The following is a 71,480-nucleotide window of genomic DNA, read 5'->3' on the forward strand; positions in this document are numbered from 1 at the left end:
AATAATAATAATGGCATTTTATTAAGCGCTTACTATGTGCAAAGCACCGTTCTAAGCGCTGGGGAGGATACAAGGGAATCAGGTTGTCCCACGGGGGCTCACAGTCTTCATCCCCATTTTACAGTTGAGGTAACTGAGGCCCAGAGAAGTTAAGTGACTTGCCCAAAGTCACACAGCTGACAATGGGCAGAGCCGGGATTTGAACCCATGACCTCTGACTCTAAAGCCCGGGCTCTTCCCACTGAGCCACGCTGCTTCCTCCAGATTGTGAGCTCATTGTGGGTAGGGACTGTCACTGTTTATTGTTGCATTGAACTTTCCCAAGTGCTTAGTACAGTGCTCTGCACACAGTAAGCGCTTAATACTATTGAATGAATGAATTTTCTCCCTCCTCATTCATATTCTCTGTCCCCCCATCTCTTTCTCTCTCCAAGCTCTGCGCATAGTAAGCGCTTAATACCACTGAATAAATGAAAGAATGAATTCTCTCCCTCATTCTCATTCATATTCACTCATTCAATCGTATTTATTGAGCGCTTACTGTGTGCAGAGCACTGGACTAAGCACTTGGGAAGTACAATTCACCAACATACAGGGTCGGTCCCTACCCAACTTCTCTGTCTCTCTCCATCTCTCTTTCTCTCTCCAAGCTCTGCACCCTCAAGCATTCAGCCAGAAGCCTCCTGCTCTCTGGGCCGATGGTTGGCTCTGCTTCTCCTCTCTTCCCAGGTGTCCAGCTGTTTCCTCTGCTCCATTCAGCCCAGAGGAGCCACCTTCCTGGGGGGTGGATGGGCCTTCTCCTTGATCCCAGCCTGGTCATGTGTCTCCGCTCCAGCCCAGCGTCCCCTCCGCAGGCCCACAGTGAACCCCTAGAAATTATAGCCACTCTATACCTCCTCTCTCCCAGCTTCCAACTACTCTCCCCTAATCAGGGATACCCGGAGCGAGTTCTAACCCTTTTTCTCCCTCCTCTTGGACCTTGTCTCTCAGGTCAGGCACCAACATCTTCAGCTGCTTGGTCCAGGCCGGAAGGTGAGATAGGACAGGTCACCCAGGGCCGCTGGTTTTCCCAACATCTGACTCTGGTGAGTCTGCTAAGCTCTTGGAGGTGGTCTAAGTCGTCAGAGTTGTGCGCTGGGCTGCAGGACTCCTGTGTCCTGGCCCCACTAGGTCACTGACTCAGACAAATCGTTGACCCATTATTTCCCCACTCTGCCCTGTAGAAAGGGGTGGAGGAGGGGTAAGAGACTAAGGCAGCCAGGAAGACAAATGTTGGCCCATACGCCCAGGGCTACTGGCAACAAGACAGCAAATCCGAGATTGCCTTCCATTTTGCCTTCCTACATCTTTTTGGGTTGGGATGTCTTGGTTTGCGAGAGCAGGGAAAAATAGGAGATGTGCGATGGCTAGGCAGAAAGATGGAGGGCGGCGTGGGAGGGGATGGGGACGTCCTGGGGTTGAGTGCCTGGTGCCCGCCTCGTGGGCCAGAGCGAGTCATCGACCCTGAACAGAGGGCACAAAGGCCAGGGCTGGGCTAGGAGCCCAGAATTTCTTGGCAAAAAGGCTCCAATACCTCTTGGCGAGGCGGGTGAAGGAGGGAGGGGCTGCCAAGAGGGTGAGGGGGGAGAAGCCACCAGGAGGACGCGGGAGAGAGAGACTGGGCCCCGACTGGAAATCTGAGCAGCGGAAGACCAGTGCGGGAGGCTTACCCCACTCTAGATTTGCCCAAGCAGGGTCAGGAGAACTTCCTTGTCTCTCCCCCGTCCTCTCGGGCTGCTGAGGTGGTCACCTGCAGGCATAGCCCTGCCCTTGGCCCCTCTGCTTTCCGGATTCAACTTTGCTGGCGCTGTGGTGGATGCAGCCAAGTGGCCCCCCGGGGCTCACACCTGGAGAGGCATTCCAGGGTGGAATGCGACTGCCCCGCCCCACCCAGCCTCCTCCCTCACCTCTGCCTCACCCTGAGCTGGAGCCTGCTCTCTTGCCTCTGCAAGGAGACTCCAAGCCCCACCAAGCCCTCAGACCCACCAACCATATATCACACCCTTCTTGGGGCCACAGCAGCCAATCCCCTGCTCCTGCCCTGTTTCCTCTTTTCTTGGACACTCCCAAATGGTCTTCCAGGGGGGGATGAGTCGCCCTCCAACCCACTCCTGGCACCAGTAAGCCTGGACACAGGGGCTGGTGGCAGGGTCAAATCACCATCTGGGATATGAGAGGTGGGATGGGGCAGGACTGGGAGCCCACTGTTGGATAGGGCCTGTCTCTATATGTTGCTGATTTGTACTTCCCAAGCGCTTAGTACAGTGCTCTGCACACAGTAAGCACTCAGTAAATACAATTGAATGAATGAGAGGAGCACCAGCTCTGGACCATCCCCTCACCCACCTTCACCTGTGACCCGGGTCCCAAGGTCTCCATCCCTTGGTCCCAACTAGCAGAGGAAAGGCAGGAGTTGGGAAGCACATGACATACGTCCCCATCCCACCTACCTTAACAAATAGGATTGGCTCAACGCCATCAGGGCTGCATTACCATCAGTGGTCTATATTGACCTCTTACTGTATGAGTAGCACTGTGGATTCTGTGGTAATGAATAACTCTCTTTGACAGTGTGGACAAGTGAGCTGAGGACCCCAGAAGTGGGTTATTGGCCTGATTCCTATGGCACAGAGTTGTGAATCCCCTGAAGCCCATCAGCACCTCATGGGGTACCACCTCAGCATTGAATTGGTAGCCTAAACAGTTTGGTGCTTCCCCCCCACTGCCAGTGCATATGTACATATCCTTATATGCTATTTCTCCCTCCTGCCTGTTTTTATCTTCATGTTTGTCTCCCGGCTAGACTAAATACCTCGAGGCCAGAGATGCCGTCTAACAACTGTATTGTACTATCTCTAGCAATTAGTGCAGTGCTCTGAGTATGGTAAGTGCTCAGTAAAACCACTGATCGATAGACTGATTGAGTGTCTGACCCGGAGGAGATCAGGTAGAAGTAGCCTGAAAATAGAATAAACTCTGCCTCTCCCCTCTCTTCCCCTTCTACCCCAGAACCAGGAGCCAGGGATCTGGGGCTGGAGGCTGCCTCAGTGGAAGTAGGTGGGCCCAAAGGGAATCCTTGGATCCCAGTTAAGCATCAGGCTGGGGGCATTGCCGGGATGACCACCATTCAGGGCAGTGTCAAGGCGACCACCATCCGGGGCAACCACCAGCTGGGGCGGGGCCAGGGTGGTCTCCAGCCAGGGCTGGGCCTAGGGCAGCATGAGACCTGAGAGCTCCAAATAGCTCTAACTTTCTTCCTCCATGGCAGGAAGAGCCTTGGAAGCTGAGTTTGGAAGTCCGGAGGGTAAGAGGGGCCAGACTGCCATTGCTCCACTGTCCAGAAAAGCCCAGCTTCCCCCTCCTCTCAGAGTCCATCCTCCACCCTCTGCCTCTCCACCGCGGGCTAGGAGAGCAAGGGAAAGCGGGTGCAGATGGCAGCGGCCAGCCCTCGGGGATGCCAGAGGGCACAGTGACCGGGAAGAATGGGGAGAAAGCTGACCTCTACAGCCACGACGGCCCAGGATTCATCCTGGGAAGTCAGAGCTTCAGCAGCCTCTGGTAGCACTGGAAAGCCCAGCGGGAGCCAACCAGAGGCCGTTGGGTAGAGACCATCTCTATATGTTGCCAACTTCTACTTCCCAAGCACTTAGTACAGTGCTCTGCACACAGTAAGCGCTCAATAAATACGATTGAATGAATGAATGAAATGGTGTGAGGCCACTATTTCAGCTCCCCCCAAACCCAGTTCCAGCCCTCTGGATTCCAACTCCGCTCCCATGGAAAAGGTCTACCGATCAACCAATCAAGGGCACTTACTGTATGCAGAGCACTGTACTAAGTGCATGAGAGAGTATAATACAAAAGAGTTGGGAGATGGATTCCCAGCACACAATTAAACTCATAGTCTAGACTGTAATTTCGGAAAGGAAGCAGCATGGCTCAGTGGAAAGAGCCCGGGCTTTGGAGTCAGAGATCATGGGTTCAAATTCCAGCTCCACCAACTGTCAGCTGTGTGACTTTGGGAAAGTCACTTAATTTCTCTGTGCCTCAGTTCCCTCATCTGTAAAAGGGGGATTAGGACTGTGAACCCCCTGTGGGACAACCCGATCACTTTGTAACCTCCCCAGCGCTTAGAACAGGGCTTTGCACATAGTAAGCGCTTAATAAATGCCATCATTATTCTTAAAGGAAGCCCTGGGACATTTTGGGTGGGACTCAGAAAGCCTGGCAGATCATTTTCCTCCAGATTGCTCCACTCAATCCTTGACCCCTCTTATTGCAAAACAATGTACCCCCCCTTCCCCTTGCGGACCCTAGTGGAAATTATACCCAGGGCCTGGCAGGCTGCAGGGCTTGGCTCTGCTCTCTCACTTCTCTGCCTTGAATAAGGAAGCAGCGTGGCTCAGTGGAAAGGGCACGGGCTTGGGAGCCAGAGGTCATGGGTTCTAATCCCGGCTCCGCCGCTTGTCAGCTGGGTGACTTTGGGCATGTCACAATTTCTCTGAGCCTCAGTTACCTCATCTGTAAAACGGGGATGAAGACTGTGAGCCCCACGTGGGACAACCTGATCATCTTGTATCCTTCCCCAGCGCTTAGAACAGTGCTTTGCACATAGTAAGCGCTTAACAAAATGCCATTATTATTATTATTGAATCGTCGCTGAGACTCTGGCGCCCCCTGGCGGGCAACCCCTAGGCTGCACCCGAGGGACCAGTTCATTCATTCATTCATTCATTCAATCATATTTATTGAGCGCTTACTACTACTAATAATAATAATAATGGCATTTGTTAAGCGCTTACTATGTGCAAAGCACTGTTCTAAGCGCTGGGGGGTTGCAAGGTAATTAGATTGTCCCACATGGGGCTCACAGTCTTAATCCCCATTTTACAGATGAGGTAACTAAGGCACAGAGAAGTGAAGTGACTTGCCCAAAGGCACACAGCTGACAAGTGGCGGAGCCGGGATTAGAACCCATAACCTCTGACTCCCAAGCCCGGGCTCTTTCCACTGAGCCACCCTGCTTCTGTGTGCAGAGCACTGTACTAAGGACTTGGGAAGTACAAGTTAGCAACATATAGAGACGGTCCCTACCCAACAGCGGGGCACAGTTCCAGGGGAGGGTCAGGTTTAGGGGGAGAGAATTATTAGGGACAGAGAATTATTAGGGACAGAGAATTAGGGGGAGAAAATTAGGGGGAGAAAATTAGGGGGAGAAAATTAGGGGGAGAAAATTAGGGTCTCCCCCTAATTCTAGGGGGAGAAAATTAGGGGGAGAGAAGGGGAGCGAGGCTGCAGGCTACCTCCTCTCCCTGCCTTTCCCTTCTGCATCAGTCCCTTCAAATCCACGGCCTCCTCCACCGCAGCCCTCCCCTCTTCCACCTGGAAAGGGGGAAGAACAACTCTGAGTGCAGATAAATTCAGCACAAATGAACTGCACGCACCTCATTAGCTCCCGAAGAGTTGCTGAGAGCAGCTGACTGAGCCACGGGGGGGGATGCAACTTGCACTATCGTTGCAGAGGAATTTAAAGGGTCAGCATCCACCCCCTCTTAATAGCCAGTAATTACCCCCCAGCCACCCCCCCCCCAACACTCCCACACACAAACACACCAGGGAGTTGTAACACAGTAGCTCTCCCCCCACAACACACACACACACTTTACAGATAGGAAGGCCAGAAGCTGAGTTGCTCCAAGGCTCTTGACACCTTCCCGGCTATTTAGTCCGCATTGGATCATCCATCCACCCCCCTGCCTCCAGCCAAAAGCTGCACCCCAAATATCCCAGAACAGAAGCAACTGACCTTTTCTCAAGAATCTCCAGAGAAGGATGACCCACTTCAGGGGGCTGTTCCAACCTGCTCCACCCCTAGCAAGGCCAAGGTTGGAGAGTCGAGCGATGGCAGCCAGAAGAACTCTCTCCACTTCTCTCTGCAGAGGCAGATCAGCTTGGGGGATTGTGGGCCATGCCGGAAAGCCGTGGCAGGAGCGAAAAAGACCATTCCAGAATCTGATGTCCCAGACCGCCTAGAGAACTGTTCAGGTCCCATGGGGGAGGTGGCAGGGTTAAGTCAACAAGGCAAAGGGCCACTGTAGCCTCCTCACCAGTCCCTCCCAGCCACTGCTCTGCAGATCGGACACAATGGCCCAGATGAGGGACTGAGGCAACCAGAGGATCCCGTCCCTGCCTCCTTCAGGGAGATCAGAGGCCAGGCTTGAGGTGAGTTTTTTAGGAAGCCCTGCAAGAAGACAGGGGGATGAACAAGATGACCTCTCAAGATCCCTTGAGCCTGAAGAGTCTATTCTTTTGGTATTTGTTAAGCATTTTTACCGTGTCTCAAGCCCTGTTCAAAGCGCTTAGAGAAGCAGCATGGCCCAATGGAATGAGCCCAGGCCTAGGAGAGGATCTGGGTTCTAATCCCAGCTCCGCCACTTACCTACTTGTAACCTTGGGCAATAAACTTAGCTTCTCTGTGCCTCATTTCCTTCAGCTGCAAAATGGGGCTTCAGTACCTGTGCTCCGTCCTATTTAGAATGCGAGTCCCTTATAGGATCTGATCATCTTGCATCTACCAACACTTAGTATGGTACTTGGCACATAGTAAGTGCTTAATAACATTACTACTATCATCACTATTAATAATAATAATAATAATCAGGTCAGACAGTCCCTGTCCATATGGAGCTCACAGTCCAAGAAGGAGGTACTGAATTCCCATTTTACAGTTGAGGAAACTGAGGCACAGAGAAGTTATGTCACACAGCAGGCAAATGGTGAAGCTAGGATTAGAAAACCCAAGTCCTCTGAACCCTAAGCCTGGGCTTTTTCTATTAGGTCATGCTGCTTCCTTACTTCTCCTTGTCCTGGCCTCATCTGGGTCTGCAGACCCTCCCTGCCTTCCAACAGCTCCCACACTCTCCCAAACCCAGGGGGCTTCCGGGGCCAGGACCAGCTCCACCTGAGCACCACTGAGCCATTCCTCCACACCTGGGATAGTAGTGGTCTTTCCCAGCGATTCCCTCTTCCCGCTGAGAGCTTCAGCTGTGCACAGAGCGCACTGACAGTACCACCAAAACCTGCGTGCTCAGCCCGCCTGGACCTGGTGATTTAGAAATCATTCAATTAGAACCTTACAAACAGGATCCCAAATGACTGTAATCAAGGCCCCGGGACCTATAGTTATGCTGCTGCCTAATGAGGAATGTACAACGCAAGGCGGAGGCAGATGGAGAGAGTGGAATCCCAGCCTGGAGACCTGCATCTGAAACCACAGCCCCTCACCCGCTTGGGTGGCGTAGGCTGGAAATCCCAAACCAAGTAGCCCAGGGAGGGCCACTAGGCTGCTGGCTGGGTTGATGGGAGGAACTGAGAATGCCATTCTAGAAAATAAGGCCCGCCTCGGGATGCCCCTTTCCAATTACTTTCACAAACGGAGGCTCGGAATCATCTGAAAATCGGCCAGAATTCACGGCTCAACGTGGAAATTAAAGAGGCTTCAGGAGGCTAAATTTCATTGCCTGATTTCCAAGCCAGCATTCAAGCTTTCCCTCGGTCCAGATTTCTGGGGTTCAGGAGTCTCACTCCCGTTTCCCTCCACTGAAACACCATCCTTTCCCAACCTCCCTCTTCCCCGGTCCTCCCACTCCATCCATCATGAGCATAACCCTCTAGTCGCTTCCCCTTGAAATAGCAGAGAGAATTGGCAGGGGCCAGAGCTCTACCTGGCAGATCCAGAAGCAAGGAGGGGAATAAATACAAATTTATTATTTATTTATTTAGTCGTATTTTCTGTCTCCCTCTCTAAACTGTAAACACACTGTGGACAGGGAATGTGTCTGTTGTTATATCGTACTCTCCCAAGTGCTTAGTATAGTGCTTTGCACACAGTAAGTGCTCAAGAAATAGATTGAATGAATGAACCGAAAGGAATCAGACCAGTCAAAGGAAGTTGGGCCGCAGAAAGTTTTTCAATAAAAAGGCCTAGAGAAATCTAGTTGGTATTCCATTCCCCAGACCGGGGAAAGAGTGAAGGGCGGAAAGGACTGGAATATTCTAATGCCTACTAAGATTATTGCTCAAGCAAAACAGCCCAGGTTGAGGATGCTCACTGGTGACAGAGACAGGCTCGTGTGAGTCAAGCCAAAGACCACAGGAGGCTCCTTGGCTGCCTCAGTCAATCCAAAACTCCACAGAAGTTGCTATCTGTCCATCCATCTGTCCACCACCGGTCCAATCATCCACCCGACCATCTATTCATCCTGTTATTATTATTATGGTATTTTTAAAACACTTATTAAGTGTCAGGCACTGTTCTAGGCACTGGGGTAGACACCGGTTAATCAGGTTGGACTCATTCCCTGTCCCTTTCACCTGCGACCTTCAGGAATTTGATATTTGCCCCACTCTCTTATGTGTTGTTCTATAAATTATATATAATAATAATAATGGCATTTATTAAGCACTTACTATGTGCAAAGCACTGTTCTAAGCGCTGGGGAGGTTACAAGGCGATCAGGTTGTCCCACGGGGGGCTCACAGTCTTAATCCTTATTTTACAGATGAGGTAACTGAGGCTCAGAGAAGTGACTTGCCCAAAGTCACACGGCTGGCAATTGGCGGAGCCAGAATTTGAACCCGTAACCTCTGACTCCAAAGTCCATGCTCTTTCCACTGAGCCACGCTCTCTGCTTATGTATTACAAGTTATTTATATTGTCTGTCTCCCGACCCAGATTGTAAGCTCATTGTGGGCAAGGAAAGTGTCTACCAAGTCTGTTGCATTGTACTCTGCCAAAGCACTTAGTTCGGTAAATACAGCTGATGATGATGATATCCCATAGGGCTCGCAGTCTAAGTAGTAGGGACAACAGGTACGAATCCCCATTTTACAGTTGAGGAGACTGATGCAGGCACAGAGAAGTTAAATAACTTGCCTAAGGTCACACAGAAAGCACCTGGAAGAGCCAGGATTAGAAACCAAGTCCTCTGACCCCCAAATCCGTGCTAATTCCAGTACATCATGCTGCTTCCCATTCCTCCAGCCATCCATCCCCATGGCCCCCATCCCCAAGAGCTCAGTAAAGACCCAGCTGCCTAGTGGCTCCTTGCCATTTTCTGTGCCCCAACCCTCGCCACAAATGCACACATACACCTTTCACGGATGGACACCATGGCAGGACAGGTGAGTACAAACAGATAACCCCTTTTTATTAGCAGTTAGTTGAGGATTGTACATTAGTGACAAAGGTTCTCTCTGCAAACCGGTCCACTTCGAAGACAACCCCAAACGGCTGGTTTGAGAACACTTGAAAAAGGAGATCTGGGAAGGCTCCCTCCCCAGGCCCCACGCTCGCAATCTGGGAAAATAACCTCTTTTCCCCACCATCCCCCTCCCCCGCCCCATCCCTTATGCCCGTCCCCCACCAACCCCTCGTCTCCCTGGGACAACGCACAGGACTCCATGCACACCTAAAACAGGGGGCCATCCGGCCAGGGTCAAAGCTAATACAGGGGTGTGGATGGAGCCCTCCCGAGGCCAGGCCAATCCCCGGACGGAAAGGAGGTGCCACTTCCTCAAGATAAAGTGCAGATTGGATTTCCAGGGGTTATCTGTTCCATCTGCAATGATCCCCACATATCCCTTTCCTCACCCGGGGTGTCAGGTGGAGGCTGGGGCGACGTGGATTAGGGGCTGGGGTACCCGTCCTTTCACAGATTCCTGCCCTGCCCAGGCTGAGCCTGAAAATAAAAGTGGGCCCTGGCACAGGGGGCAGAAAATGGTCCTGTAACATTCTGTTCCATGGCTTTTCCCCCCATTTAGATCGTCGACTCCTTGTGGGCCGGGGCTCTGCCTGTTCCCTAACTCAGCCCCAAGTGCTCGGTACCTTGCTGCACTCAAGGAATAAATACTCTTTCAGCTGACCTCACCGGGCTCTCGCACTGAAGTGGGAACCAATATCGGGGAGAGTTGAGCGGGAAAGGGAACCCGCTGGAAAACTGAATCAGGGAGTGGACTCTGCTTTTCTCCTCCTCTAGCCTTCTTGGGGAGGGGACGCGGATCGGCCGTTGGACAAGCAGGCATCCCTCCCTACAATACGGTCAGGGGAGTATGGCTCAAGGGTCGGTGCCCTAGAGATGAGCTGGGAATGGGTGGAGAAGTGGGGAAAAGAGGCGCTTCCATGGATGCTGCATTTACTACCTTGGTCTTGGAGGCGATTCAAAGGAGCTGAGTTTGGATCCCCTCTTTCAGTCTAAAGGTCCCGTGTCTTCTCAAATCCTTCCACCCATTCCTTCTTCCCCTGCTCTGGGCAGAGAGGGGAGAGGGAAGAAGGGGACACTCACCCCACTGACAGCTCCACCCCACTAATCTCTGGCTTTCCCGGCCCCAGATGTGGCAACCTGAAGCCAGGGAGGAAGGACACACATATGATTGGAGTCCAACTCTCCGGTACCTCCACTGGTTTGCACAGGGGCTCCAGCTCCGTTTGGAAGTCAGAGGGGAGGTGGCTCATCTCAGGAAAACTGCTTCTCTCTTGCTTGGTCTTCCCAGTTATTGGCATGGCCACCAGCTTAATTCTTGCCTTTCCCTGGACCAGGAGGGAATAAGGGAGCAGAATATCCCTCCTCTCCAGGAGGTTCATGGAGGGGACGGGTTTCCTGGAGCCTAAGACCATGGAGGCCTGGTGGCAGAGCGACTCACCCCAAGTTGCCGCTGAGGGCATGAGGATTCCAACGGGAGAAGCATAGACAATCTCCAGCAGCCTCTGCCTGAACTTCCACCTCACGGCTTCCCTCCCCACCCTCCAGCACGCTGGGGCCGGGCAGCATCTCGCTGGTCCAGGATGAACCGAATGGACGTTGGAAACAGTAGTCAGGACCCGTCACCCTCCCCGGGTCAGGAAGCCCTGTCTTGGGCTGGTAGTGCCTGCTCCTGTGGCTTGGGAATCAGGGGACACCAAGCAAAGGACAGATTTCTCCCCTGGCCCAGACAAGGGACGGGGGAGGAGGGAAAGGGCATTTTACCCGAGTTCAGCTGCGGGGCCCACAGCAGGTGCCAGAAAGGCAGAATGACCTCAGGTAGCCCTGGAGAAGGGAACCTTCTTGTCCTTGAGGCCTGCAATCCTGGACATTCAAAATAACTCTTACCCAACGCAACTCGAGAGCAGATAGGACAATGCACGCATTCAAGGCCAGGAAAGAGAAGCAGGCAAAGTCTGGACATGTGTGCTTATCCCAAAATACACATATCCACAGGGATAAGCACTCTATTCCTCAGTTAACAGGCCTTCAAACCCCACTAGCTGTCCAGATTTCCAGAGGCAACTTCTCTTCCTCTCCCCTCCGGGGCCCAACCACCCAATTCCGCTCCAAGGCTACAACGTCCAGACAGGCGATGGGGGGACGGTGGTGATGGTCTGCAGGCTGGGGGGGCCGGCAGATCCAGGCCCCACAGTCACCACCTCGCCTGGAGGGCCACGGATGGAGAGAATGCAAGACACAATGAGGGCCAGAAGGGCGGTCCAGAAGCCAATCCTGGAAGAGCCAACACCTAGCAGGAGGGGACTAGACTGAAAGCTCCTTGAGGATAGGGAACATGTCTGCCAACTGTTGTACTGTACACTCACAAGGACCTAGTACAGTGCTCTACACCCAGTAGGCATGCAATAAATGCCACTGATTGATTCCCCCACCATACACCCTTCTTCGCTGTGAGCCTAGGCCTGTGGATGGCACACACAGCTGGCACCACAGATGCCCCCTCCTCCTCCTGCTGCTCTTGGGACCAAAGAGATGCCAGAGATGGGGGAAAACTGTTTAACCCCAGAGAGAAGAGGTAGGAGCTATATCCAGAGCAGAGAAGAGGCCCTGGGTGATGCAATGGATCCACGTGCGAGAAGCTTGGTCCCTGGCCCGAACCCAGAGGAGTCAGAAGGTCTCTGACCTGGAGGCAGAGCACAGAAGAGGGGAGGAGGAACGGAAAACTGTGGTATTTGTTAAGCGCTTACTATGTGCCAGGCACTGTTCTAAGTGCTGGGGTACCTACAAGATAATCGGATTGGACACAGTCCCTGTCCCGCTTGGGGTTTGAAGTCTAATTAGGAGGGCAAACAGGAGAACCGAGACCCAGAGAAGTGGAGTGAGTTGCCCAAAGTGGCGGAGCCAGGATTTTCTAATTTCCAAGGATTTCCAAGTCCTTCGGACTCTCAGGCCCACGCTCTATCCTCTAGGCTACACCGGGGTGAGAAAGGCCAGAGGACGGCCTGGCCCCACAGGGCTGGTTTCTGGCGTGTCCACTCCCGACGGCTTGGCCCAAGGGGGTGGAGAAGGCCATGACACGCTGAGCCATTTCCCACTTTTAGAAGATCGAGGGACAGGGAGACTTTGCCCCCTGGGCCAGGCAACAGCTGGAAACCCTGCCTCACCTCGGGAGGGAGCAGAGGAGGAAGCTTCACCGCTAACTTGGATCCTTCCACGGGGAGGAAGGACAATGAACCAGATTGGTGAGGTGGGCCTGCCGAGGAGGGTCTTCGGAGGAAGAGAAGTGGCCCAGAAAAACAACATCCTGTTTTGGGGGCAGCCACTGAGTGGGCCCGGGGGAATGCCATGCCGACAGGCAGCTGAAGAAATGGTCGTAAACCCATCGGACACCCAGGACGCTGTAGGCCCCAGGGTCACCTGGTTAGTAGATCACCATCTCAAAGACTTCTGGGGCCCCAAGACCACCAGGCTAGAGAGCATGGCCCTGCTCTCAGCCCAGATTCGTTAAGACAGTAGTGCAAACCCCTGCTCCTTGTGAAGATGGGGTGACAGCCCCGAGCTCTGGTGGGCTCCCCACTGGCACCGCCCCCCAGGCCAATGGCTCACTCCTCTATCCTACACGGGGGGGCTGGGGCCACTGGTGGCACCCACGAGGTCAGGTTTCCCAGGACGTAAGAAACCTCACTCTTTGGACGGCAAACCCCCTTCCGCCGAGCTCATCCCAGCGGGGACCAGAACGGCTTCGGACCCCACCTCAGCCAGGTGTGGGAGGCCTGGCTCTCAAAGCACCAAGTGGGGGAACCATTCAGGAAAAGGAGGGGGGAGGTACCCCCAAGGGAAGCCTCAATACTGTTGCTATGGGGTCCAAGACAGACAATCAAAACGGGAACAGCAGGGTCCATCCATCCCCTCCCTCCTCCCGGCCTCCGGGTCTCTCCTCCAAAGGCCAGGAGGCTCTGCCAGTTGAACCCACTTTGTGCGACAATTAAAAACAAACCCAATTCCCAAAAATATATAATATTATATATATATATATATATATATATATAGACACACACACACATACATATATATATATATATATAATAACACAGTGCGACCCCAGCACCTGGAGTTTCAACTCTGGCACCAAGAAACAAAAAACCAAAATATTAAAATACTTTAGCTTTTAGTATTTGAGAGGTTAAAAGGTTCTCTGGGAAGCCCCAGCCTGCCGGGAGGTGGGGGGGACGGAGGGGAAGGGGGGGGACCCCCCCACCGTTTCTGCCCGCGGCCTCGGCTCAGTGGGTCGGGGGATTGGGATATTGGGGAGCTGGTGGGGGCAGTGTATGTTCATTAGGACAGGTTGTGGCGGTTGGACCGCAGGGCCGCCTCAAGTGTCTTACCACAGGAAACACCAAACAAGTCAAACCCCACAGGGGAGAGAGACTATCGGGGTGGGGGGCTGAGAGAGGGGATCTTCTAAGCCGTTCAGGGACCCCGTCCCCGATCCTGGAGTTTGGTCCCCGCCCCGCAGGCAAACCCGCCCCGCCTCAAACCCAGTCACAGGATGATTCTCAGGGATGGACCGGCTGCTGCCCATTTCAGAGATGTTTTTTAAAAAGGGAATAGGGAGGGGAGGGTAAGAGACCCCAAAGCTTCCAGGGTCCTGTGACTCTGAAGTCCTGATGGTGGCTGGCTCGGGACTCCCAGTAGGAGTCCAGAGGCCCAGTCCTAAACGGTTGGTGACACCTCTTGTCCCTCCGAGGGATTTGGCAACGTCCCGCTGCCTGGTTGGCACCTCTCCCTCGCTGCCCGCCACGGGCGGGGAGACCCGGCTATTGATCCTACTGCAGGTCTGAGGTGGTGGTGGCGGTGGCGGCCTGCCCGCTCACCCACCCAGGAAGGGGGAGGTGAGGGAAGTTGATGCCAGGAAGTGGCATCCCACAACGAGAAGTGGTCTCACATGGGGGAAAGCGGTGATACCACCGGGCTGCGGGGGGCCCGGAGGTGGTCGTAGCCCCAAGTCAGGCAGCCACTGGCCTTCACGTCGGGCAGGTCGCTCGCTCTCGTCGGCTCCACCGGAGACCGTGGGTTCTCCCTTTCCCCTTCCAGGCCTCGGTTGAGTATTGCTCAGAAGTGCTCTGCTGCCCTGGCCAGGGCCCCACCCCAAGGGTCAGTCCGGCTCGGGGGGAGATGAGGGAGCCCCTGGGGGCCCCTCCCCGGCCATCGCGATTGCTCAGTCCAGCCATGGCGGCAGCTACCTTGTGTTCTGGAGGTCCTCCCTGAGCCACGTGGGCAGGGTCTGCCCCATCTTGTACAGCAGCTTGGAGAGCTCGACGTTGTGCTCCCTATAATAATCCCTCAGAAAGGCTCTCGACTGCAAGGAGAGAGAAAGCGCAGGGGTCAGCGGCCGCTGCGGTCGCAGCCCCGGGACAGGCTGGTCCCCCGGTCCCGTTCCTCCCCTTCCTCCCATTCGATGACATCTCTGGAAACAGCCCGTCAGTGCCCATAGCAACGCTGTGGCTTCAGGAGGCTCCTGTTCCCCCCTCCCTTCCCCGGGCTACTGCGGAAGCGTTACGTTGCGGGACGGTCAGTCCACCACGGCCCCCAAGAGAGCAGCTTTGGTTACTTACGTCTGAATCCATCTCGGGGTATTTCCTGCCCTTGCCTTTGCCCAAGCACTTGGTTTTCCCTCCCTCGAGCAACTGGCACCAGAATCCTTTCTTTGGATCAAACCTGTGAAGCCGGGGAGGGGAAGGATGAGGAAGGGAAGAGGTGGGCCCCGGTGGCAACGGAGCGTTTCTGGACACTCCCGCTCCCCGCACGTCCATCACGTTCCGTTTGTCAGGAGGCCCCAGGAAAATGATGGGAAGGCATCTCAGGCACATGGGAAAAGGCTCTTTGCAGAACCTACAGGGCTGCAGAGGGGACCCCCTGACCCCCATTCTTCAAAGCTCCAGGGGTTATCCCCTGGCTCCCTGGAAACACAGAGCTGCTTCCAAGTTGTGAGGGGTCTAGGCAGGAGCCGAGGTGGAGGGAGTCAAGGTGGGCTTTTAAAAGCAGAGAGGTGCCCCCTCTTTCCTCTCCCCCTCCCTATTGCCCCCACCCTACCTCCTTCCCCTCCCCACAGCACCTGTATATATGTTTGGACAGATTTATTACTCTATTTATTTTACTTGTACATATTTACTATTCTATTTTGTTAATGATGTGCATCTAGCTTTACTTCTATTTATTCTGATGACTCGACACCTGTCCACAAGTTTTGTTTTGTTGTCTGTCTCCCCCCGCTAGACTGTGAGCCCGTTGTTGGGGAGGGACTGTCTCTATATGTTGCCAACTTGTACTTCCCAAGCGCTTAGTCCAGTGCTCTGCACGCAGTAAGCACTCAATAAATACGATTGAATGAATGAATGAATGAATGCATGCTGCCATGTCTACACCCCACAGGGTCAGAGTGGGGGCTGACCAGCTGAAGATAACATATGTATCCCATCCCTTTCGCCCTTTCCTCCCCCACCTAAACTATAAAATCGATTTCAGGTACTGCTACTCTGGAGATGTCCCTCTCTCCCTCTGTCTTGCCAGGAAGCACTGCCCTGCTCTCCCCAGCCCAGAGGGTGAAGGGGCCTTGGCGGGCGTAGACGCCCACAGGGGTGCGAGGGAAACTCACGCTAGTGTTTTGTGGTAATCGATGACGTTGGTCACACCGAGGAATTTCTGCACCGTTTCCATCACTTTGGCAGGCTCTGTGCGCAACAGCTTGCCATCCAGGACCAGTATCTGGAAGGAGGGTCATCGTTGAAGCTGAGAGAGGTCAGGCTGGTCCACTCCCCAGCTCCTCCCCGGCAGGAGTTCCTCACTGGCCTCCGCGAGCCCCAGGCCACGGAGGCTGAGGTCCCATCGACCTGGGCAGGGGGGTGGGCGCGTGAGGGAAGGGGAGGGAGAGCGGTGGTGGGGAGAGGGACCCCGCTCTGGAGGGGACCCCGGCCAGACCCATCCCAGCAGCACCTCAGGAAGCCGACCACTCCCTGGGATTTCGGAGGCGACAAGGAACGCTTTCAAGGAAGCCTGGAGTCGTAGTCCGTTGGGTGTCATCCTGTCTCGTAAAGCCAAACCCAGGTCATGGAGCAGCGTACTCAGGCTGAGGCCATCTACGGCTCTGGATATCTCAGGGGAAGGGCACCCCGACATCTCACCGCTAACCACAGGGAGACGAACTAGGGAGTCCGAGGAAGCGGCAAATTCTGCTCACTCAATTGTTTCTCTCTAGGAGTTACTGCCCTGAAAGGGGGGGTGCCAGGATGAGGCAGGGAGAGGGGGCGTTACTCAGGTTTACTACTGGTGTGCAAGACTGGAAAATGGTGGGTGGGAAGAATGACCCCGCAGGGGAATCGGGGGGTAGTGACATCGGTTCTGGCTCTCAACCTCCCTGTCAGTAGTCAGTCAGTCAGTCAATAAGTATTTATTGAGCGCTTACTGTGTGCAGAGCACCATACTAAGCACTTGGGAGGGTACAATATAACAGGCACATTCCCTGCCCACAACGAGCTTAAAGTCTAGAGATGGTCACGAGGTGACGTTGGAGGAGACGGTCCCTTATCCTGTCGTCTAAATGGAAACACAAAGTCAGCCTGGGCAAATGGCTTGGGGTGGGTGGGTGTCGGGATGGGTGCTCGGTCGGGAGTTTGGAATTTTGTGTGTGATATCTGCTCCGTGTGGGTCTAGAGGGTCAGAGTCCCTGGGCAGGTGGGGCCTAGGGAGGACGGACGGAGGAAAGCACGGGTCATATTCAAGAGGTCCGGGGTCCCCGCCCCACTCCCGGAGCCCCGAGCGAGTACCTGGTTGGCGTGGAAACTGCTGAGCCAGCGGTCGATGTGCATGGCGTACCAGCCCGGGACCAGGCAGCGGCTCTGGAGTGCCCTCAGCTTCTGGGAGGCGTCGGGCCCTGCCGTGATCACCTCGTGGAAGGTGTACTTGAGGGCCACCGGGTCGTCATGGGCACGCTGGTGCTGCCAGACGACCGGAGGGTCAGAGGAGCCGGAGGGGAAGGGGCTCATGGGACGCCCACCTCTTTGCCCACCTCCAGGGTAGCCGCCCTCCCCCGGGACACTTAACTTTCCCCTACCTCGGTATCCCCACCTGGGAGGGGACCACTACCGAAAGGCGAAGACTATCTTGGGATCCCAGTGCCTTCAATGGGCTACCTGCAAGGCAGCCAGAATGTGGATGGTGTGCAGCAGGCCCTCATCACCCCAAAGTCTCCCAAGCGCTTAGTGCAGTGTTTTGCATACAGTAAGTGCTCAATTAATATGATTGAATTGAATGAAAAGTCCAGTGCTTTGCTTGGTCCTCTGCTCTCCCCACATCAGAAGCTGGGGGGAAGGTGGCCTGGGAAACCATTCCCTTGTGGGCAGCAGCCAGCCCTCACGACAGAAAGTCACGCAGCCGCAGGGACACCCTCCTGCTCCCAGAACAGCCTTCCTGTCCAGCTCCACCTGGGCTCTCCAAATAATAGTAATAATAATAATGACAATAACAATAATAGTATTTGTTAGAGAAGCAGCATGGCTCAGTGGAAAGAGCACGGGCTTTGGAGTCAGAGGTCATGGGTTCAAATCCCGGCTCCCCCAATTGTCAGCTGTGTGACTTTGGGCAAGTCACTTCACTTCTCTGGGCCTCAGTTCCCTCATCTGTCAAATGGGGGTTAAGACTGTGAGCCCCCCGTGGGACAACCTAATCGCCTTGTAACCTCCCCAGCGCTTAGAACAGTGCTCTGCACATAGTAAGCGCTTAATAAATGCCATTATTATTATTGTTATTATTATTATTATTAAGCACTTCCTATGTTCCAGGCACTGTAATAAGTGTTGGGGTACTTACAAGGTTGTCAGGTTGGACACAGTCTCTGTCCCACATGGGGCTCACAATCTTAATCCCCATTTTACAGATGAGGTAAGCGATCTGCCCAAGGACAAGTGGCAAACTGAGGATTAGAACCCAGGTCCTTCTGATTCCAGGCCCGTGCTCTATCCCCTAGGCCATGCTGCTTTTCCTGCAGGAAGCAACCATACCCTCTCACTAGAACGGTACAAATAATAGCAATAATATTAATAATAAAAGTGGTATTTGCTGAGCGCTTACTAAGTGTCAAGCACTGGTTTCGATACAAGATAAGCAGATCAGACACAGCCCTCTTCTCACACGGGGCCCACAGTCAAAGGGAGGGGAAGAACTGGCATTTCCTCCCCATTTTAAAGAGGAGGAAATTGAGGTGCACAGAGGTGAAGTGTCTTACCCAAGTCACAGCACAAGCAAGAGGCAGAGCCGGGATAATGTCCCCGCTCCAGCACCCTAGGCGAAAGGGACAGATTTTCCCTTGGGTGGGCATCTTTTCGCCATGGGGCTCTGGTGGGCCCACTGAGGAAGCAGCCCGTCAAAGTCCTCCGCCGCCCACAGGGATTTTGGACCCCTCTGCCTCAGCAGAAACACTTCTCAGAAGGCCCTGGGAATTGGGATTGTTCCCTGCTCATCCAGCCTCTGTCCCCTGGACCCGCGCCCCGCTCCCGGAGCCCCTACGCTGGAGCCCCAAGGAAGCGCTCACCTGGTACCAGGAATAGGCCCGGTCGGCTGGGTTGATGAGGATGGTGAGCACCTTGGCCTTGGGCAGCAGGGCCGCTGCCCGCCGGGGTGCCACCTCGGAGTCAAAGTAGTTGGCGCTTTTCTCAAAGTAGAAGTCAGAGGTGGTATTGGACGGGATGGGGAAGAACTCCATGTACCTGCGGGAGGCACAGACGGGAAGATGTAGAATTGAGTGGCCCGGGCAGAGGCCTCCAGGAAAAGAGCCCAAAACTGCAGTACGAGAGATCTGGGCTGGACAGGAAGAAGAACTTCTGGGATTCCAGCCCCAGCTACGGAACAAGAAGGGCAATCCCCATCCTCTCCTGAGCAACTTCGTGCATGGTTCATTCCTCTCACCTTCGGACAAAAACTCCTGACCGCTGGTTTTAAGGCACTCAATCGGTTCCCTCCCCTCTATATCTCCTCTCCCACTTCTCAGGTTGTATTTATTCCTCAAGCCAACTTCCTCACTCCTGTCTCTCTCACCAACAACCCGTGCTCACGCCCTCCCTTCGCCCTAAAATTCCCTCTCTCTTCATATCCGACAGACTGCCGTTCTCCCCGTCTTCGAAGCCCATTTGAGATCACATTTCCATATCAGCTGGCTCAGTGGAAGGAGCCCGGGCTTTGGAGTCAGAGGTCATGGGTTCAAATCCCGGCCCGCCAATTGTCAGCTGGGTGACTTTGGGCAAGTCACTTCACTTCTCTGGGCCTCAGTTCCCCCATCTGTAAAATGGGGATTAAGATTGTGAGCCCCACATGGGACAACCTGATCACCTCGTATCCCCCCAGCGCTTAGAACAGTGCTTTGCACATAGTAAGCGCTTAACAAATACCATCGTTATTATATTGCCGCCTCTGACTCTCCAGTTGTCGGGCAGCACCAACGGGGCACAGAGTAGTTAGGTGACTTGCCCAGGGTCAAACAGCTGAAGAGTGGCGGAGCCAGGATTAGAGGCCAGGTCCTTCTAATTCCCTGGCCCATTCCCTAGCCACTAGGCCACGGTGCTTCTTACTTACTGTGTGCAGACCACTGTATTAAGCACTGTGAAAGTACAAAGAGCTGCTGCCACACTAGAGGTTGGCCATCCTGTCCACCGCATCTCCCATGGGCTGAGATGTACCTGGCTCTACATAGGAATCCCAGCTCCAGCTCTCTAAAGCCTCCTGCTACCCTTCACTCCCATTCTCCCTGCCCGAGGTCTTGACCCCAAGCCCAGGCTCCCAGTCTTCCAGCCCAGACGGCCTGTGTTCCCCCTGTCCCCGACCGCAGAGGGGCTCTGAGGACTCACTCACCAGTCGATGCCCTTGTGGTAGTTGTGTCCGTTGAAGAACTGGATCTCCTCAAAGGTCTCTGAGCTGGGGTAGTTGCTGCTCAGATCGGGGTGCATCCCCAAAAACAGGTAGAGGGCAGTGGTGCCTGTAGGGAGGGAGAGGGGACGGAGCAAGGCATGAGGGCTATCGGGGGGGACCTCAGCTGAGGGAGACACACAGGGCCCTGGAAGGGAGGCTGTCTGCTCAGGGCACCCCTCCTACCACAATGACCAATGGTGACCGGTGACTATCAGTGCCAGCCCTCCATTTGAGCCTGGGGGGACGTGCGTGATCTGAATCCCAGTAGAGGAGACCGAAGCCCCCAACAGATCCCGGAGGGCATAAAGAGCCCCAACCCGACCTGTGGAACCCGCCCCAGTCTCTGCCCAGTCCAGCCCAGGGCTTGGCCAACCATAACTCCGGGCCATGGGGACCTGCTGCTGAAGGGGGCTCCCTTCTAGTTCCTGGGCCCCGGGAGATCTCTGAGCACTGGGAGGAATCTGGGCCCCGGGAGGAATCCGGATTGCAGCAGTAAAACAGCTGGGGATCTCCAAAAACTTTGTGTATGCCGACTGACACCGGCAAAATTGTTCACGAAGAGTTGTTCCCCTCCATCTCTGGGGCCCTACCCTTTCTCCTCTGGGCAGGGGGAGGAATGGCTTACTCATAGGGCCCCCACTAGGCTCTGGGGCATGAAGCCAAGGCAGGCCAGCTAAAGGGGTGAGCTAGCAACAGGTTTGCCCATACTCAGAAGATAGCTTTGTCCTGCGGCAGTGAACATTCAAGAAGGGCTGTGGAGCCCCAAGCTGGGCCTTAGGCTGTGTGGATACCATGCCCAGGTGCCTAGTATTGTACCAGTCAGGCCAGTTTACTGCTGGTCTGCCCCCTGTCAGCACAGACACGGAACCAGATGCCCTTACATGTGTTCTCATTTTCAGGTCCCAGCCTGTTTCGCCTCCTACAACCCAGTTCCACGGCTTGGAGGCGGTGCCGGGGTTCACAGGGAGCTTGGAGGAGAAAGCAATAGCTCTGGAGCACCTGAGCAGGGGCGGACAGGGGGGTCAGGGAACTCCAGAGAAATGCTCTGGGTGTGGGCCGATTCAGGCCGAACTGGACGGACTCCTGGGGAAACAGCGGTCACCCTGCACTGCATGCCAGCGTATTATGTGAGACATCATATGCACCAACGGGGTCCTGTTTTTGGGGGTGCCATCACTGGCCACCCTAGTTCAGCACAGTTGGTGAAAGGCACCATCAGGGCCAAACAAAGCCATCCTGACCACAGAGCAGGCCCCCAGAGTCCCAGCTCTGAACCACACCAGCTCTAGAAGCAGAAAAAAAACCCAGGTTCCAACTCTGTGCTATTCAGGAACACGAGAGGCATGTGTCCAGAGAACCTGTGTCCTCCATGGGGGTAAGACAAGGAACTGCCGACTTTTCTGCTCCTTCTGGGGAGTTGGGCTACAGAGCCGCATCTGGGGGAAGTCACCTGCCCCAGGGGCCGCTGGATAACAGGACAGGGTGGCTACCTGTTTTCTGGGGCCCGATGATAAGCAACTTGGGGAATCGATCACAGGTCTTCTCTTTGGACCAGATGTCCTTGTGCCGCTTGTCCTCACAGGGGTCCTGAAACAAAGGAGAAAAGTATATATTCTCCGTAAATAACTTTTGACTGACTCCCTCATTAAATTTCAAGTTCCTTGTGGACAGAGAATAAATATGTATCTTGTTCCTGTTGTACTCTCCCAAGAGTTTTGCAGAGTGACTAGAAATCAGAAGACGCTCAATAAATACCACTCGTGGACAGCTGGGACATGGATCAGCAGAGAGCTCCAAGCTAGCTCTCTTCCTCCCTTCAAAGCCCTACTGAGAGTTCACCTCCTCCAAGAGGCCTTCCCAGACTGAGCCCCCTTTTTCCTCTCCTCCTCCCCATCATCCCTGCCCTACCTCCTTCCCCTCCCCACAGCACCTGCATATATATTTGTACAGATTTATTACACTATTTAACTTGTACATGTTTACTATTCTATTTATTTTGTTAATGATGTGCATATAGCTTTAATTCTATTTGTTCTGACCATTTTGACACCTGTCTACATGTTTTGTTTTGTTGTCTGTCTCTCGCTTCTAGACTGTGAGCCCGTTGTTGGGTAGGGACCATCTCTATATGTTGCCCATTTGTACTTCCCAAGCGCTTGGTACAGTGCTCTGCACACAGTAAGCGCTCAATAAATACGATTGAATGAATGAATGGAGTTCCCGGGAGTGCTCAGCTTTCTCTAGAGACGAAGTCAGCAAGGAATTCATCAATTCATAGTGGTTATTGAGCGCTTACTGTGTGCAGAGCACAATACAACCAGGATGGTAGACACATTCTCTTCCCGTAAGAGGCTCATGGTTTAGTGGCGGGAGAAGAAAGATATTAAAATAAGCTACAAATATGTCCATAATTGCTGGGGGCTGAGGGCGGAATTACCAAGGAGTGTAGATCCAAGCACACAGGTGATGCAGAAGTGAGAGGGAGTAGGGGAAATGACGGCTAAGTTGAGGCAGACCACTTGGAGATGTGATTTCAGGAGGGCTTCGAAGGTGGGAGATTGACGGTCAGTTGGATATGAAAAGGGAGGAAGATTCCAGGCCAGAGGGAGGACACGGACAAGGGGCCGGTGGTGAGAGAGACGAGTGTCCACCACAAGTGCTGAGAACATCAGCACATAATAATTATAATAATAATAATAATTTTGGTATTTGTTAAGCGCTTACTATGTGCAAAGCACTGTTCTAAGCGCTGGGGAAGATACAAGGTGATCAGGTTGCCCCATGTGGGGCTCACAATATTAATCCCCATATGACAGATGAGGTAACTGAGGCCCAGAGAAGTGAAGTGACTTGCCCAAAGTCACACAGCTGACAAGCGGCGGAGCTGGGACTTGAACCCATGACCTCTGACTCCCAAGCCCGGGCTCTTTCCACTGAGCCACGCTGCTTCTCAGACCACCCTGATCAGCCAACGGCTCACCCAACCCAGGACTTAACCTCCTAGAGTTGCAACAGGGCACTGGAAGGGACGTACGATGGCTGCCTTCCCTGCTAGACTGAAAGCTCCTTGAGGGCAAGGATCATGTCTACTCACTCTATTGTGCTGTCCCAAAGGCTTAGTGTGGTGCTCTGCAGAGTAGGTGCTCAAGAAATACAAGACTAATTGGACGTCCATCCTGATGGTCCAGAGCAGAACGTTCCCCCTACCACCCCTAGTTTTCCCTCTCCCCATTCCTAACTTTCCCTCTATTCATTCATTCATTCAATCGTATTTATTGAGCACTTACTGTGTGCAGAGCACTGTACTAAGCGCTTGGGAAGTACAAGTTGGCAACATATAGAGGCAGTCCCTACCCAACAGTGGGCTCACAGTCTAGAAGGAGCCCACTGTTATTTAACTTGCACATGTTTACTATTCTATTTATTTTATTAATGATGTGAATATAGCTTTAATTCCATTTGTTCTGACAATTTTGACACCTGTCTCCATGTTTTGTTTTGTTGTCTGTCTCCCCCTTCTAGACTGTGCGCTCGTTGTTGGGTTAGCCCTGTAGCTAATCCTTTATGGACCACTCACCCTTGAATTTATCCACCCTCTCCAGCATCCTAGCCCTGTACAGCTTCTCCATTGGTAAATTCCCCAGGGAGCACCTACACTAGAGAAGCAGCGTGGCTCAGTGGAAAGAGCCCGGGCTTTGTAGTCAGAGGTCATGGGTTCAAATCCCGGCCCCGCCACTTGTCAGCTGTGTGACTTTGGGCAAGTCACTTCGCTTCTCTGGGCCTCAGTGACCTCATCTGTAAAATGGGGATGAAGACTGTGAGCCCCCCGTGGGACAACCTGATCACCTTGTCACCTCCCCAGCGCTTAGAACAGTGCTTTGCACATAGTAAGGGCTTAACGAATGCCATCATTATTTATAATTCAGTGCTGGACCCCCTAGTGAGGCAGTAAACTGTTCCCCTGCCAATTCCACACTGCCCAGCCGGAGCTTCCAACCTCACTCAGCGCCAAGTGTCTCTGGAAGCTCTCATTCATTCAATCATATTTACTGAGCGCTTACTGTGTGCACAGCACTGTACTAAGCGCTTGGGAAGTACAAGTTGGCAACATATAGAGACAGCCCCTACCCAACAACGGGCTCACAGTCTAGAAGCGGGGGAGACAGATAACAAAACAAGCAGGAACACGCTACTGGAGACCCCCACAAGTGGGTTGCAACCCACCGCAGCAGAGAATAAGGACCAGAGAGGCTCAGGAACTGACCCCAAGACACCAGCACAGAGGTGACCATGGAGTCCTCATGAGGCCCCCGGCCCCGGCTCCAGCCCATCGTGCCCGGGAACACTCCCCTGTCCCCTACCTGCCACAGAGGGTCCTTCTCCTCAGAGAAGATCTGGAAGTATTTCTGTGCCAGCTGGACGGGCGGCAGGGTCTGCAGCTTCAGATTGGTCCAGGTATTGAGGAAGCTGACCAGATGCTTGAAGGTGTACAGGCCCAGCCGGTCGTTGCCGTAGTTGGAGAGGTGAGTCATGAAGATGCTGATCTGGTCCGGGAGCCGGCGAGCAGAGAGAGTGGCTGAGTGGGTGGAGGATCGATTGTGCCCCCACGCGTCCCCGGGCTCCCCAGGCTACGATGGGGTGACCCCAAGGCTAGCCCACACCACGCCAGAGGCAAACTGGCAGTGTGGCCTAGCGGAAGGAGCACGGGCCTTGGAGTTAGGGGAACGGGATTCTCATCCCGGCTCAGCCACTTGCCTGCTGTGTCGCCATCGGCAAGTCATTCCACTTCTCTATCGCTCAGTTTTCTCGTCTGAAAAATGGGGACTTAATTCCTGTCCTCCCACTCCCTGAACTTTACTGAACCATTTAGTACAGTGCTCTGAACGTGCTAAGCACCCAATAAATCCCACTGATGGCTTGGAGTACGAACCCCATATGGTACGGGGACCGTGTCTGACCTGATTATCTTGCGTATTCCCCAGTACAGTGCTTGGCACATAGTAGTACACATTTAACAAATGCCATGATTATTATTATTATATTATCAATGTTTTGTTTTGTTGTCTGTCTCCCCCTTCTAGACTGTGAGCCTGCTGTTGGGTAGGGACCATCTCTATATGTTGCCAACTTGTACTTCCCAAGCGCTTAGTACAGTGCTCTGCACACAGTAAGCGCTCAATAAATACGATCGAATGAATGAATCGTTATTATTAACAACAAAACTATCTGTTTTCTCTGGGAGGCCAAGGCAGGTGTGCCAAACCGGGGGGAATGGCCCTGTAGAGCCCATCCTCGTCAGTGCGGAAGTGTGATCCCAACTGCCCCCAACATCCACCTCCTACTCCCCATCTCTCGGGCAGACTCCTGGGGAAGGCAGGGGGGGACTTGCAAGGCGGGCCTGGTGGTCGGGGCTCGGGAGGAGGGGACTCACGGGGTTCAGCAGCACGGTGAGAAAGAGCTCCCCGCCGTTGATGATCTTATCCAGTTCGCTCGAGCCCCCAGGGTACTCATTGTAGAAGATGGTGTGTGTGAAGAGGCCACAGGTCTGCCGGGGGAGAACCTGGTGAGGGGTGGAGAAGAGAAAGAGAAGGGGCCAAGTGGCATCTCGGGGCCTGGGCCACGCCGTCGGGAGGCTGAGGAGAAACCGGTGTCCGGGTCCTGAAAGGCTGCTCCGCTTGACCTCAAGTCCCTGCCCTGGGACTCATGCTGCTCAAAGAGGAAAGGTTCTGGGGCCTTTGGTACCACTGACAGCAAATCGAGGAGTCTACCTGAGACCTTGGATCACAGTGACAAAGGCTCCCATTTACCTGCTGTCCTGGAAGTATTTTGGCACCTATGGCTCTCTTTACCAACCTTCCAGGAACAGCCGCCATGACTGCCTGAAAAGAAAGGGGTGATAATAATGGGGGGAGAGGGAGCGGCGCCCCGGTGACGGTACACCTCCAGGCCTGGCTGGAGCTTCCCCGCCCTAAGGTGCTGGGAGGTGGAAGGCCATGGGAGAAGAGGCGAGGATAATCTGGTCCCTATCGTGAGCAGCCCCTCTCTGAAAGCACTGGCCTGACGTCAGCGACACCATACCATCCCAACCGTACCACCCTGATGTCACACCTCCCTGACGTCACACCGCCCGAATGCCATCGAAACCACGCTGCCCTTCATCACCTCTGCCCAGACACCCCCAACACCCTGACACCACTGCCCTGACATCTCATGCCCACCACAGAAAAAGGCTCTGGAGGGGGAGACTTGCCCAGAGTCACGCAGCTGACTGTGTATATATGTATATAACCTGTATATACGTTTGTACGTATTTATTACTCTATTTTATTTGTACATATTCTAATTATTTTACTTTGTTAATATGTTTGGTTTTGTTCTCTGTCTCCCCCTTCTAGACTGTGAGCCTACTGTTGGGTAGGGACTGTCTCTATATGTTGCCAACTTGGACTTCCCAAGCGCTTAGTACAGTGCTCTGCACACAGTAAGCGCTCAATAAATACAATTGACTGATTGATTGATCAGGCGGTCCCAAGTTGGGCGGTCACAGTCTTCATCCCCATTTTCCAAATGAGGTCACTGAGGCCCAGAGAGGTGAAGTGACTTGCCCAGAGTCACGCAGCTGACTGTGTATATATGTATATAACCTGTATATATGTTTGCACGTATTTATTACTCTATTTTATTTGTACATATTCTAATTATATTACTTTGTTAACATGTTTGGTTTTGTTCTCTGTCTCCCCCTTCTAGACTGTGAGCCCACTGTTGGGTAGGGACCGTCTCTAGATGTTGCCAACTTGGACTTCCCAAGGCACTTAGTACAGTGCTCTGCACACAGTAAGCGCTCAATAAATATGATTGATTGATTGATTGACTGAGAGGAAGAAGGAAAGGGCACCTTCTTCCCACCGCCTGGCAGGGGCCACCTGGCATGCTCGCCCATCTCTCGGTGAACTCTGGACCACCACCCCCGCCCACCAGAGGGTCGGCTCTCAGAGTCACAGCATCAACCACCCACTCCCCACACCCGGCCACCGGAGAAAGTGATCAGCGGAAGTTCTCAGACCCTTCTGAGTTGGGTAAAAGGAAAAAATTCATTACGGAAACCAATGTGAGGTGGACCAGGGGCTGGGAAGGGTCCAAGTGCAGCCAGAAGAGACTCTGCCCGCCAGGTACAGCTTTAGATTCCAGGGGGCCCTGAGCCTGGGGCTCTGAAGGCCACAATTCACCTTGCTCTATGCCCACCTTTGCCCTACACCTGCCCTCTCTTCCCTGTCCCTTCCAGGCTTTTCTTAGTCTGGGCAGGTAGCGCTGCAGAGATAAAAGGCAGGGCGGGGTATGGGGGGGTAGAGACAGCGCCAGGGAAGGAGACGTGAAGAGAAGAAGGGTTAGGGTACCCACCGGGGTCCTTCTGAGTCCCCACAAGTGGTGCCCTGGGATTGCCAAGTGGGTAAAGCCACACAGCTGGCAGTACTGTTATATATTCTTGAACTTGGAGATTGGAGATGTGGATTTTTTATCTTCTGTTGTGTTGGTCGTACCCTGGGGTTCTCCAGAGCCCTTCACGGCCAGCAAACAGCCAATATGGCAGGCGACGGAAACCGAGCAGAAGCAGGGGACCGAATGTCCTGCTCGGTGCCCAGCTTCTCACCGCTGCTGCCGTTCTCCGTTCCCTCAGAGGGCAGGTGGGCGGGTGAGTGTTTTGAGGCGGAAGGCCCGGATCCGAAGAGGGGGTACATGATGGGTGAAACCTTGAAACCACCGGGGAACAGTGTCTAGCAAAGGTTGAAAATTCTCATTCTGCAGCATCCACAAGCAAACATCCAAAATCCATTGCCCGGAGCAGAGACGTAGCTACATCCTTCTGACCCAGGGCTAGTTATATCATTTTAAGGTTTAAGCACATTTTCATATATATAAAGCAATATCTATCTGAATCTATGTATTTATATTACTCTATTTATTTTATTTGTACATATTTATTCTATTTATTTTATTTTGTTAATATGTTTTGTTTTGCTGTCTGTCTCCCCCTTCTAGACTGTGAGCCTGCTGTTGGGTAGGGACCGTCTCTATATGTTGCCAACTTGTACTTCCCAAGCGCTTAGCACAGTGCTCTGCACACAGTAAGCGCTCAATAAATATGATTGAATGAATGAATGAATGAATGAATCTGCATGAGCATTCCATTACTGTTATCACATCATCGGCCTCTATAGACGGGAAGCTCGCTGTGGACAGGGAACGTGTCTACCAACTCAGTTGCAATGTACTCTTCCAAGCACTTAGAACAATGCTCCGAACACAGTAAGCACTCAATTAGTACCACTGATCGACTGACTGATCAGAGGCCGTTAGATCGAAAATCCTCAAAAGCCTGCAAACTCCGTAATGGTGGATAGACTCCTCATCTACCCTTGTGATTAAATTATCAAGTGTGGCTTTATAATATAAAGAGAAAGCAGTGTGGCTTAGTGGCAAAACCCCAGGCTTGGGAGTCAGTGGTCGTGGGTTCTAATCCCGGCTCCGCCACCTGTCCGCTGTGTGACCTTAGGCAAGTCACCAGCGCTTAGAACAGTGCCCCAGCGCTTAGAACAGTGCTTTGCACATAGTAAGCGCTTAACAAATGTCATTATTATTCTCTGGGCCTCGATTACCTCATCTGTAAAATGGGGATTAAAACTGTGAGCCCCACGTGGGACAACCTGCTTGCCTTGTATCTACCCCAACGCTTAGAACAGTGCTTGGCACATAGTAAGCGCTTAACAAATGCCACAGTTGTTATTACTATTATTATTAAAGCATTGAAATTGTCTTTATTTGCCTTTAAATGTAGTCCTGTGGACTGTAAACCCCTTGTGGCAGGAATCACATCCACCAACTGTACTGTATTAGTACTTTCCCAAGTGCTTAGCATGTTGCTCTGCACACAGTAAGCGCTCAATAAATACTTTTGATTGATAATCGTCTCTATTTTCCCCCAAGCTCCCTGACAGCCAAGATAAAGTCTAATTCCTCGTCTGAAATTCTCCAGGCACACGGATCACAGCCCCAGAGGGACCCTTGATAAATAGCTGCTTTTTCCCCCAGCGGGCAGATCTGGAGAGAGAGGGGTGGGGGGTCTCTGATGCCCCATGCCACCCTCGGCTCCTGTTCTGGAAGTTTTGAAATTCCCGGCCACTAACTCAGTCCACCTCAGGAATGGGGGACCACTGGAGGCAGGGCTACTACAGGTTGTGGCTGCTCGCCTGCTAGACTGTAAGCCCCTTGAGGGCAGGGATTGTAATAATAATAATAATTGTGATATTTGTTAAGCACTGACTATGTGCCAAGCACTGGAGTGAATACAAGCAAATTGGTTTGGACACAGTCTCTGTCCCACAGATGGCTTCCAGTTACTATCCCTATTTTACACACGAGGTAAAGGTGTAGTGACTAGAGCACGGGACTGGGAATCAGAAGGTCGTGGGTTCTAATCCTGGCTCTGCCACTTGTCTGCTGTGTGGCCTTGGGTACGTCATTTCACTTCTCTGTGCCTCAGTTACCTCATCTGCAAAATGGGGAGTCAGGCTGCGAGCCCCCTGTGGGACGGGAACCGTGTCCCTCCCGATTTGCTTGCATCCACTCCAGCGCTTATTACAGTGCCCGGTACATAGTAAGCACATAACAAATACTATAATTATTACTATTCATTCAATCGTATTTATTGAACGCTTACGGTGTGCAGAGCACTGTACTAAGCGCTTGGGAAGTACAAGTTACATTACTAACCACAAGTTAATAATACAAGTTATTATTATTATGCGACTTGCCTTACGAGTTACATTACTAACTACAAGTGAATAATACAAGTTATTATTATTATTATGCGACTTGCCCAAAGTCACACAACAGACAAGCAGCAGAGTCGGAATTAGGACCCACGGCCTTCTGACTCTAAGCATTACGCCATGCTGCTTCTCTACCAACTCTTTCATAAACTCCACTGTACTGTAATAATAATAATGGCATTTATTAAGCGCTTACTATGTGCAAAGCACTGTTCTAAGCGCTGGATTAATAATGGCATTTATTAAGCGCTTATTATGTGCTTACTGTACTCTCCCGAGGGCTTAGCACAGCATTCTGCACACACAGGACACACTCAAAATACCATTCATGGGTGGATAATTCCTCTGGGATTGGCCTTTAGCTAATTGAGCCCACCCCGCAACTCCCCGCCCAGGCTGGTAAGGGCGGTAGGGATGTCCAGCGGGAAGGCGGACTCCGGCCTCACCTACCATGATCTTGTTGTGGATGAAGCCACGGCGGTAGCGGGCGGGCTTCAAGTGCGGGTACTCCTCTGTGCTGGTCACGCGGATGGACCACACTTGCTTCCAGGCTTCGTACAGCTGCACATGGACAGGGTAGACCCCTGAGTGGTGAGGGGCGACGGCATAGCCCATGTCCGTGGGAATACCGTGTTCCTGGCGGGGAGAGCGAGCAACACAGAGGAAGTGAGCGTGGGAAGGGCAGCAAAAAACCCCAGATGGTCCACTAAAGCTTTTCAACCCGCCCGACTCGGCCTTCAGGAGGCCTTGGATGCTTGTCCCGTGACCCAGCCCCAGGCTCTGCCTCTGAAGTGGGGCACAGACACTTCCTGCTCCCTATTCTTCCTCCTCCAACTCACTACTTCTCCCTCCCTCAAGAGAAGCTCCCTTTGATTCCGTGAGCTGAGGGCACAGGAGGAAGAGACAACTTCCCTACCACCCTACCTTCCTCGTGCACCCAAAGAGAAAGGTGACCCAACCTTGACCGCTACTGATATGTTTTGTTTTGTTCTCTGTCTCCCCCCTTCTAGACTGTGAGCCCACTGTTGGGTAGGGACCATCTCTATATGTTGCCAACTTGTACTTCCCAAGCGCTTAGTACAGTGCTCTGCACACAGTAAGCGCTCAATATATACGATTGAATGAATGAATGGTTCTCGGAAGAAAAAAGAGTTTGTGGAAGACGGCACTACGAAAACAGAGCTGGGAAACGGGACTGCCCTCCCCATAGAGAGTCACCAAGAGAAGGCAGTGAGGAATGGAAGTTAAAGCATTTCAGTTCCTTTCCCTGTACCACCCTCAAATTTGTTGCCTCCCCTTGCCGGGCCTCAGTTTCCAGTCTGGGACCAAGTCCGCTGAGCTCCTTGGTGAAAAGGAGATCCCGAAAGTGTTTTCTTCCCCAAGGAGAAGGATCCACACGTGAACTTTCCCAGACTCTGAAAAAGGCTAGGAGTAGGTTAGTGCTGGCTTTCCCTGGACCAATGTCGGATCTCAGCCAGAAGCAGGATATTCCCGATTCCCCTTCCTAGGGCCTGGTCACTGTCGCCACGCCGTCCTTCCTGCTTCCCCGCTCCATCTCAACCAGAGTCAGACTGCCACTCGGCTACCACCCGGTCCCCAGCTCTCTTCCTGGTGGAAGCACCAGCATGGCTCAGTGGAAAGAGCACGGGCTTTGGAGTCAGAGGTCATGGGTTCAAATCCTGGCTCCACCACATGTCTGCTGTGTGACCTTGGGCAAGTCACTTAATTTCTCTGAACCTGTTACCTCATCTGTAAAGTGGGGATTAAGACTGTGAGCCCCACGTGGGACAACCTGATCACCTTGTATCCACCCCAGCGCTTAGAACAGTGCTTTACACATAGTAAGCGCTTAATAAATGCCATCATTACCCCTTTTACACTGTGAGCCCAATGTTGGGTAGGGACTGTCTCTATATGTTGCCTATTTGTACTTCCCAAGCGCTTAGTACAGTGCTCTGCACATAGTAAGTGCTCAGAAAATACGATTGATGATGATGATGAAGCACAATGTGGCTTACGGGGCTCTCTCCCCCAGCTGGTACCTTCCGCTCCCTCTTCCCACTCGCCTCTCTGCCTGCCCCCTTCAGCCGCCACCAGGCCTCCCCTTCGCCTCTCCGAGCTGCGGCCCAGCCATCCCCAAGGCCCAGGGCCACCTCTCTCCCCTGTCCTTTGCCATCTCTGAGCATGGCCCACCTCCTCCAGGAAGTTTTTTCTAATTAATACCGATCACCGTACCACTCCACCCCCTTCTCTACACAGTCTCGTGATGTCCAGATCTGCACAGGGCCCCCCGTTTGATTGCGGGCACTCAACCGATACTTGACTCGGTAACTGAGGTCAGGGTAAAGAGCTTCTCCGCTCCTTCCCGCACAGAGAGAATCTGCTTTCTAAGGGAGCCAGGAGTCCCACTTTGTGCACTGCCGCCTCCCTCCCTTCCCCCTTCCCTGAACACCAGGGGACTGTGGGAATCTCAGCCAAAGCTCCCACGAGCGAAGACTCATTACCCCTTACCCCATGCCGATCGTCGGCCCCCTCCCTCTCCTCCTCTCCTGGAGCTGGGCTCCTTGCTTTGTGGGTCCCTGGAGTACTAAGTCTCCTTTGTCTCTTCTCCTTGGGAGAAGAGGCAACACAGAGATACAGAGTCTTGTTGATACTCATCTTAAATGGCCACCCAAGGGAGCTGGAAATTGGAGGCTCGCTGCAGGGCCCAGGCTTTCAGTGGTAATGTGCACCCGAGGGATTACTTTAAATTGGTAACTTAAGACGGGAAGAGAGGGCGGGCTAATGGGAAGCTCATCCCTGAGGAGAAGTTTTGATGGATGCTTGGCGAGATGGATGGGGCCCCGGAGCAAGGGAGAGCAAAAAGCAACCTCACAGCTTCCTCCTCCTCCTGTCCTCTCTTCCCTCTGGTCCGTGGCCACCAGCCCCGGGGGCCTGCAGCCGAGCGAGAATGTCAAGGATCCCGGGAGTCTCCGGGGGTGGCCACCTCCACCCTCTGGCAGCCCAGGCCGCCCCCTGCTTGCTCCCACGTCTTACTCACGACAGCGAATTTCTTGTTGAGGGTCATCTGCTCCGCCAGCACAGACTGATTGTGGAAGAGGTGGGGCTGCATGTGGCTCCACATGTGGGGGAACCACCAGAACTCCTTCACGTAGGACAGCAGCAGGTCGTCGCCCTTGTCCTCGGCGTCCGTACCTGACAGCCACACGCGCACGTTGGTCCTGGCTCAGGGAGAGGCCCGGGAAGGAGGTGGCGGGGGCTTTTGGGGACGGACGCATGCGCACACACATACACAAGCTCAAAACCCAAGAAGCTCTGAGGGATGTTCAGGAGTCTCCCAGGAGGGTTATTTCTGGCCTGAGGCTCCCAAAACTAAGTGTCTTTGTCTCTGTCTCTCTCCCCCTGCCCCGAACCCGGCACCCCTGGTAACCCCTCCCTATTTCGTCTCCTACAGGATTGACTCTGCTTCTGGCTCAGGAATTGGGTTGCAGGGCTTCACAGATCTCCGGGCCTACTCTGCCCCAGGGTGGACATCCCATTGTCTGGACCACAGTCTCCTTCCCTACAGTCACCCAGCCTCAACCACCTTATCTTCCAGAAGCCCATCCCTGCCAGGCTCATAATTGTGAGCCAACACCATAAATCACGGAGACGGTCACATGCCCCAGGGGCTTCCCTATTAAGCAAGTAGCAGGCCAATGGACTTCCTCCCCCTCCTCTGCTACCCCTCCTCCCAGCTAAAAGCCTGCAGCTCAGGTGGCTTCTTGTCCATCCGGCTCAGCCTGTCAGCCCCAGGGCAAGAAGGAAAGCTAAACCTTTAGGAGAAGCAGCCCAGAAGCTCCTGCAGTAGTAAATACGTTGGGTCCTCGACAAGGGGCAACATCCCCAACTCGAAAATGGCCAGTCACAAGCTCAGGGAGAGGCGGGCGCCTCTTCCTTCCGCTGCCTCCCGGAGTCTAGTCTCATTGCAGGCATCTGGACCAGGGATCTTAGAGTCTCTGTCCCCGGCACAGGAGTCTAAGGGTCCCAGAGGCAAGGAAACAACGCCACAGTCCTCGTGCCCCGCGCCCGCCCCCAAGAGCGGCAAAAACCGTACACGCGAGTCCCGTCTTTGCCATTTCCACTAGCCTGGCCGGATGGACCAAGGCGCCACCAGAGAGACGCTCCTGGCATCTGCCAGCAGACCAAAGGCTGGCCTTACCATCAGGCCCCAGCTCTGAGGGTGGGACCCCGACTTGGGCTCATAGACCCCAAATGTGCCACCTGGGGAGGCGGGCAGAGCCCCAGCCTTCCCCTGGTAGCTCTCTCTGGATCCACAGTCATCACAGCCTCTCTGCTCCCCAACCTTCCTCCCTCCCTTAATTACAGAGCTTCTGTCACCAAGTTCAGAGATTCAGAAACTTGGGGGAGATGAGTGGGGCGAGACATGCCTCCCCCCAACACACACACACGAATACACGGAATTAGAAAAGGCGGATCCCCCCAGGGGGCCCAGTGTCACGTTTGGCTGTGAGATCCAAACTCCCTACCTGTTGTTGGGTAGGGACCGTCTCTATATGTTACCGACTTGTACTTCCCAAGCGCTCAGTACAGCGCTCTGCACACAGTAAGCGCTCAATAAATACGACTGAATGAACGAATGAATGAAGAAGGCAAAGAGTCGAGGTGGGCCTTGCTTACCTGTGTGGAAGAATTTCCCTGAGTACCCCAGATTGAAAGTGAAATTGGGGATGTGGGGGCGCAGTTCTTTCTGGGTGTCAAACAGGGCCTGCGGCACAGAAGGGAAATCCAACAATCAAATGACAAAACTTACCGGAGGGCTGTACTGAGCGCTTGGGAGAATTCACCCAGCAGTACACACACCCCCTGCCACAAGGAGCTCACAGTCCATCTGAGGGGTGAGGACCGATTTATAAATCACGGTAGCAGGAGGAAGACCAAGGACAAGATAGGTGATAGCAAAACAGGTCGGTGGGATGATGAGACAAATGAATGAATAAGTCGTGAACACAGTGGGCCTTGATCAATACAATCCATCAGCCACCCTTCCACCTATACATTCATTTATACCCTCCCTTGACATTGAGGCACACATACGATTGATTGTTCCATTTATTCCGATGACCCCGTCTGTAAACGCTTTCCCGTTCGTCTCCTCTATTAGAGCGTAGGCTCCTTGCAGGCCAAGGGCTTGTCTTATGCTTTTCTTGTACTTTCCCAAGCGCCTAGTACAGTGCACTGCACCAGGTGGGTGCTCAATAAATACCTTACCACCAGCCATCAGTCATTGGTGTTTACTGAGGGCTTACTGTGCACCGAGCACTGAATTAAGTGCTTGCAAGAATATAACAAGAAGCTGACAGTCAACAAGGGGTAGACAAATATTCAAGTGGATTAGGGATGGGGGAAATCGTAGAGTATGAGTATGAGGCTGGGTGGATGTCACAGTGTTTAAAGGGTACGCAGCTAAGGGGACGGCAGACATTAAAATAAATACATCACAGACAGGGGAAACTGGGGAAATCTCTTCATCTTTCTAGACTGTGAGCCCGCTGTTGGGTAGGGACCGTCTCTATATGTTGCCAATTTGTACTTCCCAAGCGCTTGGTACAGTGGTCTGCACACAGTAAGCGCTCAATAAATACGATTGAATGAATGATCTAGAAGTGAGGAGGGTGGTCTCGAGACTGTCCGTGACTTGGGGTGGTGGCCACAAGTCGGTGAAGACTTCCTGGAGGAAGTGGGCTTTGATGATGGAGTGAGCCCGGACCTGGGAAGGAAGAGAGTCAGTACAGTGCTTCGCACCACGCAGCGAGACTTTAATAAATATCAGTGCCACCGCTATTAGTGAAACGGGAGAAGACAGGCCGGTTTGGAAGGCGGTACCTCCAACTCTGGAGGGAAACCCCGCGAGCGGCGCCATACCTTCACGTCCTCCACCTTCATCCGGGTGCCTTCCTTGCCCACGAAAATGTCGTCGATGTCCACCAGGATGTAGCGGTCCAGGGGCAGCGAGAGCCGCTTGCCCGTGAGGAAGGAGACGGCGTCCACGAAGACCAGCTTGTGCAGCCAGAAGTTGAGGTTGTTGCCGAAGAGCACCCGCTGGATGCCGTCGTGCAGGCCCAGGTCCTGGACCACGGTGGTGTGCAGGGCCGCGTCCACGCTCAGGTGCGGGATCAGCTCCGCCGACTTGGTCTTGGCCAGCAGGACGGGCTCGTAGGTTGAGTGGTTGGACTGGAATACGGTCCAGTCCTCCCCGGGGAGGAGGCCCTTCTCCACCTCGCTGGGGCGGGTGATGTAGAGCAGCGGGGACTTGGGGTTGATGCTGCAGTCCTTCAGCCCCAGGTTCGAGTGGAGGAAGAGGGGGAAGCCCTTGAGCTGGGCGCTCAGCAAGCTGTTCTCATTGGCCTGCGGCAGAGAGGGACACAAGAGGAAGGGGCCGAGGGGACGCTGACCCATCGGAACGCCTCACCTGGGTCACTGTGCCCTACAGAAACGGTGTGGCCTAACGGATAGAGCACAGGCCTGGGAGACAGAAGGGCCTGGGTTCTAATTCCGCCTCTGCCACTTGCCCGCTGTGGACGTAGGGCAAGTCATTTAACTTCCCTGTGACTCAGTTCCCTCGTCAGTAAAATAGGGATTAAGATTGTGAGCCCCGTGTGAGACATGGACTGTGTCCAACTGGTTGGAACAGTGCTTGGCACACCGTAAGTGCTTAACAATACTACAAAAAAAACCCTAGGTCCTCTGCCTCAAGTCTAGGCTCTATAATAATGATGGCATATATGCTAAGCGCTTACTATGTGCCAAGCACTGTTCTAAGCGCTTTATCCACTAGACCACATTGCTCTCCTAGGGGGACTCAAGGCAGGGGTCTCTCTAGAGGGGGAGAGTCTAGAGTAGCGGTCCCGGCTATTAGAGTCAGTCCGTCAACTGTATTTTTTGAGTGCCTGCCTGCCTGCCTCAAGAAGCAGCATGGCTCAATGGAAATCAAACAATCAATCAATCAATCGTATTTATTGAGCGCTTACTGTGTGCAGAGCACTGTACTAAGCGCTTGGGAAGTACAAGTTGGCAACATATAGAGACAGTCCCTACCCAACAGTGGGCTCACAGTCTAAAAGGGGAAAGAGCTTGGGCTTGGGAGTCAGAGGCCAAATCCCGGCTCTGCCACTTGTCAGCCGTGTGACTTTGGGCAAGTCACTTGACTTCTCTGGGCCTCAGTCACCTCACCTGTAAAATGGGGATTAAGACCGTGCGCCCCACGTGGGATGACGTGATCACCTTGTATCCTCCCCAGCGCTTCGAACAGTGCTTTGCACACAGTAGGCGCTCAATAAATACCAACATTATTATTATTATTATTGTGCAGAGCACTGTACTAAGTGCTTTGCAGGATAAAGTATAACAATATAACACATTCCCTGCCCACAGCGGGCTTACAGTCGAGGGGTGGGAGTTCCTTCCTTAGAAGGGAAGAGGTTGGAGGGAGAAAACAGCGGACGCGGGAGTGTGCTAAAATGTGCACCCTCCAGTTTGTATCCCCTGGGACTCCAGCAGCAGCAGCAGACACTAGGCGCAAAGCCCTCAGGACTTCCTCGTCCTGAGCCGCGTCCTCCTGGCCTCTTCCCCTTCCTCTTCCTTCCACCCCCTCGGAATCTCAAAGCGGCCCGCAAAGAGCGGGCACCTCTGACCCCACGAGCCCGGCAACAGTCGTCATCCCCCCCAAGGGCCTTTCCCCAGCTCCGGGGTCCAGGCGCCTGGAAGGAGCGTGCGAAGAGGGGATCCCAGTTCAAAGGCCTGAGTCCGGGCCACCCTCGGGGGTGTCCAAAAGTGGCCCCAGCTGTGACCCATCAGGGGGAGAGACCAGCCCGACTGTTTATCTTCTGTCCCGCCTGGAGAAGCGCTTCTTACTCTATTTATTTATTATTACTCTATTTATTTCTCTATTTATTTATTATTATTCTATTTATTCATTTATTACTCTATTTCTCTATTTATTTATGTATTTATTACTCTATTTATTTATTTGTTGCTCTGTTTATTTAATTATTACTCTATTTATTTTATTTGTACATATTGATTCTATTTATTTTATTTTGCTAATATGTTTTGTTTTGTTCTCTGTCTCCCCCTTCTAGACTGTGAGCCCACGGTCGGGTAGGGACCGACTCTACGTGTTGCCAACTTGGACTTCCCAAGTGCTTAGTACAGTGCTCCGCACACAGTAAGTGCTCAATAAATACGATTGAATGAATGAATGAATGAATGAATGAATGAATGAATGAGTGAAAAAGCTGAGAGGACGCCACCACATTGAAGCCTAAGCCGCCGCTCCCTTGGAGTGGGGCACTGGAGGCCTCTTGGCTCCAATTGCACCAACCTGGGAATCAGAAGGTCGTGGGTTCTAATCCCGGCTCCACCACTTGTCTGTTGTGTGTGAACTACGGCGAGTCGATTTAACTTCTCTGTTGCCTCAGTTATCTCATCGAGACGGTGAGCCTCACGTGGGACTAGGACGGTGTCCAATCCGACTTGCTTGTATCTATCCCAGCACTCAGTACAGTGCCCAGCACATAGTAAGCACATGTCCAGCGCTTAGAACAGTGCTTTACACATAGTAAGCGCTTAACAAATACCAAAATTATTATTATTTATGACCTCACCGTGGGGCCTGGTCTGTGGCTGGGAAGGGAGCGCTGGGCCAGTCTGTACACCAAGGGCAAGGGACAGTTACACAACCCTCAAGCCCCCTTCAAAGCCTTACTGAAGGCTCCAAGAATAATAATGATGGCATTTGTTAAGCGCTTACTATGTGCGAAGCGCTGTTCTTCCCTGAATAAGTCGTCTTCCCTGAATAAGTCCTCCTTTCCTCTTCTCCCGCTCCCTTTTGTATCGCCCTGACTTGCTCCCTTTATTCATGCCCCGTCCCAGCCCCACAACATTTATATACGTATCTGTAATTTGTTTACTTATATTAATGTCTGTCTCCCCCTCTAGAATGTAAACTCATTGTGAGCGGGGAATGTGACTGTTTACTGTTATTGTGTACGCTCCGAAGCATTTAGTACAGCGCTCCGCACACAGTAAGCGCTCAATAAATACGAACGATTGACTGACTGCCAGCAGCAGAGCAGGAAAGAAGTGGGACCAGCCCTCGGGAGACCAGAAACTAACCGAGAGGGGTGGTGGCCGCGCCATTTTTAAGCAGCGAAAATCAGAGTCGGTTCAGTCGCGCAATTTAGTGTGGACTGGGGAGCTCAAGAATTTTAGCAGGGTTGGGAGAAATCCAGTTGGAGAGATGCCAGAGGGAAAACGTGATCCAAGGCCCCAACTTCTCCAGGCCTCTGAAGTTCACCGCCTCGGCCCCGGGAAAGTGGGGGGAATTCTAGAAGCTGGAGTCATCGTTTTTTTAAAGCTGCATTAAATCACCCAAAGTGTTCTTTGACAAGTCCAATGTGAATGACGCTGTCTTGGACGCGTGCAAAGCAAGTGAGCTTCCAGGAAGCAGGGGCTGCCTCCAGTTCATTTACATTTGAGCAGATAAGCATCTCCTGGAGCTGAGGTATTTCCACTGACCCGGTGATTTCATCTGCCTGAGCCCACTGACAGCCTGCAGCTGACCACTTGGGTACAGATGCTGGTTCCATAGGAAGTGGGCTTATCCTTCATCGTAGAGCCACCTGCCATTCTAGCCCCGTGTCCTGGTCATCACCTCCTTCAGGAGGCCTTCCCAGACTGAGCCCCTTCTTTCCTCTCCCCCTTGTCCCCCTCTCCATCCCCCCATCTTACCTCCTTCCCTTCCCCACAGCACCTGTATATATATATATATATATATATATATGTTTGTACATATTTATTACTCTATTTATTTATTTTACTTGTACATATCTATTCTATTTATTTTATTTTGTTAGTATGTTTGGTTTTGTTCTCTGTCTCCCCCTTTTAGACTGTGAGCCCACTGCTGGGTAGGGACTGTCTCTATATGTTACCAACTTGTACTTCCCAAGCGCTTAGTACAGTGCTCTGCACACAGTAAGTGCTCAATAAATACGATTGATGATGATGATGATGATGATGCCTCCTCCTGAACAAGTCCCAGAGACCACCTTAGGAATAGCTCTCTGCCCTGATTCAGACCACTCCCCAGCACTTTGAGAAATCAATCAATCAACTGTATTTACTGAGTGCTTACTGTGTACAGAGCACTGTGCTAAGTGCTTAGGAGACTACAGTCTTACAGAGTTGGTAGACATATCCCCTGCCCACAGTGACTTATATCTAAAGGGGAATACAGTAATAATAATAATTTTAGACTGTGAGCCCACTGTTGGGTAGGGACTGTCTCTATATGTTGCCAATTTGTACTTCCCAAGCGCTTAGTACAGTGCTCTGCACATAGTAAGCGCTCAATAAATACGATTGATGATGATGATGATGAATAATTGTAATATCTGTTGAGCACTTACTATGTGTCAAACACTGTTCTAAGTGCTGGAGCAGATGGAAGATATCCATGTCGGATGCAGTCCCTACCCTACATGGAGCTCACAGTCTAAGTAGGAGAGAGAAAAGGGATTGAATCCCCATTTTACAGATGAGGAAACAGAGGCATAGAGAAGTGAAGTGACTTGCCCAAGGTCGCACAGCAGACAAGCGGCAGAACTGGGGTTAGAACCCAAGTCCTCTCACTCCCGGGCCTGTGCTCTTTCCACTAGGCCACGCTGCTCTTCTTTGAATATGAATATGAAATGGGGGTCCATCCGTTTTTGGGGGGCACTGGCTTCGGTGTTTTCCAGCATAAAACTCTGTGCTGGCTGTATGATCCCAAGAACGAAATTGAAAAAACATGAGCGTGCGAGTGCTCTCTCTCTCTCTCTCCCTCCCTCCCTCTCTCCTGGCGGGGATCTGAAGAGGGAAGGAAATCCAGCTGTGGTTCCTGCACATCTGGAAGCACACCAACTGGGGCGAAGGGGATGGGAAGGAGGAGAAGGGCATTGACACACTCCTACCTCAGCCCCTCTAGGGCAATCTGGGAGCCGGGGTGGGAAGGGGGTGGCTGCCAAGCCTTCCTCGGGGCTGGAGGGAAGGACGTGCAAAGAGAGGCAGGCTCTGGGATCCGTGGTTGTTGCTGAAAATGGGGGAGCAAAGGAAGGAGAGGGGACAGACCCTCTGTTGACCATTTGGTTTTGGTCAGTGGCCGGGTGAAGCGGCCCATGGAAAGGTGGGGCTGGACTTGGGCCAAGGCTCTTTTCCAACTTCCACCACTGCCACACGGGCATAAACAGATTGGACACACATGAAATCCCAGGACAACAGCATGACTTAGTGGATAGAGCACGGACCTGGGAATCAGAGGACTTGGCGTCTCACCTCTTGTTGGCTACAGGGCCCTGGGCACATCACTTAACGTCTCTGGACCTCAGTTTCCTCATCTGTAAAATGAGGATTAAATTCCCGTTCTCCCTCACCCTTAGATACGGAGGCCTATGTGGGATAAGAATGGGGCCTGACTAATTATTTTGTATAGGCTCCAGCTCTGAGTAGATAATACCATTATTATGAATAACTTATAATAATAATACCATTATTATTATTATCACTATTATTTTTATTAGGGGTCCCACCGGGCTCATCGGGGGCTTCGGCCAGGGGGTCACTTTCCTGGAGTGTGGCTTGGGAAGGACAGTTCCAAGAATTTGGGCCTGTACAGGACTCTTCGGCATGAAGGGTCACCGGGTCCTGGCACAGAGGGCCGCCCTCTTCCAGCACCCTGCCTATTCCGCTTGAACAGGACTTCCTGCCTAATCTCTGCCTTGCTCCCTCATCACCCAAACCACCGAGTCAAGCCCTAGGGCCCCGCAGGGCTGGACAGGACAGGGCTGGAGGTGAGGGCGAAGAGCTGTTTCCATCCCAAATGTGAGCAGCTGACGGTCCGACGTTGCTTGTGTTGGCATTTTAAGGCACCGTTTGCTGTTCCGTTCCGTGGTTCCCTTGCCCAACATCCTTGCCCTCAGCTGTTTCTCTGTGATATTCTAATCTGGGTTCAGATCATTTCACAGGTTGGCCTCCGATTAAAATCCTACAACACTAACCCGGGGAAAAAAGGGCCCAGAATAGCCCAGAACAGCAGAGTCAGACAAGCCCAGTGAGCTCAAACTTAATTCAATATTTAAGCGGAAATAAACCACTCGACTTCCATCCGCCCCAACAGGCTCCATCTGAAAGCACCTCTTGGAGCCCAGGGCCCAAGACAAATTTGGGTCTTTGGGAATCAAGAGCTTAAGATTCTCCCCAACCTCTCCCATCCTGGACAATTCCCCACTATCCTTTTTCCCCTACTCCCGCAGGGTCGATTCTGGCCCTGCCAGGGAAGGAGCCTCTTCTCCAAACACTTCCTCTGACCTCTGAGAGAGTCAACAGCCCCCGCATTTCATGAGAAATGGGAAGAGAGAGGAGGGCGAGTCCTGGCAAACCACCAGTTCCATGGCCCACGGCTGGTCGTATAGTGTTTGGTTGCTGACTGGCTTAACCTAAGGCTTTGAGCATATGCCCACTGGGCTCGCTTACGCCGAACCTCCTCCCCTGTGGGATCGGACCAGCGGTCGGACTCCGTTGCTCTTCAACACCTGGGGGAAAGGTCCCCGGTGCCCAGGGAGACTTGCTAGTCTGGGGGACTTCACCTCCACAAGGACAACTCCTTCATCTCAGTCTCTTCTCAGCCCAAGGTCCATGGGTCTGCTCGGAGCTCACCCTCACTTGACACTCAAGGCCAAGGCAGAGCCAGGGGGATTTGGGAATGCTGGGGGAGTGTGTGTGTTGAATGGGGGGTCCTCTCCCAACGCAGGGATCTCCAAGTCACCTCCCCCTACCCGCAACCCCTTCTCTACCCTGGTAGGGAGGAACCATCCCGCTCCACGGGCCGAACACAGCCAGCCAGGTTACCTTGAAGAAGCCAATGATGCCCACGCCGTACTCCACGCAGTATTTGTCCAGCAGCTCGCGGTTCCAGGCGTCCAGGTTGACGTACTTGAGGATGTTCTCGTAGATGATGAGCGCAAAACGGCCCCGGTCTTTGTCGGTCAGGGTGGGCATGTCCCCCTTTCCCGGGGCGATCTCGGTCCGGTACTTGAAGCGGCTGGACTCGAGGATGGCCACGATCTCCTGGCCCAGCTGGGAGTAGAGGCTCTCGACGAACACCAGCACGAGGGGGTCCGTGCGGGACGAGTCCACCACCTTGAGGGTCTTGAGAGGGAGCAGCCGGGAGGGCGCGACCTTGGGCTCGTCGCAGTCCGGCCCGGGGGCGTCGCCCGAGGGCTCCAGCCCCCTCCGCCAGCCGTACAGGTAGTAGGCGGAGGCGAAGACGCTCAGGAGGCAAAATGCGAAGAGCAGGAGCAGCACAGCCTGGGGGGACAGCTGCCGGCACACCCTGCGCAGCCGCGGGGGGACGCCCATCCTGAGGCCGGGGTGCCGCTCGGCCGGGTGCCCCCCTCCGCCCGCCCCCACCCCGCGTCTTTCCACGGGGAAGCAAAAAACTGTCAAATAAATTATAACGGCGAATGGGTCACCATCATCGGAAGTGACGCCATTGGCGCATGAGAGAGAAGAGGAGTCTGGTCCTGCCCGCCGCGGGGGCAGGCCGCTTGCTTCGTGCTGCTTGGCTCTTCCTCCCCGTTCTTCTCATGTCACCATGGCAATCGCGCTCCCGGTCCCGTCCCAGAGCAGAATCGGCGGTGCGCGGGAGAGGTCAGGGCCTCTTCGGGCGCGTCGGGTGGGGGCCCGGGGGTGCACCTCCGCTTGGAGGGACCCGCATGGCTTCTGGCCGGGCCCGCGGAGGGCGGTGAGGCCAATGCTGTGACGGACGGGAGAATGGGAGAAAGGCAAGTCACGAAGGAGAGCTTGAGGCCAGAAGGGTCAGCCCACCCTGTCCCCGACCAAAGCAGAAAGGGGTTCAGGGATGGGGGTGGGTGGTGCTGTCCTGTCCCCCTGCCGACCACAGGCCTCTAGCCAGGGTGGCACCATGAAAAATGGCACCTCAACACCCTGATGGAAAGTGCCCTGGCACCCCAACTAGGTGGGACAGTCACAGCTTTCAGGGTTCCGGCCTGCCACTCAAAAAGCAGAGGACCCTGTGGGAGGGACCCCAATCAATAATAGTGGTATTTGTTAAATGCTTACTATGTGCCAGGAACTGTACAAAGTGGTGGGGTGGTTACAAGTAAATCGGGTTGGGCGCAGTCCCTGTCTCACCCGGGGCTCACAGTCTTAACTTCCATTTTACAGAGTGGTAACTGAGGCACAGAGGAAGTGAAGGGATTTGCCCAAGGTCACACAGCAGACGAGTGGTGGAGCTGGGATTAGAATCCAGGTCCTTCTGACTCCCAAGCCTGTGGTCCCTCCACTAGGCCACAAGAATTTGTGTCTCAGTGGAAAGAGCCCGGGCTTTGGAGTCAGAGGTCATGGGCTCATATCCCAGCTCCGCCAACTGTCAGCTGGGTGACTTTGGGCAAGTCACTTCACTTCTCTGGGCCTCGGTTACCTCATCGGTAAAATGGGGATTAAGACTGCTAGCCCCCGTGGGACAACCTGATCACACTGTAACCTCCCCAGTGCTTAGAACAGTGCTTTGCACATACTAAGCACTTAATGAATGCCATTATTATTACCTCATCTGGAAAATGGGGATTAAAATTGTGAGCCCCCTGTGGGACAAACCTGATCAGCTTGTAACCTCCCCAGTACTTATAAGAGTGCTTTGCACATAGTAAGCTCTTAATAAATGCCATCATTATTATTATTACTATTATTCTCTGGGCCTCAGTTACCTCATCTGTAAAATGGGGATTAAGACTGTGAGCCCCACGTGGGACAACCTGATTACCTTGTAACCTCCCCAGTGCTTAGAACAGTGCTTTGCACAGAGTAAGCGCTTCAAATATGCCATTATTGTTATTGTTATTATTATTACTTCAATCATTCCCCAGCTTAGAGCGCGGGCTTTGGAGTCAGAGGTCATGGGTTCAAATCCCGGCTCCGCCCATGGTCAGTTGTGTGACTTTGGCCAAGTCACTTAACTTCTCTGGGCCTCAGTTCCCTCATCTGTAAAATGGGGATTAAGACTGTGAGCCCCCCGTGGGACAACCTGATCACCTTGTAACCTCCCCAGCGCTTAGAACTGTGCTTTGCACATAGTAAGCACTTAATAAATGCCATCATTATTATTATTATTAATATTATTATTACTACTATCTCATCACCAACCCATTTTAGAGCTATTCACAAGAGGTTCTGGTGCAGCCAGATAGTGAACGTGCTGCTGACCGTACCAGGAACCCCAAAATGAGCCAGGGCAGAATAGAAACTGGAAGAGGAAGAGAAACCCCTGCTCTGTTCTTCCTCCCTAACATTATCAATGACTGCCCTGCTTCTGCCACCGCTTCCATCAAAACGGTGGCAGTAGCACCGAGTCAGCCTTGCTCCCTCCCGCCTCTGTCCTCGCCCCCACCCTTTCTTTCTCCTCTCTGCCCCGATCCCTGAGGGCCCCCTACCCAGGAGCATAGGGCACGGAAATCTGGTCATCATACTGATTCCCAGAAACCAGGCCATCATTCTGATAAATTATAACAATTAATGGGTCACCGTCATCGGGAGTGACGCCACTGGTCACCCTCGTTCTGATTCCCAGAAACCAGGCCAGTGCTTCCCCAGTAATGCCAAAGCCACGAGGCGACAGGGGACAGTATGAGTTCTTCACCACGCCTCCCTGAAGGTAGAAACATGAAATGGGGGCTGGAAAGGAGGGGCGATTTTCAGAACGAGCAACGTTCACCCCAATCAACTGCTCTTCTCACCCGGCTCCGCGCCACCTTGGTAAGAAGAACCCCCTTGCCCAATTGACCCAGGAGTCAGAAGGGCAGAGGCAGGCTACCCACTTCACCTGCCGTCTCCTTCCATCCTAGGGAGAGGCCCCAAACTTCAGCTCTTCAGCTGGCTCCATCACTTGCCTACCCCTCCTTCTTTGAGAAGGCCCTGCTCTCTCAACTTCAAACGATCCCGGGCCTACCCACCTGCCACCCTCCCAGGGCTTACCCGATCGATGCCAGTTCTGACTGTAAACACTCTTCTCCCACTCCTAGCAGAGGACAGATTCCAGGAGCCAAGAGCCAGAAGGACTGGTTAAATGAGGGGCCAGTTTATATAGTTCTTCTGATAAGGCAGCTCTGGGCTGGCCCTGTGACTGCTAAAGCCAGGCACAACAACCACTCAGGGAAGCAGAGAGGCAGAATGGCTCAGTGGAAAAGAGCATGGACTTTGGAGTCAGAGGTCATCGGTTCAAATCCTGCTCCACCAATTGTCAGCTGTGTGACTTTGGCAAATCACTTAACTTCCCTGTGCCTCAGTTACCTCATCTGTAAAATGGGGATTAAGACTGTGAGCCCCCCGTGGGACAACCCAATCACCTTGTAACCTCCCCAGCGCTTAGAACAGTGCTTTGCAGGTAGTAAGCGCTTAATAAATGCCATCATCATCATCACTCAGGTGCGCTGAAAGGGGTCAGCTCTGGGAGGGGCCACCCCTCCGCCCCACCCTAGGGCAGGAACCGGTTGCCGAACTCATCAGGAACTCTGGCTGGAGGAGGAGGGATGGGAAACTTTTCAAGTGCCGACTCCCTCCACCACCTCTCGTCTCCCCCATCCCCAGCTCCGGATGGGCCCAATAAAACCCGGGGTTCCTCGGACCACAGAAGGTCCTGCACAACTGCCCGGAGGTTTCCGGAAGGGGCCCGGAATTGTTTCCTCTTTCCGGCTGAACCGCTCAGGACCGAATCGCCTACTGCCTCTTGTTTCACACCTTAGCAGGTGGAGCTGAACTATAAATATGCTCTGCTGAGTCACCCAAAGCCTCAGCAACCGGGCCAGGAGGCCCCCAGCTCTCCTGGCCCACTGGATGTCTGCCACACCACATACACAATCACACAAGGGCAGATGGAGGGCCAGGGAGGTGCCTCCATTTTTGTCTCCCCAAGCCCACAACCCACAGGATCCCGCCCTTGACGGATGATCTAGGATGGGGAAATGTGGTCGCTAAGAGCCAAATATTTACTCCCAGTAAATCCTCTTGTTGCGAGCTCATTCCCCAGCACAGGAAACAGGAGTGTGGCAGGAAGTCCGGGCTGTTACATGAATGATGAACAAGTGTCTTTTCAATCATCCATTCTGATTGCTCTGTTGGTACATACTTTTATCTCTTTTTCCTCTTAGAATGGGAGCTCCTTATGGACGGGGGTTGGGCCACTGGCTTATTTTCATACTATTAATACTACTGTGAATCGAGTGCCTCGATACCACAAAAATCCTGAACCGCAAATCGGATCAATTTTTCTCTCCCTGGGCAAGAAGGCGCATGGATTAATGGAAACTCTGGCTAATCCCATCAGCCCCATCCAAGTGATGGCAGTACCAGAAGGAGAGGCAGGACCTGTCTCCAGGGACAAGGCAGGGGATGGATGCTGGAGGGTGGATATAGGGATGCTTGAGCCCAGCTTTAGCTTCCCTGGAGGGAGACTGGGTGAGAATTGAGAGAGAAGTGAAAGGAGAGGAGGAGGAGAGACAGTCCGACCATTTCAGCAGTGTTGTAACACCGCCGTGACACTCCCTAACTCCTAGAAAGAGGCAGAGGAAACAAATTGGTCTCTTGAGGTAGAGGAGATGTGCTTTGTAACAACACCTTATCCACCTAGGAAAGGCAAGATCAATCCTCACTCCCTCAGAGAGCTGGCAGGCAGGATCTCTTATACAGACACACACACACACACACACACGTATTGTGCGACAGGCTACACAACAGACTGGAAATTCCATGCTTCTAATCCTGCAGCACTCTGGACCATGGCAGGTTTTCCCTTTGGATCTCTGGGCTTCCTCTGCCCACAGGGCAATCACTGTTTCCTGGGAGCCACTGGGAGCTCATAAAACCAAACAGGGTGATGTCTGCAAACGAGGGCAGTGGAACTGCTCGAATACCACCTGTGAGAGGGACAGTTCCCATCCCATCCTGAGTCCTTCATTCCATACTTCCCCTGCTCCAGTCCTTGAAGAATCCTTCTGCTCTCTGCTCTTGGGCTCTGGCTTTGCCGGTGCATCTGCTGATTTATAGGTCATGCCCAGACCCTCTCCTGTCCATTCCTCCTCTTTGAAGAGCAGCAGAGGAAGACGGGTCAATCCAACTTCCTGCCATGGCCTCTACCTGCCCGAAGCAGCAAGCCAGGACCCTGCTGCTGCCTCCCACCCACCAAGCCTGTCTCTCCCTGCCAAGGTGCTAGCGATAATGAATGAGATGCTCTCGTGTCCATGGAGACACCATAGCAACATCGCAGTTTCGGGAAATGCCATGGAAACCAGAGCTGCTGCATTGGTGTTTAAAGCCAGCCACCCCCAGCCCCATCAAAAAACCTGACCATCCCTACCACCACCTTCATGGCCACGAGAGAAACTTGGAGGGAAGGCAGAAGGGGGAAAAAGGACAGAGTAGAAAGGCAGCAGAGTTCTCCCCAACAGGAAGATCTGCCAGACTCCACTAAATGGAGAGACGGGGCTATAAGCAGGGGCAGTCAACTCCAAAGCAACTCCAGGCCACCAGCTGCTGAAATCAATCAATGGTATTGATTGAGCACTTACTACATGCAGAGAGCACTGTACTAAGCATTTGGGAGAATACAATTTAACAGAGTTGGGAGACATATTCCCTGCACAAGGGTATAACAAGGGTAGTTAGTACCAGCCCGTTTCACACTAATCAGTAGAATTTATTGAGGCTCTATCACGTGCAGAGCATCGTGCTAATTGGAGGGGATCCCTGCCTTCAGGAACTAACACTCTAATAGGGGAGAAAAGAGAATGGAAAGATGAATAAATAAGTGGTTGAACAGTACAGGTAGATACAAGAGTGTGACTGGGGTGGCTGTGAGTATTTCAGTGTTGAGATGGTAAAATGGAAACACTCTAAGGGCCGAGATCATGTCGATTAATCAATCGATTAACTGTAGTCTCCCATGCACTCATTAGAGCACTCTGCACACAGTAAGTATTCAATAAATGCTACTGACTGATTGGTTATTGGGATGATATGCCCTGGAGAGAAGGGAATTAAACAGGGAAGCTTTGTTGAGGAGGTGGGGTTTCTCCTTCCAATACTGCCTCCTGCCCAACTCTCTTAAAGGAAGGCCCCAGGCTTCCCTAAGGCCTTTCATTAATCCCTTAAAGTGGAATCTGGCTAAGTGACCCTACTGGAGTGGGGTGGATGGGGCAGAATGAGGGAGGATGAGACATTAGATTAGAAAGGAGAAGGGATTTCCGAGTCTCATAGTTTATTTTTCCCTCACAGCTCTCAATCCCTGTGCACCACACCAAGTGGGAGCTCAATAAATGCTGCCACTTCTACTGCTCCTTGGCCAAAGGAATTGGAAATAGTTTGTGGGGAGACAATCATGTAGCCACCGGACACCCTTCTCCCCCAAAACTATTTCCAGTTCTAAACACAATCTCAAAAGAATATAGGGAATCAATCAAGAGTATTTACCAACACACCTACTCTGTGCAGAGCACTACACTAAGCGCTTGGTAAAGTACAACAGATTAGACACAGGCCCTGCCTTCCAGGGGCTTATAGTCTAGTGGGAGATATAAAACACTGAAATAACATCCAGATGGGAGGAAAGTGTGGAAGGAGATATGTACACAAGCTGGGAGCCAGGTGAGGCTTCCTTCCACTGTGTTCAGGAAACCTGCCAGGCTCGGGGCTTTTCCAACCTCAGTGCTGGGGGCCTTTATTTCTCCGGTTCCGCACTCACCACATCACTCCTCACTCACTCCTTCCTGTAAGCCGCATCACCACACCACGATTTTCCTATTGGTCTTCCCTCCGCACACACCTGTGAGGAGTCAACCACAGGCAGCCTGAATACCGGTGACACCCGAGCTTCCCTGGCTACAGGCAGAGAAATGACAGCCAAAGGATTTAGTGTCAGTGCTTGGAGAAGCTGAACAAGGAGACGGTTTGAAAGGGTGAGATTACACATTCAACTTTAATTACCCGCAAGGCAGCAGGAGGGAGGGAAACACACACACACCAAAAGCTACAGTCAGTTACAAACCAACCAATATTAAAATCAACGTTTGCTCCACAACCCGCCTGGATGTTTCTCCATCATCTTCCCCGCTGGACTCACGGCTTGAGGCCACCGCCCCTAAGCCTGAAACCGGAATCTCTTTCTTTCTTGGAATTATCCTCTCCTGCCACAGCCCCCTCTGCACTCACTTGCTGATTACTAGAGGGCAGGGAGTGGGGATGGCGGGGTTCCCAAAATTCCCAGAAAATGCTGCGTTGCTGTACGGGCCACCGGGAAATCTGAAGCTGCTGACATACTTGGGTTTTGTAAAAAGAAAAAGAAAAACAAAAGCACCCAATGGCCTGATTAGCTTGTATCTATCCCAGTGCTTAGTACAGGAACTGGCACATAGTAAGCGCTTACCAAATACCCAAAGAAAAGGCATGTAAGAAAGAACAAATAGCCCCCTGCAGTCGTCCCCCTCACCACCACCAACTCAGCCTCTGGAATACCCAAATGCCTCCCAGGGAAAGGATTAAGAAACAGTGCAAACACAAGGCAACACACACACACAAACACACACGTGTGCAGAGGCCGGTCAGCACTGAAACCGATCAACCTTAACTAGATAAACATTGTGCATTTGGAATCTTCCAAATCAAGCTTGCAAGTTTCCCTTGCAGGGTGGCAGTCGGATCCCCTAGTCGACCCACGGCTTCTCAGAATCCCGCTCCCTCGTAGCAGACCCACAGTCCTCCAGGAAGGGGAGCGGGCCCCAACCTTTAACTGACAGCCCGGGAGGTAGATTCCTCCTTTCTCTGGGAAGATGCCACCATCGTTCTAGGAACTTCAGCACACGTGCCGGGGCATGACCTGGGCTAATCACGACTTTGCAGGAATGACCCATTCCCTCCCTTGTCCAGGACACCTGGAATAGGAGAAACAAATCATTGGGATGGACCGATCCTTTTACAATCCCAAAGTCACTCACTGTCCGTGGTAGGAAATATGTGGGGACAGAGACAGCCACTATCAGGGAACCTAAACCTATAATGAATAGGACCCAGAGCCCTGAGCAAAGCTACACACTAAGAGAGGGCTCTGAGCACCAAGCCAGGAGCTTTGGGACGGGAAGCAGAACCTCAGGTGTCATCTGGATCAGTCCCCTGCCTCCAGGCAGAGCTGTCCCTAAACTATTCCACACATTCCTGAATTCCTAACGACTTCCGGGCCTGAATCTCATTTTCATCCAATCCAAACACTCAGCCCAAGGAGGGGGAGAAGTTGAAATCAAAGCCGAGACACAGAGCCAACGGGTGTCCCCACAGCCGAGGGTCGGACCTGTAGGAAACAACCTCCCCCTACCATCAAGCTGCAGTCTGAGGGGGAAGATGGCAGCCAGAACCACAACCATGAGCGTCACTCTAAACCCAGGGGGGCCACAGACGGTAGGGAAGGTATTTGTGGCCTCCAGGGCCCAGATGTGCCTCGGACACTTAAGCCCGGTCACTAGGGCCTAGGGCCGGCCCTAGTCTTAGGGCTAGGCATTGGCTTTCTTTCCAGAAAATGAACTTGCCCAGGTTTCTGAAGTAGGATGACTAGTGGGCCTGGGATTAAGCCCAGGGTGCAGAGACCTCCAAACTAAAGTTAAGAGGCCTCCCTAGGAGCCAGAGAGCACCCTCCCAGGCCCCAACCTGGGAGAGACACGGATGGAGCTGGATGGAGGGCAGCCGCATCCTGGTGAGCCCACTGAGGCTCGATACCCCACCTCCCTTATCCGCCCCCAGCCACGGCCAGATGTTCGGACTCAGCTGGCTCCTGACCCCAGCTGCAGAGACGGGCTCGGGACTGACACGTTCTGGATCATCATCAATCGTATTTATTGAGCGCTTACTATGTGCAGAGCACTGTACTAAGTGCTTGGGAAGTACAAATTGGCAACATATAGAGACAGTCCCTACCCAACAGTGGGCTCACAGTCTAAAAGGGGGAGACAGAGAACAAAACCAAACATACTAACAAAATAAAATAAATAGAATAGATATGTACAAGTAAAATAATAAATAGAGTAATAAATATGTACAAACATATATACATATATACAGGTGCTCTGGGGAAGGGAAGGAGGTAAGATGGGGGGGATGGAGAGGGGGACAAGGGGGAGAGGAAGGAAGGGGCTCAGTCTGGGAAGGCCTCATACTGCCGATCCCACTGCCGGTATGAGCAGAGCCAGAGGGCCCAAACGACAGGGCCGGATTCATCCATTCATTCATTCAATCGTATTTATTGAGTGCTTACTGTATGCAGAGCACTGTACTGAGCACTTGGGAAGTCCAAGTCGGCAACATATAGAGACGGTCCCTACCCAACAACGGGCTCACAGTCTAGAAGGGGGAGGCAGACAACAAAACAAAACCGGTGAAGTTTTATCGCTAGCTCACTGCGCTACTTAACACGCACCACCGGTACCAGGAGCTACAGAAGTCCGAGAGATAACAGTCTGCTGGGAGAGAGCCAAATCTCAAAACCGGCTCGTTCACTGGCAGTGAAACGAGTCAGGAGTCGGAGGGTGGGGGCAGCCAGCGGGGCCATGGAGGTGCCAAACTCTCCCCAGCTGAGGAAAGGGGACAATTTGAACTGAATATTAAAATCCACTGTTTAAAGTCTCTAACAAAACGTTACATGTAATCATCAAGTAAATTATTAACACACAAAAAGCGTTCACTCCAGGTGCGTTTGGGACACAGAATTCTTAGGGAAAAGTCCCGGCAGAAGGTCAGTGCTACTGGCCCTCGCTCCATCCACCTTCTCCGTGCCCCCTCCAGCTGGGAGTAGCCCCGGAGTCTCACGTTGGCGCCTCTCTCGTCTCACCCAACTGCCACCGGACGGGTCCAGGCAGAACGAGAGCCTTCAGAAATCCGCTCCTGTGACCGGGGCAGATGACAGGGAGGCAATCCCCTCCCCTTCGCCATCCACAGACCCAGCACTCAGGAGGGCAGATCCAATCCCATGTGGGGTGAAGGGAGGGCTCAAGTGGGAGAGACAGAGGGAGATAAGGGGGCGGGGGGAAGAGCGAGAAGATACCCACCTGACAAGGGTCCGGCTACCACAGAGTGAACACAACCATCCACCAGTCTCCCCGTGCACTGAGGGCTGGCAGAAGCCACTCCTAATCTGCCAAAGCCCTGACAAACAACATTACCATCACCTCAGCTTCCCCAGACAAGCCCTCCCCCAAGGCCACCCCAGGGGCTGGAGTCAGGCAGCAAAAACCCTCCTGCACCTCCAAATGCCTCCATCGTTCCCCTAATCTGCCACACCCCTGTCTCCCCCCCCGTCCCCGCATTCCCCTCCACCCCCAGCCACTTGGGAAGGCCAGCCTCCTGATCAGAGGGTGCAGGCTGGGACACACCAAGGTGAGGAATGGAGGGGGAGTTAGGATTAGGGTTAGCCCCCCCAGAGGCTCCTTCAGCATGGAGCTGGGTTACCCTAAAACCTACACCTCTGAATGGACCACCCCAGGAAACCAACTGCTCTAGTTTTATTTATTTATATTAATAATAATAATAATAATAATGGCACTTATTAAGCGCTTACTATGTGCAAAGCACTGTTCTAAGCGCTGGGGAGGTTACGAGGTGATCAGGTTGTCCCACGTGGGGCTCAATGAGGTAACTGAGGCCCAGAGAAGTGAAGTGACTTGCCCAAAGTCACACAGCTGACAAGTGGTGGAGCTGGGATTTGAACCCATGACTTCTGACTCCAAAGCCCATGCTCTTTCCACTGAGCCTCACTGCTTCTCTAATGTCTGTCTCCCCCTCTAGACTATTTTTCCTCTCCTCCTCCCTATCCGCCCTGCCCTACTTTCTTCCCCTCGCCACAGCGCTTGCATATATTTGTACAGATTTATTACTCTATTTTACTTCTACATATTTAATAATAATAATGATAATAATGGTATTTGTTAAGCGCTTACCATGTGCAAAGCACTGTTCTAAGCACTGGGGAGGTTACAAGGTGATCAGGTTGTCCCACAGGGGGCTCACAGTTTTAATCCCCATTTTACAGACGAGGGAACAGAAGCACAGAAAAGTTAAGTGACTTGCCCAAAGTCACACAGCTGACAGTTGGCAGAGCTGGGATTTGAACCCATGACCTCTGACTCCAAAACCCGTGCTCTTTCCACTGAGCCATGATGTGCATTTAGCTATAATTCTTTGTTCTGACGATTTTGACACCTGTCTACGTGTTTTGTTTTGTTGTCCGTCTCCCCCTTCTAGCCTGTGAGCCCGTTGTTGGGTAGGGACCGTCTCTACATGTGCCGACTTGTACTTCCCAAGCGCTTAGTACAGTGCTCTGCACACAGTAAGCGCTCAATAAATACCACTGAATGAATGAATAAGCTCATTGTAGGTAGGGAATATCCATTCCCCTTCTAGACTGTGAGCCCACTGTTGGATAGGGACCGTCACTGTATGTTGCCAACTTGTACTTCCCAAGTGCTTAGTACAGTGCTCTGCACACAGTAAGCGCTCAATAAATACGATTGAATGAATGAATGAATGTTTATTGCTATATTGTATTCTCCCAAGCATTTAGTACGGTGCTCTGCGGCAGGGTAAGTGCTCAATAAATAGAATTGATATGAATCAATCCCCAGTCTCCATCACCTTCTTAAATGAGGTGGGTCTCTCCCAGGAGTTCTTCAGCAGAGAGGTGGAATGGCCCCACCCCTCACTCTCTTCCTGATATATTCACCCACATCCTGGCCGCTCTTCCCACTAGGGAAAAAAAGCTGGGGCAGGAAAACTTGCCCCCCAAGCTGGAGGACTAGCCTGAGGATCTGGCCGGGGGCAACTTCATGGCAAAGTAACACATCAAAGGGGAGGGGAAGAGAAGCCAGAAAGGGCACAGGGCTGAGAGCCGGGAGGCCTGGGTTCCACTTCCATCTCCATCTCCACGCCTGCTGTGGGGCCTTGGGCAAGTTCCTGCACTTCCCTGTGCCTCAGTTCCCTCATCTGTAAAATGGACATAAAACACCCATCCTCCCAACCTCTTAGACTAAGAGCCCCAGCACAACCAACCTGGTTATCTTGTATCTACCCCAGTGCTTGGCACACGGAGAAGCCGCGTGGCTTAGTGGAACAGAGCCCGGGCTTGGGAGTCGGAGGACGTGGGTTCTAATCTCACCTCCGCCACTTGTCTGCTGTGTGACCTTGGGCAGGTCACTTCGCTTCTCTGGGCCTCTATCCCTCATCTGGAAAATGAGGATGAAGACTGTGAGCCCTACGTGGAAGAACCTGATTAGCTTCTATCTCCCCAGCACTTAGAACAGTGCTTGGCACCTAGTAAGCGCTTAACAAATACCATCATAATTATTATTACTTAGTAAGTACTTAACAGATTAATCCACCAATGGAACTAGCATGCTCAGATTTGGACTTCAGCCCTACCTTCAGCCCCATAGCACTTAAGTTCATATCTGTAATTTATATTAATGTCTATCTCCCCCTCTAGACTGTCAGCTCTTCGTGGTCAGGGAACACGTCTACCAACTCTGTTATACTGTACTCAGGGGCAGCAGCGTGGCTCAGTGGAAAGAGCCCGGGCTTTGGAGCCAGAGGTCGTGGGTTCAAATCCCGGCTCCACCACTTGTCAGCTGTGTGACTTTGGGCAAGTCACTTCACTTCTCTGGGCCTCAGTTCCCTCATCTGTAAAACGGGGATGAAGACTGTGAGCCCCACGTGGGACAACCTGATTACCCTGTATCTACCCCAGAGCTTAGAACAGTGCTTGGCACATAGTAAGAGCTTAACAAATACCAACATTATGATTATTACTATTATTACCAAGCGCTTAGTACAGTGCTCTGCACAATAGTGAGCACTCAGTAAATACCACTGATTGATAGTTTGGCCACCACTGCTTGGCACATAGTAAGCACTTAACAAATACCAACATTATGATTATTATTATTATTACCAAGTGCTTCGTACAGTGCTCTGCACAATAGTGAGCACTCAGTAAATACCACTGATTGATAGTTTGGCCACCACTGCTTGGCACATAGTAAGCACTTAACAAATACCAACATTATGATTATTATTATTATTACCAAGTGCTTAGTACAGTGCTCTGCACAATAGTGAGCACTCAGTAAATACCACTGATTGATAGTTTGGCCACCACTGCTTGGCACATAGTAAGCACTTAAATACCAACATTATGATTATTATTATTATTACCAAGTGCTTCGTACAGTGCTCTGCACAATAGTGAGCACTCAGTAAATACCACTGATTGATAGTTTGGCCACCACTGCTTGGCACATAGTAAGCACTTAACAAATACCAACATTATGATTATTATTATTATTACCAAGTGCTTAGTACAGTGCTCTGCACAATAGTGAGCACTCAGTAAATACCACTGATTGATAGTTTGGCCACCGCCTTCTAAATGGCCTGACCCAAATGGCCCTCATGAAGGGAGGAGGGGTCTGCCCTCTGTCCTGGGGGGTCAGCAACTCAGCCCCTCCAGGACTCCCCAATCCCCATGGCCTTGGGAGACCAGAAGCAACCCCTGCTGGTCCTCCACCCTGATTGATCAAGGCGGCAGAGGAGCATTGGGAGAGAAGAAAGGAAAGGCTTTGTAGGATGAAGAGACACAGAAAATCCCTAATCTCCTTCCAGCCTCTGGCAGTGTTACAGTGGAGTCTAGCTGTTAGGAGCCTGGGCTGCGGAAAGAGGGGGAGGCAGGGCATGACGGGATGCCCTCCAACATCTCGGCTCCTTCCCCAGGCCTTGAGAATCCCTTCCCCGGGCCTTGAGAGTCAGACCGGACCCAGTTTCCAACACGTCTTGTGTGTGTCCGGATTGGCTCACTGGAATGAGCAAGGGCTCAGAGGTCATGGGTTCAAATCCTGCTCTGTCAGCTCTGTGACTTTGGGCAAGTCACTTAACTTCTCTGTGCCTCAGTTACCTCATCTTGTAAAACGGGGGTTAAGACTGTGAGCCCCACGTGGGACAACCTGATCACCTTGTAACCCCCCCGGCGCTTAGAACAGTGCTTTGCACATAGTAAGCGCTTAATAAATGCCATTATTATTATTATTATTATTATTATTATTATTCAGCAGGCTGACATGGAGCACAGCTGGGCCCTTCTGTGCTGGGAGGGGGGGGTGAGTGAGTGAGTGAGTGTATGTGTAAGAGAGAAAAAGAGAGAGAGAAATACACGTGGCATAGTGTGCTCATTAATACACTCACGCCCCTGCACACAGGCCCATTAATGCTGCTTGCCCTTAAATAAATTCCCTGAAATCCCCCCCACACACACACAAAAACACATACACACACGTACGTTATGCACACAACACACAATGTGTGCTTCCAAATGAGAAAAATAAAACTTGGTACTTCTCTGGGGTTTCTCCGAAGCCCATTACCGATACCTCGCTAATTGTCCTGTGAGAGAGGGACAGTGCACATATTCTTGTTCTCATTTTATAAATGGGGAAACCCCCACCCTCCTTAGACCTTGGGCCCCTTGGGAACAGGGACTGTTCCCAACCAGATTATCTTATGTCTGCCCTAGCACTTAGCCCTGTACTTGGCAATCAATCAATGGTATTTACTGAGAACTTACTGTGCTAAGCACTTGGGAAAGTACAATACAACAGAGTTGGTGGAAACAATTCATGCCCACAAGGAGTTTACAGTCTATAGGCAACACAGAAAGTGCTTAACAAATCCCATTATTATTATGCTTATTAAAGGAACAGAGGTGAAGGGAAGAAATTGCAAGAAACTGGCCACACTGCAAGCCAATTCTCCTGTGGGTACACTTTCTAACTTGTCATTGGATTCATTCATTCAGTCATATTGATTGTGTGTAAAGCACTGTACTAAGTGCTTGGGAGAGTACAATATTACAAGACATTCCCTGCGCATAGTGAGCTTTCAGTCTAGAGACGAGCTTATTGGATTGGCCCTTCCCTCGCCATCACCCGCCTCCTCCCTTGGCTGTTAGACTCCTACAATGTTCTCCAGTGCCATGTTTAAAAAACAAAACAAAACCCACCTGCTGCTGATGACTTTGTTTCCTTTATTCATCCCCACACCCAGCCCCCAACACTTACATACATATCCATAATTTATTTTATTTATATTAATGTCTGTCTCCCCTTCTAGAGTGTAAGCTTGTTGTGGGCAGGGAATGTACCTGCTATATTATACTCTCCCAAGCGCTTCGTACAGTGCTCTGCACACAGTAAGTGCTCAGTAAATATGACTGGCTGACTTCTGGGTAACTTCATGCAAGTCACCTAACTTCTTGTCCTCATGTTTCTCTATCCGTAAACTGGGGATTAAACAGTTCTCTCTCCATGTGGGACAGGAACCACGTACAGCCTGAAAGCAGTCCCGGCTTGTGGATAGAGCACAGGCCTGGGAATCAGAAGGACCTGGGTTCTGATCCTGGCTCGGCCACTTGTCTGCTGTGTGACCTTGGGCAGGTCACTTCACTTCTCTGGGCCTCAGTTACCTCATCTGAAAATGGGGATTAAGACTGTGAGTCCAACGTGGGACACGGGCTTTTCCAGCCTGATTAGCTGGCATCTACCTCAGCACTTAGTACAGTCCTGGGCATATTGTCTTGTCTTATCCCGTCGAGTCGTCTCCGACCCATGGCGACGCCATGGACACATCTCTCCCATTAAGAGTGTGAGCTCTATATGGGAAAGGGACTGCATCCAACCTGATTAACTTGTATTAATCCCAGTGCTTAAGCAGTGCTTGGCACATAATAAGTGCTTAACGAGTACCACAATGATGATGATGACTCCTCTCTGTGTTGGGGATGGGCACCCGCCTACCTTAGCTGGTGGGGATGAGGAACAAATACAAACTGTGGGAAAATGCCTGGCGAGAGAAGACTAGCAAGGCAAGTGCCTACTCCTTCCCCCCTCCTTCCAAACCCCCCAAACTGCTTCTGCTCCTGGGGTCTCGGGCAGCAGAGACCCAGCCTGACTGAGCAGCAAGGGGAGGGAGCTAGGGCTCTCAAAGGCTCCAGGGTGGGCAGAAGTCTCTGATGCCAAGGAGCCATACGAGTGTTTGGTTTGGCGCCAAGCACACGCTTTGCAACGTCAACCTCTCCGGGGCTCCGGCCTGGCGGGTCAGTGCCCACTTCAACGTGGGGAGGGTGGGAGGAGGGTGTGCCCCAGATGGGGAGAGAGTCCCCATGGCGTTGGTCAGGACCACCCCCTTCTGGGTAATAACAACAATAATAATAATGGCATTTGTTACATGCTTACCATGTGCAACGCACTGTTCTTAGCGCTGGGGGGATACAAAGTGATCAGGTTGTCCCACATGGGGCTCACAGTCTTAATCCCCATTTTCCAGATGAGGTAACTGAAGCTCAAGGAAGTTAAGTGACTTGCCCAAGGTCACACAGCAGACACGTGGCAGAGCCAGGATTAAGAACCCACGACCTTTGACTCCCAAGCCTGTGCTCTTTCCACTGAACCACGCTGCTTCTCTGCTTCTGGGTCTGAGAAGGACCCTACGTTGCCAGCATCTCTGCTTGGAAAGCTCCTGCTCTGAGCCTCCTTGCCGGGCTCCAGCTTCTGCCCATAACTTTATTTAATGCCCATTATCCCTAGAACAAAGCCTTGCAGTGTAGCTATTCGCCCCCACCCCTCCATCTGGATTTACAGCACAAAACCTACATTCTGCAAAAGACAGCGAATTAATCCCACACACTCCCTATCGACCCCGTGCAGAGACCCTAAAAAAATGTCCCCTGTGCAGCAGCAAACCCCCAATACCACGGGATGCGATGAGCCGTCCCCCCCGGGGAACCATGAAACAACACCCCGTGCTGAGAAAGGCCCTGGGAGCTGGCTGAAGAGGTTGGGAGGCCTGGGCTCTGGTCAAGGGTCGGTGGTTATCTTAGTTCCCAGCCCAGCCTGGATGTACTTTTCCTTCGGTGCTTTCCATCAGCTCAGAGAAACAAAGAATTTCAGCCAGCCCTGCCCAGAATCATCAGCTCAGAGGAGGCCTGAGCCAGAGCAGCAGCAGACAGCTGTTCGGGAACCCAGTAAGCCATTATCACTCAGGGGAGCCCCCCACACGTCACCCTGTCCGATACCTGCATCTCAGGTGACATGGGGTCTTCTGCTCCAAACCCTTGATTCCAGAGGGCCCCAGCCACTAACCAGCAAATCCCTGTACCTATTCATTATAGCTCCAGCCAGCAGCCCAGCCCAGGAAAGCATATTTCCTCCAAGAGACGTTCCCCAGCTAAGCCCTTATTTTTTAATGGTACTTGCTACGCGCTTATTATATGCCCAGTCCCCTCTCAGGGTCGCACCTGGAGAGTTTCCAATCCTCTACCAGTCTCAACTATGGGAGGGAAAGTCAAGCAGAGGCCCGTCCATTCCGTTCCTAGCTTGGGCAGTGGCTAACAAGTGGAAGGCGATCTGCTACAAGTCAAAACTCACCTGTGCTGGGCATCAGCAGCATGGGAGAGACTCAAGCTGACTGCGCGAAGGAGGCGATGGTAAACCACTTCTGCATTTTCACCAAGAAAACTCTATGGATACACTACCAGAACGATTGCAGGTGGGGTGGGGCGTTCTGGGAGAGATGTGTCCATGGCGTCGCTATGGGTCAGAGACAACTTGACGGGATAAGACAAGACAATATGCCCAGGACTGTACTAAGTGCTGAGATACATGCAAGCTAATCAGGTTGGACAAAGTCCATGTCCCACACAGGACTCACAGTCATAATCCCCATTTTCAGATGAGGTATCTGAGGCAGAGAGAAGTGAAGTGACTTGCCCAAGGTCACACAGCAGACAAATGGCATTAGAATCCAGGTCCTCAGACCCATGCTCTATCCACTAGGCCATGCTGCTTCTCCATCTCCCTCATTTCTTTTCCCACTCCCTTCTGCATCGCCCTTACACTTGGATTTGTTCCCTTCATTCACCTCCCCCTCAGCCCCACAGCATTCATGTATATATCTGTAATTTATTTATATTCATGTCTGTCCTCTAGACTGTAAGTTCGTTATCAAGCAATCATATTTATTAAGCACTTACTGTGTGCAGAACACTGTACTGAGTGCTTGGGAGAATACAGTATAAAAGAGTTGGTAATGAATTTACAGTCTAGAAGAAGATTAAGACATTAATATAAATTATGGCTACATGAACAAGTGCTGTGGGAATGAGAGAGGAATGAATAAGGATGAGAATTAAGGATGTGAATCCGAGTGCACAGGCAACACAGAAGGGAGTGGGAGAAGAGGAAATGAGGGCTTACTTGGGGAAGACTTCATGGAAGAGATCAGGGCTGGAGATGTAGATCTGGGAATTGAAGCCTAGGGAGCGAATGAGGAAGTGGGTGTGCATGGAGACCAGAACTGAGCTTTGAGGGACTCCCACAGTTAGGGGGTGGGAGACCGAGGAGAAACCTGCGAAAGAGACTGAGAATGAGAAGCCAGAGAGACAGGAGGAGAACCAGCGGAGGACACTGTCAGTGAAGACCAGGTTGGATAATGTTTCCAGGAAAAGAGAATCGTCAACAGGGTCAAAGGCAGCTGGGAGATCGACGAGGATTAGGATGGAGTAGAGGCCATTAAATTTGGCAAGAAGATCATTGCTGACCTTTGAGAGAGCAGTTTATGTGAAAGGGGTGGAAGCCAGATTGGGTGGGAGAGGGAGGGAAAGCGGAGGAGAGGAAGTGGAGACAGCAGGTGTAGACAACTCTCTCAGGGAGTTTGGAGAGTGATGGTAGGCGAGAGATGGGGCAATAACTGGAGGGAGCTCTGGGTCAAGGGAGGTTTGTTTTTTTAGGACAGGGGAGACATGAGTATGCTTGAAAGCAGTTGGGGAAAAGCGATTGGTGAGTGAACGGTTGAAGGCTGCAGTCAGGGAAGGAAGAAGGGAGGGGGCAAGAGCTTTGATAAATCTGGAAGGGATGGGGTCGGAGGTCCAGGTGGAGGGGGTGGATTTTGACAGGAGGCAGGAGATCTCCTCTTGAGATACTGCTGGGAAAGATAGGAGAGTTGAGGAAGGGGCAGGAGGGAGGGAGGGACTGGAGATGAGTAGGGGAGGTTTGGGGGAGATCATGCCAAATGGTTTCAATTTTCTCCATAAAGTACATGGCCAGGTCATTGGGAGCAACAGATGGGGGAAGTAGGGGACAAGGGAACCTGTAAGCAGGGAGCATGTCTACCAATTCTGCTATATTGTACTTTCCCAAGCGCCTAGAACAGCGCTCTGCACATAGTAAGTGCTCAGTAAATACCATTGCCTGATTGACTGACTGACTGAAAGGTTAGGCAGCCCTCAAGATGTTAATTGGCCCCTCCAGATTTGTCTTTTCTTCTTCCAGAATGAATCCAGAATGGTGAGGGGATAAACAGAGGGGAAGAGAAGGATGGGTAGAGAGAAAAAGAGATGGGTGCTGAGAGAAAGGTATGATGGGGGATGTCTTAAAAAGAAAAAAAAGGTTCAAAAAGAACAGGAAATGGAAGCTTCCTTCATTTCCCCAGCACAGAATCTCAACGTGTGATAACTTCAGCAGCCACGGGGACAAGGGCTGGGACACCTCATCCAAATTCGTTTTCATTCCCAGTACTCTCTGTCTCCGACACGAGCTTCCCCCACGCTTACAGCAAGAGAGGAGGGGGCGGCAGGCCAGGCCTGCCCTTTTCCCGCTGTCAACGGGAAAAGCTGCAAGAGGAAAGCTTTGTTCCCGGGATAAAGAGCATTTAGCAAGTTCCAGGCGGAAACCAGAACAGAGGCAGAAGGCTGGAGAAGGGACTTAAAGAGAAGAGGAAAAAAATCTCACAAATTGGCCCGTTGGTGGGTTGCACCAGGGACTTCTGAGTATGGATGACTGGAGGCTAGTTCTCTGCAAGTGCCAAGCCTCCAGCCGTCAGTCATCAGCCAGAGGTGACTGGACACAGAATTTATCTGTGCCTTTGTCCCCTGTCCTGGCTAAGCAACAACATACTGCCCCAATGCTTCTCACAGAAGATTAGAAGATTAGATATGTTGCCAACTTGTACTTCCCAAGCGCTTAGTACAGTGCTCTGCACACAGTAAGCGCTCAATGAATACGATTGAATGAATGAATTAGAAGCAACGCCATAACTGGGCCAAACCAAAATCAGTTGGTCCCAGGGGGAGTTTGGAAAAGGCCCTGCATCCGACAGTGGCAACCAGATGCTGGCAAAAACCGGGTGCCGCATGGTCAGGTGGAAACAGGAGTCAGAGGACCTGGGTTCTAATCCTGCCTCAACCGGTTACCTGCTGTGTGACTTTAGGCAAGTCACAACTTCTCTATGCCTCTGTTTCCAGACTGTGTCTAGCCTATTAACTTGAATCTACCCCAGTGCTTAAAACAGTGCTTGGCACATAGTAAGCGCTTAATAAATACCATTATTATTAAGAGTGCTTGACACACAGCAAGTGCTTAACAGATTCATTCATTCATTCATGCATTCAATCTTATTTATCGAGCATGTGCAGAGCACTGTACTAAGCACTTATGAGAGTACAGCAATAGACACATTCCCTGCCCACAATGAGCTCACAGTCTAGAGAGGGAAAGAAACGTACACTGGCGGGAATCAAACCCAGGCCTGATACAATAACAACAACTACAATGACAGGGTGACAGTCATCCCACTCTTCAACATTCATCCTAGTGGTTCTAGATGGATCACCTAGCATTTTGAATTTGTCCTCTCTTTGTTCCTAATCGATAAATTTCTCCAAACTCTCCTGGAACCAACTAATATTTTCAGCCCATATGGCTTCTAAATGCCTACCACCTGCAGGGTGAGGAAGTATTTCCTCTGGTTTGCTTTGGAACCTCCCACCCTCAGTTGTCAACGGGTGTCCCGCTGGCCGGGGGTTGTGGGATTTGGTAATAATTTTGCCCTCATCCCTCTCTTTCCCTTCCTTTAAAGTCCTTTCCGCCCACCTCTACCAACCACTCCACTTACTAGTCCCGGTCGTCTACCTCCCCTCAGGCCTCTCCTGCAAGTTTCTGAATCATTCTGATCCCTTTCTCACATTCCTTCTCTCTTCTCCATCCCTACATTGCTCTTTGGGGACTTCCATATCCCTGCACATTTCCCCAACAACTATTCCCCTTCCTCTCACTCAACTCCAATGGCCTCCTACTCCACCTCACCTCACCGCCCCCACCAACTTGGACGCACAATCCATCTCCTTATCTCTAGTCACTGTACAATCTCTACCCTCCCCAACTCTGAAATAGCTCAATCCAACCACAAGCTCCTCACCTCCCTTCTCTCCCACACGGCCCCTCCACGCAAATGTGTCCTGTTTCCCTACAGAGACCTCCGATCTTTTGACCCTCTCCAGTTTTCTAAAGTCATCATGCCCTATTTGGTCTCCATACCCCAACACTCACAAATCGACGTCCTCAAGACAACCCTCTCCAATGAATTCAATTCCCTCTCTTGCCCGTCTCTCTGCCCATCTTGTACCACTAACCCACAACCTCCAAAGTACGCTTCCTCTGCTAAAATCCACCCTTTTCTCTCCTTCCAAACTGCCGCTATGCTTACCGAAGCACTTATTCTCTTCCGCCTTGACTATTGCATCAGCCTCCTCACTGATTTTCCTGCCGTCTCTCCCCACTCCAATCCAAACTCCACTCTCCTACCAAAAAGCATTCAGTCCACTTCTCCAGAGACCTGCCCTGATTAAGCCCTCCTTTCTCCTATTCCCTCTCCCTTCTGAGTCACCCTTATACTTGAATCTGTACCCTTCAAGCACCTGATGTTCACCCCACCCTCCACACAACATTTATGTACATAAACATAATTTATATTAGTGTCTGTCTCCCACTCTAGACTGTATGCTCCTTGTGGACAGGGAAGCTCCTTGTGTATTGTACTCTCTCAATCGCTTAGTACAGTGCTCTGCACACAATAAGCGCTCAGTTGATACCACCGATCGATTGACTGATGAACAGAAATTCCGTTTTGGCCCCATCCACAAACCATCAAGATTTGGGAGACTTCAACCATGCCCTCATCTGTCCAATCTCTCCTCACACCCTCCCCTGGTCCTTTTGGTTCCGGCTCCACTATGTCCCTTCTAAGGTGTACTGATTAGAACTGCCCACACAGTCAGGCAGGTTTTATAAAAGCAGAAAATTCTATCTTCTCCTTGGTTTTCTCTCCCTGCCAACCCCGTGGGACAGGCTAGTTAGACTCCTTGGGTCTAAGCCAGGGGCAGCAGCAGTTGGGGGCAACACGTGAGCATTGAAGAGGCCCGGGCAATTAGAGGTGTCCTTGAGTATCCACTGGAGCCAAGTCAGCTTGGAGGCCTCCCCACTCCTCAAGAACCTCCACTGTTGGTCCATCCACCACCCACTTCAAAGAGAAACTCCTTACCATCAGCTTTAAAGCTCTCAATTAGCTTGCCCCCTCCACCTTACCTCTCTGATCTACTATAGCCCAGCCAGCACACTTCATTTCGCTAGCTCTGGGTTAATCACTGTGCTCCGGTTTCATCGATCTCGCCGCTAACCTCTTTCCTACACTCTCCCTCTGGGCTGGAACTCCCTCCCGCCCCCTCCAAATACACCAGATCATCACTCTCCCCATCTTCAAAGCCTTAGTAAGGTCACATCCCCTCCGAGAGGTCTTGCCCAATTAAGCCCTCTTTTCCCCAGCTTCCTCTCCCTTCTGCATCGCCTGTGCAGTTGGATCTGTGCCCTTTGGGCATTGGGTATTCACCCCACCATACTTACGTGCATATCTCTAATTTATTTATTTACATTAATATCTGTCTCCCCTGGAGATTGTAAGCTCACTGTGGGCAGGGAACATGCCAACCAACACTACTGCATTGTACTCTCCCAGTGTTTAGTACTGTGCTCCTTACACAGTTAGCACTCAATAAATTCCACTGATTGATAGGAAGGAGGAAGTCTGGGCTGGCTTCTTGGTGCCAGATGTTTCTCCATGGCTTTGCTCCCCTCTCTTCCCTAGCTGGTGATCCACTGCCAGTGGTGATCGGGGTAAGATTGGGGGTAGTAGGGGAATGTGAAGAACAGAGAAACAAGAGGAGGGGAAGAGTCCAGCCTCGGAGTCATACGTAGGAAGGGGCTGAAATAAAGTCCTTATCTCAGCCCACCCCAGCCTGCATAACCTCACAGAATAAATAATTCTATTTATTATAGCTATAATTCTATTTATTCTGAAGGTTTTGTTTGTTGTCTGTCTCCTCCTTCTAGACCGTGAGCCCGTTGTTGGGTAGGGACCATCTCAATATATGTTGCCGACTTGTACTTCCCAAGCGCTTAGCACAGTGCTCTGCACACAGTAAGCGCTCAATAAATACGATTGAGTGATTGAATGAACCTCCTCTCTAGACTGTAAGCTCACTGTGGGCAGGGAACATGCCTACCAACTCTGTTATACTGTACTTTCCTGAGCATTTAGTACAGAGCTCTACACTTACGAAGTACTGTGTGGGGAAATAGCTTGGTGGTAGAGCGCACACCTTCCATGTTTGAGGCCAAGGGTTCGATCCCCTCTAGACTAAGCTCTTTGTGGGCAGGGAATGTGTCTATCATATTGTACTCTCCCAAATGCTTAGTACAGTGCTCTGCACACATTAATAATAATAATAATAATGGCATTTATTAAGCGCTTACTATGTGGAAAGCACTGTTCGAAGCACTGGGGAGGTTACAAGGTGATCAGGTTGTCCCACGGGGGGCTCACAGTCTTAATCCCCATTTTACAGATGAGTGAGGTAACTGAGGCACAGAGAAGTGAAGTGACTTGCCCAAAGTCACACAGCTGACGAGTGGCGGAGCCAGGATTTCAACCCATGACCTCTGACTCCAAAGCCCAAGCTCTTTCCACTGAGCCACGCTGCTTCTCAGTAAGTGCTCAGTAAATACAACTGAATGAATAAATATGATTTACTGATTGATTGTCCACCGCCACTCTCCCCTCTCTCCCCCAAGACACTCAGTGACCTAGCCTGGCTCAGGGGATCCTGCTCAGATCCACGCAGAGACTACTAGCTCTTCAGCCCCACCGAGAAGCCAGATCTCAGGATCCAGCGTGGCCTCATGAACGAGTACCGGGCTGGGAGTCATGAGACCTGGGTTCTCATCCCGGTTCAGCCACCTGTCTGCTGTGTGACCTTGGGGAAGCCACTTCATTTCTCGGTGCCCCCGGTTTCTTCATCTACATAAAGGAGAATAAATTCCCGTTCTCCTTTCCTCAAACTGTGAGCCTCACTAGCGACAAGGGCTGCATTTGATCTGACTGCATCGGACCCACCCCAGGCTTCAGCTCAGTGCTCAGCACATGGAAAGCACTTAACAAATACCACAGTTATCATTATTATCATCTAGGCAAAACAGAAGAGCCGGAAACACCTGTCAGAGGAGGAGGAAAGACTCAGACACAGCCTACCATCCCCAAAGAGACCATGAGGCAGACTTGAAAGAAACCAGGGAAGTCAAACAGAAAATACCCCGTCTCGGAGAGAAGAACCTGCCCAACCCCCTCAGCTTACTGAAAGCACTGCAGAGACTCAAACCCGGGAGGAGATGAAAAATGAAACAGCAAAGAGATCAGGGTTCAAGCACTGGGGAAATGCTTCTTTGCCCAGGGGTAATTACTGTGCAAAACAGACTCTCAGAGGGATCAGGAGAAGCTGAAACTGGGACAGTCAAAGGGGAAATGCAAAGAGGGAGGCGGGTGGGGAGGAAAAGAGTGGGGGAGAGAGAGGAAAAGAATAATAATAACAATAATAATAATGATGGCATTTACTGAGCGCTTATTATGTGCAAAGCACTGTTCTAATCAATCAATCAATCAATCGTATTTATTGAGCGATTACTGTGTGCTCAATAAATACTTACTGTGTTCTAAGCGCTGGGGAGGTTACAAGATGATCAGGTTGTCCCACCTGGGGCTCACAGCCTTAATCCCCATTTTACAGATGAGGTAACTGAGGCCGAGAGCAGTTAAGTGACTTGCCCAAAGTCACACAGCTGACAATTGGCGGAGCCGGGGTTTGAACCCATGACCTCTGACTCCAAAGCCCGTGTTTTTTCCACTGAAGCACGCTGAAGGAGAGTGGGAGGAGGAAGAGAAAGGAGGGAGAGGGGAAAGTGGGGAGGAGAGATCTTGAAAAGAAAGGTGTTAGACAAGCAATTAAAGGAACAGACATGGCAAGGTGCTGACAGAGCACACAGGTGGAAAAGCAGGTGATTGTCCATCCCCAGGAGCTGTCCCCTCTGCTTTATCATCCACCAGCCAGAGGGAGGAGGGCAACACCAAAGCAGAGTAACTCCTCTCAAGCAACAGCCAGGGAAGGGGAGGAAACTGGGCTAACCAAGTGAAGTCTTTCTGATCAATCAATTAACTGACTGTATTTACTGAATGCTTACTGTGCACAGGGCACTGTACTAAGTGCTTCCAGATCTCAGTATAGTACCAGGTTGGTAGTTTAAGGATGAGCCTGCTCCCTCCCGGAACCCAGGATGGGTGGTGATGAGGGCAGTAACCAGCATTTGACCAGTCCCAGCTCACGGATGGCAAGGACGTGTTACCCCCTTCTCTTCCAACCCTTAAACCCCTCCACTGTTCCCCTCCCACCCACCTCTCTCCTCCTGCCCCCTGAACTTGGCCCGGCCTATCACCCAAACAGCTCTGAGACCCCAAGCATCTATCTCTGGAAGCTCAAACCATCTAATGTTCCACCTTCACCCAAAGCTTCCTCTTCCCCAACAGGGTTAAGGCCAGTCTCCCCAACTTTTCCCTGCCCTCAATCCTTGCCCACCAAAATGGCAGTCCGGGTGGTCAGGAAGGGAGAGGGCAAGCCCTCAGCGTGCCCATCCTGGCCGTGCCCTCCCCACTGCCCCCCAACTCTCCAGCACAGACGGGTCCCGCCAAAGTCATTTTGCCGGCTCTCTAATCATCTGTCCTCCACCGGCACTTAACACACCAGAAGTAGTAATCCATGCTTCTTGAGCCTCCACGGGATGCAAGGCCCTGGAACAGGTGCCTGGAGGACCAGCCGGTGTTGATTACTGAGTAAAGGAGGACCCAGCCCCCTGCTTTCTGGAAGCCGCCGTTCTAAGATGTCACCTGCACAGATGCTCACCGAAAAAGGACACACAGAGCAATGGTAAGCATATGGGGAAAGACAGCAAAAAGACTACCTCAGAGTCAAGTTTGTGGGGTTTAAGGGTGCTTTATTTACCACTGGGCACAGCTGGGGAAAGGAGGAAAGTAACTAAAGCCTCCGACTTGCCTTTCTCCTCCGTGTTGACTCCCTTCTCGTGGCAAAAAGGTGAGGAGGGGGCAATTCAACTCCCACTCCCACCCACACCAATCTGACTTGAAATCCCATCCTTCCCCCAAGACTGCACTGGAGGAATTACTGCAACAGTGCCCTGTTGTAACCCCTATCTGACACTGGTATTCATTCATTCATTCAATCGTATTTATTGAGCACTTACTGTGTGCAGAGCACTGTACTAAGCGCTTGGGAAGTACAAGTTGGCAACATATAGAGACGGTCCCTACCCAACAACGGGCTCACAGTCTAGAAGGGGGAGACACACATGTGGGCAGGTGTCAAGTCGTCAGGACAAATAGAATTAAAGCTAAATGCACATAGAATAGTAAATATGTACAAGTAAAATAAATGAGAATGAGGTGAAGATGGAGAATACCCTTTCCCAAACAGGTCCCCAGGAGCTGAGCCCTGCACCCTCAACCCAAAAACTCTAGTGCTTAGTCACTGATAACAAGAACTCCATAAGTGCTTAGCAAACAGGACAGAAGTGCTACCCTAACATTCTGCAGATAAGACAGAGGACCATCACCTATCTGGAGACTGGGCAAGGTTATTTATCTGGGACTTCATGGGAAAGCCTAAGGGCAGGGTGAAACCACCTGGATCTCCAGAGGTCATCCAATCCACGCCCCTGTCCCTGGGAATCAATCTAAGTAGATGAGAATTTCACTGATTCCACACCATTTCTAGGGAAAAAGATTCAAGTCCTTCGGAAAGTTTTCAGATATTCAGATATTCCTTCTTCCACTCCCTTCTACATCGCCCTGACTTGCTCTCTGTATTCATGCCCCCCCACCCCCATCCCAGCCCCACGGCACTTCGGTATATAGCCGTAATTTATTTATTTATATTCATGTCTGCCTCCCCCTCTAGACTGTAAGCTCACTGTGGGCAGGATCTGTGTCTGTTATATTGTACTACTACTACTAATAATAATGGCATTTATTAAGCACTTACTATGTGCAAAGCACTGTTCTAAGTGCTGGGGAGGTTACAAGGTGACCAGGTTGCCCCACGTGGGGCTCACAGACTTAATCCCCACTTTACAGATGAGGTAACTGAGGCCCAGAGAAGTTAAGTGACTTGCCCAAAGTCACACAGCAGACGTGTGGTGGAGCCGGGATTTGAACCCATGACCTCTGACTCCAAAGCCCATGCTCTTTCCACTGAGCCACGCTGCTTCTCAAGTGCTTTCTCAAGTGCTTAAGTACGGTGCTCTGCACACAGTAAGCACTCAATAGGACTGATTGATTGATTGATTGATAGATATTGGGCCTGCAGATGAGCCCCAGCACTAAAGTCTGAATGGTACCTGGCTACACCTCGCTAAGATGTGATCTGTGGGAAGGGTTAGCTTGCATGGAAAGGAATGTGGGTATCAATCAATCAATGGTACAATAATAACAATGGTATTTGTTAAGCGCTTTATGCCAAGCACTCTTCTAAGCACTGAGCACTGTTCTGAGTCCTATGTGCAGAGCACTGTACTGAGCACTTGAGCAAGTACTACACAACAGAATTAGAAGGCAAGCTCTCTGCCCATACCGAGCTCATAGTCTAGGGATACTGTGGGCCTTGGGCTTACGGAGCACCTGTCACGGTGATGCCACGATCACCAGGAGGCCTGGACCAATCTAGTCCAAAATGAGAGGCGGAAGAGAGGACTGTGGGTCAGCCACCCTCAATCCAGTTTACTTTTCCAGGTAAGGCCCAAACAACATTCTTGTTCTGGGGCCTCTCTACCCTCGAAGAAAGGAAGCTTTTCACTCCACCAAACTCTCGGTTTCCCTCTTGCAGAAGACACGTGTGGGCCAGGCAATGGCTGATTACAGAGGAAGTAAGCCAACTAATTTTCACATCACCCCCATCCTTAATAATAATAATGATGGCATT

At 51.9% G+C, this 71,480-nt stretch overlaps 1 protein-coding gene across 1 annotated transcript; it reads right to left on the minus strand.

The window, feature by feature from the left end:
* Positions 1-13,393: 13,393 nt before the first annotated feature.
* On the minus strand, positions 13,394-43,935 carry NDST1 (N-deacetylase and N-sulfotransferase 1). Its single transcript, XM_038739840.1, has 14 exons — positions 43,034-43,935; positions 36,011-36,493; positions 34,766-34,853; positions 33,126-33,280; positions 30,536-30,721; positions 25,687-25,815; positions 24,617-24,799; positions 21,746-21,842; positions 20,199-20,322; positions 18,886-19,060; positions 17,123-17,293; positions 15,955-16,064; positions 14,915-15,017; positions 13,394-14,658 (listed from the first exon to the last, which is right to left on the minus strand). Exons 1-14 carry the CDS (start codon positions 43,541-43,543, stop codon positions 14,539-14,541), a joined length of 2,634 nt encoding a protein of 877 aa, XP_038595768.1. The 5' UTR covers positions 43,544-43,935; the 3' UTR covers positions 13,394-14,538.
* Positions 43,936-71,480: the final 27,545 nt, after the last annotated feature.

This window comes from Tachyglossus aculeatus, chromosome X1 (genome assembly GCF_015852505.1).
Source record: "Tachyglossus aculeatus isolate mTacAcu1 chromosome X1, mTacAcu1.pri, whole genome shotgun sequence".
NCBI classification, from domain to species: domain Eukaryota; kingdom Metazoa; phylum Chordata; class Mammalia; order Monotremata; family Tachyglossidae; genus Tachyglossus; species Tachyglossus aculeatus.

Coding starts and splice junctions, on each gene's coding strand:
- NDST1 (XM_038739840.1), bottom strand. CDS start 43,543: ATGGGCGTCCCCCCGCGGCTGCGCAGGGTGTGCCGGCAGCTGTCCCCC. Junction 34,854..36,010: donor TGAAGGTGGAGGACGTGAAG/GTATGGCGCCGC, acceptor TCTGTGCCGCAG/GCCCTGTTTGACACCCAGAA. Junction 24,800..25,686: donor TCACCGTGCTGCTGAACCCC/GTGAGTCCCCTC, acceptor CTCCCGGACCAG/ATCAGCATCTTCATGACTCA.